The 72089-nt window shown below is 38.4% G+C and overlaps 1 long non-coding RNA gene across 1 annotated transcript; it reads right to left on the reverse strand.

Annotated features, from left to right (window-relative positions):
* Window positions 1-29953: 29953 nt before the first annotated feature.
* Window positions 29954-38130, reverse strand: LOC132643953 (uncharacterized). Its single transcript, XR_009583808.1, has 2 exons — window positions 37529-38130; window positions 29954-30288 (listed from the first exon to the last, which is right to left on the reverse strand). It is a non-coding gene; the product is annotated as an uncharacterized LOC132643953 (long non-coding RNA).
* Window positions 38131-72089: the final 33959 nt, after the last annotated feature.

The raw sequence follows: 72089 nt of genomic DNA on the forward strand, positions 1-72089 counted from the left end.
ACAATGGCTATGTCGGGGTGATATAAGGTTGTGAACCCTCGATTTTATTATGGAGTAATCATCAACATCATATCTCACCTTGAAGGAACTAACAATTTAAGGTGAGTGTACGCAAGGAGAAGCATCGCTGAAATCACACTTAGAATGTTTTGCTTCATGGACATCTTTTATTATACTAGGATTTCTCATACTTATGTTCATCATCATCGTTATCATGCTCATATCATATTTCCTTTCTTAATCACGTGCGTATATAGCTTCGTATATTCGTAGACTCATAGTCTCCATCGTATAGGAAGATCATGGAAGATTTGAAAGATTCATGCCTTAGAAAGAAAGGATTGGTCTTACATACCTTTGTCGTTTAACTACTCTATTGCTTGATCGTTCTCCTTTAATGCTCACGTCTTTACCTTCAAAAGAGTTCGCATTAACATTAGCTAAGCGATTATAAGAACGTGCTTACTGAAGCTAAGGAAAATTGGGCAACATTTCCTTTGTTTCTATGATTTCCTCCATATTCCATGTCAACTACCAAACATCCGTAACTTCATTCATAATATCATAAATAATAGTCATCATATATCTACATTATCCACATTACACAATTTCACTTCAATTTCCCCATAATCATGGTAATAATTCACTATTACGTTCTTTCATGTATAATGCTCATTCCATGTTCTAAATGTCATTCATAATCTACTTACAATCACAACATACTCGTATTCATGATTCATCCAAATTTCTACTCAACAATAGCACTATTCCCACATTTATGACCCATTTTCTATATTCTTCCACAATCCAAGTGTTTCAACTTCTCAATATCTTAAATATCATGAAAATATAATAAAATTTACCTTAGATATTGTAGGAACAATCCTTGAGTAGCGATACTCTTCTTGCACCAAAAACCCTAACTCACTTCCTTTGAAATTTCTTGGCTTAGATGAGTTTAATGGGTTTCATACTCTTGATTCTTGCTGGTTTGATGAAGTTATCATCAAATTCCTTTGAATGCATGTGTGGAACCTTCTAGAGGTCTTGAGAGAGATGAAGGAATGTGGGAAAATGACTTTAATGAAGTGGGAACACATTTATATAATCAGAACTTATTCAACTCGTCGGGACATCCACGGACACTTTCACGGTCCGTGGAACATTGTACGGTTCATAGAACTGGTCGTGGATCACCACCAGAAGACCATCATCTCTGCTGGGTATTCCACGGACTAGTATACGGTCCGTGGAAAGTTTCAGGGTCTGTGAAAGGGGTCGTGGAACTCACAGCTTTTTCCGATGTTGTCTGTGTCGTTTCATTTGATCTCCAATCCTTATACAACCTTCTTAAAACGTTTTTAATACTTCATAAATGATCTAAACAACCCGATAAATCATCCTCAAAACCTTACCAAACACTCCTTAACAAAATAATTTACGGAACCTTTCCTAAACCTCACTTATACTTCACTTGTCCTAATCAATTCTTATTTCATCAATTCATATAACTTCAAGATCTTTAACGTACGCATTCTACGACCACTAAAAATTCATTTTATAGTCTTAAGAACTTCATGTGACCCTTAAGCTCGCGTTGGTTCATTCACTATGCGACAACATGAAATTTCCAAGGTGTAACAGAAACAAGTGTTAAGAAGGTTGTATAAGGATTGGAGACTAAACGAAATGACGAGATCAACTTTGGAAAAACTGTGAGTTACACGACCACATTATACGGCCCGTGGAACTTTGTACGGACCGTATAATGGTCCGTATAACCCAACACCAACAATGTTTTCCAAGGTAGTGAACCACGACCACTTGTACGGACCGTGCAATGTTCCACAGACCGTACAAGTGTCCGTGGAAGTCCCGACGGGCTGAGTTATTCCAAGTATTTAAATGTGATCCCACTTCATTATATTCATTCCCCTCACTTCTCTACTTCTCTCAAAGCTTCTAGAGGGTTCCACACAGACTTCATACACAAGAATTAAAAGGAAAGCAAAGATCAATATCAAGAATTGAAGTGAATCAAGTGCAAGAAGCTCACTAGGGTTCCTCCAAGTCAAGAATTCTCTTGGGAGTGAAGTTAGGATTTTCTCCAAAGTGAAGTATTGCCAACCAAAACCCGTTCCTACGCATTCAAAGGTGAGTTTCATGATTATTCCATGTTGTTTAAGGTAAGGAAAAACTAAAACACTTTGATTATGGAAGAAAATGGAAAATGGATGACAAAAGATGAGATTAGTGGCAATTGTGAATAGTAGATTAATATGAATCATGAATCTTGGTATGTTGAGGTTGTAATCATGTTATGAATGATGTTAGGAGTATGATAGGAGCATTAGATGAGAATGAATGTCACGTTATAGCATGATTATGACTATGGATGATCGTGAGAGGAAATTGTAGGAATTGGATAATAATGAATTTGACTAAAGTCATTAATGATGATATTATAAATGTTATTATTGACGTCTGGGAGTTGAAATATGATATGGGAAAAGTAGTATAAACAAAGGAAATGCTGCCCAATTTTCCTTAGAAATAGTAACACGTTCTTATATTCGATTAACTAATGTTGACGCGAATTCTCTTGAAGGTAGAAACGTGGGCATTGAAGGAGAACAAGCAAGCGATAAAATAGTTAAACGGAAAAGGTATGTGAGGCTAGTCCTTTCTTACTATGGCATGAATCCTATAGCATGACTTCTCCTTCCTTTTCATGATGCTCCTACATTGCGGAAAACTAATAGCCTATGTTCATGTATAGCTATATGAGCTAAGAGATATATTATGAGCCCAATAATGATGATGATGAGTTTAAGTCTAAATATTCTAGAGATTATGAGATGATGTTCCTGTATAGTTAATGATGTTGTTCATTGCACACACTCACCTTATATACTATTTCCTTCGAGGTGAGGCAGAATGTTTAGAAATGCTCCATAATGGAATCGGGGGTTCACGACCTTATCTCACCCCGATAGAGTATAATTGTCTTAATTTTCCGGTCATGCGTTATGGTAATGTTATGATGAGAATATGATAAGTCTATGACATGTACATGATATTATCACACCGCGCCTATACGGCCGGGCAGACACCGCTGAGGCGGGCAGCGTATACACCATGTCTAGATGGCATGGGCAGACACCACTAGTGGGCGGCATGATATGGCACCCTGGACGCGGGAGGCCTGGACGCAGGCTAATGATTATCACACCGTACCTATATGGTCGGGCAGCTTGTACATTTATACATACATGATATGATGATGATTATGAGTAAGCCCGCATGTGTTATTTCTTTTATAAGTGACAGTCATATACAATTGCTCCTTATTGATGCTTCCTTTATCTTATTGATGTACTTTCATTACTTATGCCTCTCATACTCAGTACAATGTTCGTACTGACGCCCGTTTTCTTTGGACGCTGTGTTCATGCCCACAGGTAGACAGGGAGGTGAGCTTGATCCGGACTCGTAAGAGCCAGTAGCTGATTTGAGAGCACTCCATTATTCCGGAGGTGCTTTTGATTATTCTTTTGTGTACATATGTATATTACGGGCACAACGGGGTCATGTCTTGTCCCTATGTCTAGCACTCTAGTAGAGGCTCGTAGATATGTAAGTGTGGGTTATATGGTCTCACAAGGTTGCTATTATACTATATATATTATCATTTTGATAACCGAAAGGCTTATGTATATAAAAGTATTTGTGTTCTCAAATGAAAAATGATTTTCTTATGATTTGAGTATGAATTTGATAAAAGAACGTTTAATGAGTATGATGAGTAGTAGAACGAGTGGTGCTTGGTGGTTAGCCCCGGGTACCCGTAGCGGCCCCTAGTCGGGTTGTGACACATACATCCCCATATCATATATATATCATCATCGTTAACCCGCGTCCGGGTAACCATCATATGTTGCCCACTAGTGGTGATCATGTCTGGCCTTCTAGGCGCGGTGGAATCATAAGCAGCCCGCCTTAGTGGTGACATGTCCGGCCATTTGGGCACGGTAGAATCACAAGCAGCCCGCCTTTGCGGTGACATGTCCGTCCATTTGGGCACGGTGGAATTGTATCATCGTGAGAATATCATAGACTTATCATTATTATACATCCCATAGGTATATCATGACCTTGTCATAACTTAGCATCATTATATCTTTATCATCAAAACAAACATTAGAACTTGAAGGAAATTATGGCTATGTCGGGGTGACATAAGGTAGTGAACCCCCGATTACATTATGGAGTGACCATAATCATCATATCTCACCTTGAGGGGACTAACATTTTAAGGTGAGTGTACATAAGGAAAAGCATCAACGGAACCATACTTAGGATCATTAACCTCATGGACATCGTACCTCACTTTAAGATTCTTTATACTTAACTCGTCGTCATCATTATCATGCTCGTATCGTATCTCCTTTCTTTATCATATGCGTGTGCAACTCTTTATAGTCATGGACTCATAATTTCCATTATTTAGGAAGATCGTGGAAAAATAGAAGGAAAGGATTAGCCTTACATACCTCTTTCGTTTAACAATTCTATCGCTTGACTGTTGTTCTTCAACGCTCACGTTTCTACCTTCAAGAGAATTCGCATCAACGTAGGCTAATTGATTATATGAACGTGTTACTAATGCTAGAGAAAATTGGCAGCATTTCCTTTATTTATACCACTTTCCTCATTTTACATATCAACTCCCAAACATCCATAACAACATTCACAATATTATAAACAACAATCATCATTCATCTACATTATCCACATTTCACAATATCACTTCAATTCCTCCATAATCGTGGTCATAGTTCACTATTGCATTTTCTCACATATAATACTTATCCCATGTTCTAATTGTCACTTATAGCATACTTGTAATCACAACATATGAATATTCATGGCTCATTCCAAACTACTACTCAAAATGTCATTATTCTTACATTCGGGACCCATTTTCTATTTCCTTCTACAATCCAAATCTTTCAACCTCCCATTACCTTAAACAACATGGAATGCTCATAAAACTCACCTTAGATAATGGAAGAATAAGCCTTGAGTGGAAATACTCTTCTTGCACCAAAACCCTAGTTCACTTCCATTGGAATTTCTTGGCTGAGATGAACTTCAATGAGTTTCTTATACTTGATTTTGTTTGTTTGATTAAGTTGATCATAGATTTCTCTTGGGTTCTTGTGGATGAAGAGTGGATAGGGTTCTAGAGAATTCTTGAAGTGTGAAATGAGGAAATGAAATAAATGAAATGAGGTTGGTCCCTTATATTTAATTTAGAGTTGTCCCGACCAGATTCTACGGACCAACATACGGTCCGTATATGTTATACTGGCCGTATGTCTGGCCGTAGATTTGGTCCAGAGAAAACTCCATTCAGGGCACAACATACGGCCTAACATACGGCCAGTATGTTGGGCTGTATAATGCCCAGCTTTCCGAAGTTCGTTCTCGTAGACTCGTTTGACCTCCAATCCTTATGTAACCTTTTTGACACTTGTTTAACACCTCATTACTAATCTAAGGGACATTATAACTCTTCTCCAAATCATAATTACGCTCTCATTAATTCGATTCTCGTAAATCTTACCAGACACACAACATATACCGTTCTTTCCTTAACAAGTTCCGTCTCCTACCTCGAATGTCTTTGAAATATCATTTAGAATCATCAAATGTTATTTCTTACTTACCAATACATTGTATACTTCATGCCCTTGGTTAGTCTATTCACTGTACGCTAACGGGAAATTTTCGAGGTGTAACATTCTTCCTCACTTTTGGAACACTCGTCCTCGAATGTTAAGCACTCGGGGAATTCTACAAAAATTTTGCCAAAGTTTCCCCTATAATATCGCACTACCACCCTGCCACAATAGCCCACAATAACATTGTCTCACAGGGCCACAACACAATAACAATATAAGTTGGCCCCACACGACCCATATGCTTAAAAAGAAAACATACATACCTCATAATCCCGATGTTTCATCGTGGATCTCTTCTGGGGGATGAAATAAGTGCGGGTATTTGGATTTCATACTCTCTTCTGCTTCCCAAGTCATTTCTTCTCGGTTATTATTTCGCCATAAGACTTTAACTGAGGCTATTTCCTTATTTCGAAGTCTCCGTACTTGCCTGTCTAATATGGCAATGGGCACTTTTTCATAGACTAGCTTTTCTGTCACTTGAACATCATTTATTGGAAAAATCTTCGTAGGATCTCCAACACACTTGCGGAGCATTGATACATGGAAAACTAGATGGACTGATTCAAGTTTTGGAGGCAAGTCCAATTCATAAGCTACTTGGCCCACCTTGCGGATAATCTTATAGGGTCCAATGTATCGAGGACTTAACTTTCCTTTCTTACCAAATCTCATCACCCCTTTCATTGGTGACATCTTTAAGAATACCCAATCATCAACTTGAAATTCTAAGTCTCGCCGGCGGTTGTCCGCATAAGACTTTTGGCGACTTTGGGCTGTCAACAATCGATCTCGGATCACCTTGACTTTTTCTACTGCTTGTTGAATCAACTTATGGCCTATTAGCTGTACTTCTCCCATTTCAAACCATCCAATTGGGGATCTACACTTCTTTCCATATAAAGCTTCATACGGAGCCATTTGGATACTGGAATGGTAGCTATTGTTGTATGCAAACTCAATTAGAGGTAAGTGGTCTTCCCAACTACCACCAAAATCTAGAACACATGCCCTTGGCATATCCTCCAAGGTCTCTATGGTACGTTCGGCTTGTCCATTAGTTTGCGAATGAAATGCCGTGATGAGCTTTATTTGAGTACCTAAGCCTTCTTGGAAAGATTTCCAGAACTTAGCTGTAAATTATGCCCCTATATCTGTGATAATGGATATATGGATACAATGGAGTCGCACAATCTCCTTGAGATACAACCTTGCATAATCTTCTGCTGAGTATGTGGTTCTGACTGGAAGAAAATGAGCTGCTTTCGTAAGTCTGTCCAGGATCACCCATATGGAATCTTACTTTCCTCGGGGACGGGGTAACACCCCGATGAAATCCATATTGATCACTTCCCATTTCCAACTAGGGATTTCCATTGCTTGCAATAATCCTCCTGGCTTTTGATGTTCGATTTTCACTTGCTGGCAATTTGGACATTGAGCTACAAATTCTGCTATGTCTCTTTTCATTCCATCCCACCAATAAATTAACTTGAGATCATAATACATCTTTGTCGCTCCTGGATGAATATAATACCGAGAATAATAAGCTTCTTCTAGAATTTGGCGACGTAATTCTGCAACATTCTGAACACATAGCCTGCCTCGGTATCTAAGAATTCCATCCATAGAAGTTTCAAATGGGGACTCCTCGTTTTCATGAAATGTGTCTCTATGATGGCTCAACTGAGGATCTTCATATTGACGCTCTTTCACTTCCATATTCAAGGACGAAACAGTGGGATTATTAATACCAATCCCTGCACTACCTGAAACAACTAAACGTACTCCCAGATTAGCTAGTTAGCGGAGCTCATGAATTAATTCGTTCTTCTCCGGAGGGACTTCACATAGGCTCCCCATCGATCGGCGGCTAAGCGCATCAGCTACTACATTTTCCTTCCCGGGGTGATATAAAATACTCACATCATAATCTTTTAATAATTCTAACCACCGCCTCTGCCGCAGATTCAACTCTTTCTGTTTAAAAATGTATTGAAGACTCTTGTGGTCTGTATAAATATCAACATGCACACCATACAAGTAATGCCTCCACATCTTTAATGCATGAATAGCTGCAGCCAATTCGAGATCATCAGTTGGGTAGTTCTTTTCATGTTTCTGCAGCTGCCTCGAAGCATAAGCGATGACTCTCCCGTGCTGGATTAACACACATCCTAACCCAACATCGGAAGCATCACAATATACAACATAACCATCTGGCCCTTCTGGGAGTGTTAAGACTAGAGCTGAAGTTAACCTATCTTTTACTTCCTGAAAGCTACGCTCACAAGCATCATTCCACTGAAATTTAGCTGACTTCTGGGTTAGGTTCGTCAATGGGGCTGAAATAGATGAAAATTCCTCCGCGAACCTTCTATAGTAACTTGCCAATCCCAGAAAACTACGGACTTCTGTAAGCGTCGTAGGTCTTGGCCAAGTCTTCACAGCTTCAATTTTCTGAGTATCAACCCGAATGCCATCATCTGAAATAACATGACCCAAAAATGTCACAGAATTCAGCCAAAACTCGCACTTTGAAAATTTTTCATACAATTCTCGAGTTCGAAGAATTCTAAGAACAATACGTAAATGGTCGGCAAGTTCTGATTCTGTGCGAGAGTATACCAGAATATCGTCAACGAATACTATTACGAATAGATCAAAGAGAGGCCTGAATACATTCATGAACACTGTCGGAGTATTAGTTAACCCAAATGACATCACCCGCAATTCATAATTGTCATATATCGTTCTAAAAGCTGTTTTGGGAATATGTTCTTCTTTAACTCTCACTTGGTGATAACCTTACTTCAAGTCTATTTTGAAAAACCACTTGGCACCTTGTAATTGGTCAAACAAATCATCAATCATTGGGAGAGGATATTTGTTCTTTATCGTCACCTTATTCAACTGCCTATAATCGATACACATCCGTAAAGAACCATCTTTCTTTCTCACGAATAGGACTGGTGCTCCCCACGGTGATGAACTGGGTCTAATAAACCCCTTCTCAAGAAAATCTTTCAACTGTGCCTTTAGCTCTTTCAATTCTGTCGGAGCCATTCGGTAAGAAGGAATAGAAATAGTCTTGGTATCCGGCAACACATCAATAATGAAATCAATCTCTCTTTTTGGAGAAAGGCCTGGAAGTTCATCTGGAAATACATCCGGAAATTCATTCACTACCGGAACGGATTGGAAAGTTGGCGACTCTACTTCGGTGTCATGAACTCAGACTAAGTATAAACATAGCCCTTAGCTATCGTCTTTCTTGCCTTAAGGTAGGAAATAACATACCCCTTGGAGATGTTGTGTTACCCTTCCATTCAAGCACAGGCTCTCCCGAAAATTGAAATCGAACTACTTTTATTCTGCAATCAACATTAGCATAACATAAGGCCAACCAATCCATACCCATAATCACATCGAAATCTAACATTTCCAGCTCAACTAAATCAGCTTTAGTCTGGCGGTCACATATCATAATTACACAATTTTGTACACTTGTCTAGCTATCACGGGATCACCAACCGGAGTAGACACCTCAAAAGATTTAATTGGCTCGGGTTTCGCCCCAATACAACCAGCAACATATGGAGTAATATAAGATAGGGTAGAACCCGGATCTATCAATGCATACATATCATGGGAAAATACGGATAATATACCTGTATCCACATCCGGGGAGGACTCAAGATCATGTCGTCCGGCTAAAGCATACATATGGGGCTGAGTGGCACCTGAAGTAGATGCTCCCCCTCTGCCCCTACCTAGACCTACTGGGATCTGGGGAGTCTACCCTACTAGGCGCACTGAAGAGGAACCAACTGCTGATCCTGTGGGCTGAACCCCACCTCTACCATACCTCGAGGGATAATCATGCATTAAGTAACCAGTCTGTCCACAATCATAGCAAGCATTTGTGCCCTAGCGACATGGCCCCGAATGTAATTTTTTGCACTGGCTACATCATGGGACTGGTGGTTTCCTCTGGCTATAATCACCCCCAAACTGGGAACCTGAAGCTCTCGAACTCTGACCCTGTACTGAAGGAACGGAGCGGTCAAATCTCCTACCTGCAAATCGTGGAGGTGCACTAGTCGCTGAATGGCCTGAGTGTTTAGGATATGACTGCCTCGATACCCCTCTATAATCAGTACCTGCCCCCATAGATCTGGCCCTCTTGCTTTGCCCTCTATTAATATCATGATCACCCCTTTGTGGATGTTGTTGTCTTTCTAAATTCTAGGCATGGGCTTGAATGCGGGAAATATCCATCCCGTCTTGCAACGAAGCCGTCAAACAATCCTTAAATAAATGTGGCCCTAAGACACTTAGAAACCTGTGCACCCTATCTCCCATGTCGACCACCATAGTCGAGACATATCTAGCCAATGAATTAAACTGAAGGCTATAGTCCCGAGCACTCATATTTCCTTGTTTCAAATTTAAAAATCTATCTGCTCTAGCTCGGTAGACCTCGGGTGGCAAACAGTGGTGGATGAAGGCATCTACAAATTCTTACCAAACGGGAGGAGGCGCATTCTCTTTTCTTGATGATATCCAATTATTGTACCATAATACTTCCACATCTCAGAGTCTATAAGATGCCAACTCCACAGATTTAGTTTCGGAGCCATGAATAATCTTTAATGTTCTCAACATTTCATCAATAAAACTTTGCGGGTCTTTATCCGGCTTTGACCCAAAAAACTCCGGAGGATTCAAACTCATGAAATCACGGGCTCTGGTACTAGCTGCACGATCACTTGGACCCGCATTCTGCCGCTGTGCCTGAGCGGTAACTAACTGCATCAATAGATGAATAGCCTCAGTCACTTGTTGACCCGAAGTAGCCGGTGGAGGAACTGGAGGCATAGGAGTTGGACCTGAAGCCCATTCTTGTTCTTCTAAATTAGGCGGAGTGGAAGAAGCATTAGATGAATCCTCATTATGTGATTCCCCTCTTCTACATTTATTGGTGGCTCCCTTTCTACCCGTCTTTTCATCATAGCCTTGCCCTTCTGGGCAGCTATAGATTTTCCCTTTGGCGGCATCTCTGAAATCATAACACACTATTAGGGAGGAGAAAATCTTATACACGGCTCTATCACACGATCTTGTAAGAAGAAGAATAGTAATTTTTCCTAAATGCCCTGTAGCCTCCTGTTTATTAGTGTGGCACGCAACACACAATAAATACGACTCTACTAGACACGGCTTGTAGACACTTCCTAGGACTGAACAACTCTGATACCACTTTTGTCACGACCCGACTAGGGGCCATGACAGGTACCCGGGGCTAACCACCGAGCACCGCTCATACCATTACCCATCGTACTCATCAAGCTTTCATTCATTAATCTTATACTCAAGTCATAGAAAAAAAAACCTTTTTCACTTCGTAACATAATTACCTTTATATACATAAGCCCTTCGGCTATCAAAATTATGTACATACAATAAGGACATCGTGAGACCATACTACCCACATATACGTATCTAAGAGCCTCTACTACAGTGCTAGACATAGGGACGGGATAGGACCCCGTCATGCCCAAAACATGTATATACACAAAAGAATAAATCAATGGCACCTCCAGAATAAGGGGGTGCTCTCAAAGTCTGCTAGTAGCTCCTACGAGTCTGGATCACCTCCCTGCCTACCTGTGGGCATGAACACAGCGTCCAAAGAAAACGGACGTCAGTACGAACATTGTACTGAGTATGTAAGGCATGAATGAATTGAATTCAATAGAGGAATCATAAGACATAAGATGGAGATATAACCTGCTTAACCTTTAAGAATGGATGCATTTCATACATATATCTTATATAATCGAATTACATATATCATCATAGCACATACATCCCTATATCATATATATATCATCATCGTTAACCCGCGTCCGGGTAACCTACATATGCCGCCCACAAGTGGTGATCATGTCCGGCCTTCTAGGAGCGGTGGAATCATAAGCAGCTCGCTTTAGCAGTGACGTGTTCGGCCATTTGGGCACGGTGGAATCACAAGCAGCCCGTCTTTACGATGACCTGTCCGGCCATTTGGGCACGGTGGAATTGTATCATCGTGAGCACATCATAGACTTATCATTATTATACATCCCATAGGCATATCATGACCTTATCATAACTTAGCATCATTATGTCTTTATCATCAAAACATACATTAGAACTTGAAGGAAACTATGGCTATGTCGGGATGACATAAGGTCATGAATCCCCGATTACATTATGAAGTGATCATAATCATCATATCTAACCTTGAGGGGACTAACATTTTAAGGTGAGTGTACACAAGGAAAAGCATCAAAGGAACCATACTTAGGATCATCAACCTCATGGACATCGTACCTCACTTTAAGATTCTTTATACTTAACTCGTCGTTATCATTATCATGCTCGTATCGTATCTCCTTTCTTTATCATATGCGTGTGTAGCTCTTTATAGTCATGGACTCATAATTTTCGTTATTTAGGAAGATCGTGGAAAAATAGAAAGATTCATGCCATAGGAGTCATGCCATGGAAGGAAAGGATTAGCCTTACATACCTTTTTCGTTTAACAATTCAATCACTTGGTTGTTCTTCTTCAACGCTCACGTTTCTACCTTCAAGAGAATTCGCATCAACATTAGCTAATCGATTATATGAACGCGTTACTAATGCTAGAGAAAATTGGGTAGAATTTCCATTATTTATACAACTTTCCTCATTTTACATATCAACTCCCAAACATCCATAACAACATTCACAATATTATAAACAACAATCATCATTCATCTACATTATCCATATTTCACAATTTCACTTCAATTCGTCCATAATCTTGGTCATACTTCACTATTGCGTTTTCTCACATATATACTTATCCCATGTTCTAAATGTCACTTATAGCATACTTATAATCACAACATAAAAATATTCATGACTCATTCCAAACTACTACTCAAAATGTCATTATTCTTACATTCATGACCCATTTTCTATTTCCTTCTACAATCCAAGTCTTTCAACCTCTCATTACCTTAAACAACATGGAATGATCATAAAACTCACCTTAGATAATGGAAGAATAATCCTTGAGTGGAAATACTCTTCTTGCACCAAAACCCTAGTTCACTTCCATTGGAATTTCTTGGCTTAGATGAACTTCAATGACTTTCTTACACTTGATTTTGTTGGTTTGATGAAGTTAGTCATAGATTTCTCTTGGGTTCTTGTGGATGAAGAGTGGAGAGGGTTCTAGAGAATTCTTGAAGTGTGAAGTGAGGAAATGAAATAAATGAAATAAGGTTGGTCCCTTATATTTAATTTAGAACTGTCCCGACCAGATTCTACGGACCAACATACGGTCCGTATAAATTATACTGGCTGTATTTATGGCCGTAGATTTGGTCCAATGAAGACTCCATTCTTGGCACAACATACGGCCTAACATACGGCCAGTATGTTTTATATGGCCAGCATGTTGGGCCGTATAATGCCCAGCTTTCCGAAGTTTGTTCTCGTCGATGTGTTTGACCTCCAATCCTTATGGAACCTTGTTGACACTTATTTAAAACCTCATTACCAATCTAAGGGACATTATAACTCTTCTCCAAAATATCATTACGCTCTCATTAATTCGATACTCGTAAATCTTACCCGACACACAACATATACCTTGCTTTCCTTTACAACTCCCGTCTTCTATCTCGAATGTCTTTGAAATTTCATTTAGAATCATCAAATGTTATTTCTTACTTACCAAGACATCGTATACTTCATGCCCTTCGTTAGTCTATTCACTGAACATTAACTGGAAATTTCTGAGGTGTAACAGATACTTTCAAAGAAATGTTTTAGAATGATTTCAATTTAATTTATGGGAAGAACCTTGGAGGGGAAAAATGATTAGTGATTAAAGGAACTGGAATGAGTTGCATTCGAGATTTCAGAATTGAGATTTATTGAAGATACAGGGAAAGTTGACATTAAGAACTCATATACAGTAATACAATTTATAGATTGGTGAGTAAGAGATAATCAGGAGATATTGATATGGGAAAGGAAGTTAACGAGTAGGGGAAAGTTTAACTCTAGAAGTTTTTATATATATGCATAAGATCAGGACGGATTGATGACGGGTTGTACTTATAGTGGAATGTTCTACAGATTTCTAGGCACATACTATAAACAGGCAAAGGGAAAAAAACACTTTAAGAGCAAAGGAAATCAAGAAGGACCTTGAGGAGGAAAGTAAGAGAAAGTACGTTGATGAATTGGTTAAAGGAAGTTATGTGACCATTGACAATAAGAGGAAGTCTAATAAGTTTGTAAGGTTGGCCAAAGGTAGACATTAATAGTATAGGACAATGGACTTGAAATAGAGATAAGATTACAAAGGAAATAAGACAATCTTAAACAGTATTGGGATATTTCGTAAGTGAGGTATTAATAAGCGATGTAAAAGATAACTCATGAGTGGTCACATTAAATATTATGCGTGCCCTTATGATAAATCTTACGATATGTTAAAGGTATTGATTGACTTGGGCATTGAAGTTAAGGTAGCCAATGCTACAGGACAGGTTGATATTGTTTTCTCCGAATGTTAAAGTAGGATAATCATGATGTAATAATATTGGGAAAAATAAGAATACGTGTATACAAGAGTAAGAAAATTATAATGTCATGAGAAGAGGAGAAAGGTAAGCAATGGAAGTATGTTTCTAGTAAGGGTCAAGTAAGGTTTCCAAGAAAGGGGTTAAGGCGACAGTAAAGGCAAAGAGCCATCTGGATAAATTTCTAAAGTAAGTAAGTAGAAAGGATAGAGTATGGCAATATGGAATAAACGACGAATGTGATGATTCTGGAAATAGATCTTGATAAACAGGATTGAACTATAATAATGACGGACATGGATATAACCTGAGAGGGAATAATCAGATTTTAGGAAAAGTGCCAAGGGATTTTTGACTCTTAAGGTACATCCGAGAGGATAAATATGAAGCCATATTGATACATTCACTTAGAAACCGGAAAATCCCCCCCCCCCCCCCCCCCCTCCCCCTAAAAGGCGATCTTAGGAATAGAAAGGATTCGTATTTCTAATAGAATATTCTACGAATTCCTGGGCCAATGTTGTAGAATGACAAGGGGGGAAGAGCGCTTTATGAGCAAGGGAGGTCAAGAAAGACCCTAAGGGAAAACGTAATAAAAGTGGACTAATGAATTGGCAAAGGAAGTTGTGTAGCCATCATGGTGAATAGAGGATAATAAGCTAACAAGTCTGGCCAAGGGGAAAAATATCGGTAACATGGGATAAGAGTCTTGATAAGGAGTACAGAAATTCGATCATAAAGGAAATAGAATGAATGTACGGGGAATGTATAAATATGAACATGTTGTAGTATCATAAGGGAAGATGAGGACTCGACGCAAGGAGAAAGAAAAAGGTGTACTTCATCAAGATTTCATGATAAGAATAGGAACTGACAAAATATTAGAAGAACTATGAAGCATGACTGTGATGCAAACATGTAGTTAAGAGAACTACGGGACAATATGAGCTAAACTAATGAAAGGATGAGTCGTGGGAATGAATAGTAGAGAGTATCAACTTCTAATGGTATAGTATAGATATAAATCTGAATTTTGAACTAAGAGCAAGAGGGATCTCAAGGACATTAGTAAAAAGGTAGTTATGAAGGAATATTAGGGCTAGAGGTCAGACACTCCACAAGGAGTCTAACGAAGTTTGATGTCACCATTAATTCATTAGCCTAGGGGACTATTAGTTGTGAAAGGAAGAAGTGATAAATAAGCATGTGAAGTGTGTTCGGTGTGTGTAGACATCTAACTTGATATAAGAACTCAGCTAGCAAAAAGGGAAATAAGTCACACCATGCGATGACAAGAACTCTGACATTATATCGAATAGAGGAGTGAAGGGCCACTAAAGTTAGCTAGATGACTACCAAAGACGGTTAATATTCGAATATTACTGGTATATGAGGACATCTTTAAAAAAGGGGGAGAGAAGAACAAATTCAGTTCTGAGATGAACTACAATATTCCCAAATTCAAAAAAAAAGTGGGAATGGATTGAATACAAGTATAAGGGACAATCGGGACTACTAAAAAGAACTTGTAGCAATAGAAGAGATGAAAGCTTTAAAAGAGGAATATTTATAGGAAGTTCAATCATTTTCAAAGGAAAGGAAGATAGTGTGTCTATGGATAGCAATACAGCAGTCCTACCTGAGATTAGGAAGTACCTCCTATGTCAGGAAATTCCAAGTCGCCGGTTATATCAATTGTGAGAGTGTATGACATAGAACCATATAAACTATAGCCGTGATGAAATAGCCAACAAAATGGTGTAAGGACAATGATAAGGAGCCAAAGAAGAATAGAGGCTAATTTAAGTCTCAAATGATCACCGGTACAAGAGAATCATGGACTTAAGAAGAAAGCATACTCGTATTGAAAAGAAATTATGATTAAGTAGGATTTTTTCTTAGTTCCATGTTTACCAGTTTAGTAAGTAATTATGTTAAGATCGGAGGAGAAGAAATTGAAGGAAGAGTTCAAATATGAATTTGATCATTTCTTGAGTCATAAATTAGCTTGAGCTGTGATTATTAGTATATTATGAGTATAATCTTGCTATGAGGAATAATAATGATGATGAGGAAGTATTATATACAAGTATATAAGGGATAGTGTTGAGGTCGTTGTTATGGATTGATTATGAAAAGAAGTCTAGATGGACAATATGAAATAAGATAATCACTGAGAATAATAAATCACTAGCAAGGAAATGCTATTACAAATCATCTGGGTGCTACCATAGATGGAACTATGATGATCATGTGAAGAATTAAAGAGTCCGACCAAGGAATTAAAAGGAGATGATATGGTATGTATATAAGGTTGACTAGCACAAAAAGGGATGATCTAAGATAGCACCAAAGAAGCAAGCAAGGAAAGGTGCCATATCTGAACAAGAGAGTTTGTCTACTAGTAGAGAAATAAGGAGCAAGGCAAAAGATTACAACAATTAAGAGTACTCACAGATCTGCGGGGAGCCGTTGCTATCATGAGTTAATACCACCTTAATGGAAAACGGTCCCTGGACGGTAACTAGATATCAGTTGACAACTGGGTACATACATAAGAACATGAGGATATGGAACTAATAGACGAGTTCGACAGAGAGTTAGGGGAACATCAAAGAACACTGATGAGCTCATATTATAAGAATATGAAGATCAGGGTCTAAAGCAGGACAACCATTTAAAAAAATCAATGACAGCATCGTAAGCTCGCAAGCTACAATATTTGAGGACGAATGTTTCTAAGGAGGAAGAATGTCACACCTCAAAAAAATTCGTGTCGTGTGCGTTATGTGTAAACTAACGTAAGCTCGGAGAGGTCATGGAGCCCTTATAAGTTTAAGGAATACTCTTAGCAAGTGTTAAGCAAGTGTCTACACGTTCCGGGATCAAGAAAATCGAAGAAAATAAGTTTGCCGAAAATTTTGAAAAAAAATCGACAGAATTTTGGGTCAACTTCAGAGAGGTATATCTCCTGGTATATCAGGAGTTTTAAGTGTTTCAAGAGCCTAAAATGAAGTTTGTCGAGTGTAGTTTGCAACGCAATAAACCATTCATCAATACAACATCGGAGTAGGGAGTTATGGGCATTTTAAAACGGACTGCCAGAGCCTGCGTACCTATGCGGAAATTATAGAAACTACTTAAAAAGGCCACTAATTTCGGACCCTCAGTCCAAAGCGAATTGGACTACTATATATACCCTCTTAAGTCATCTAAATCACCTCATTTTTCATCATTTCTCATCTCCACACTTATTGTCACGACCCAACCCCGTGGGCCGCGACTGGTGCCCTACTTAGGCACCCCAAACAGACTCACAAACCAGATCATCATATTAAGACTCATTCAGACTTAACATACGTTGTTCGAACTGAAAACTAATAGCAGACGTCACACGAACATTGATCGAACACTTATCTTAAGCGGTCGCCCGTGCAGAACAGTCATATCAAAATCAAAAAGGTGGCGGAATATACATCGCACAAATGCACACACACACGTACAAACTCATGGGCCGTCTTGGCCATAGTAGCGTACGGGCCGCTTAAGAACGCAAAACAGATCCACATACAAACACACCGGACCCACGACCCACAAATATGACTACAGGCCTCTAAAACAAAACAGAACATGCGAACATATGACGGGACAGGGCCCCGCCGTACCCACACAGCCACAAATGTACAGAACACACGCACAGCAAAAGGTATGTACCAAAAGTTAAGCTCCGGATCAAGGGGAGCCCTCCAAAATAGCAGAATAGGTAGCCTAAACCGGAGGATCACCCGAACGAGCTTCTGTACATGCGGGCATGAAACGCAGCCCCCCGAAGAATAGGGGGTCAGTACGGGAGAAGTACTGAGTATGTAAAGCAGAAGGTACATGAATCACAATCATAACTGGAGTCAGAAGGAACAAACACAAACGTCAAAGTAGCAAATCAAACCTGTACGGAAGATAAATGTACAAATGCAAATAAAAGATCATGTATAGGGCTTAGGAACATGGTTACCCCCGACGCTGGTGCCACAACACATCATACTCCAGAAGTTTTTCAAATCTCCGTACAGTCTCCAGACAAATCGTATCACACACATATCACATCATCAGAACATGTCAAATGCCATATCACATCATAACTCCATAGACGGTAACCGGCCCTATGGCGAGGCCTCGGAAACCGTAACACATCATACTTCTGAATATGGTATAGCGCGCACGATCACAAAGCCGGCCCGGGTACCGACGAACGAAATCATAGCGAATGGCACGAACGGAGTAGTGTAGAGACCATATGCATATTAAAAGTAAATTACAGGACTCGACATATAATTACATATAGGCATATACCGACGCCAAAAGGCTCGGAGTAGGAGTCAGGTCGATCAAAATTAATGTATAGAAGTTACGAAGTTCCAAACTGCAAAACCTTTGAAAAGCAACTCCCAGATAATTTTCCGAAAATCTAGTATCATTCATAGTGCAAAACGTTCCATAATGGTGTAGGAGATTTCAAACGGACCTTTGAGTCATAGGCAAACAATTACTTTTCATATCGGACGGAAGTGAGTCAAACAAATCAAATAAGGGAAGCCTCGGGGCTTACGGGCCCACCTTGAGTCAAATCGAGGCGGCGGACACAAATCACGGACTTTAGGCTCCATAAAGCCATCTACGAAAGTTTCGGAGAGATTCGGACACAATAGCAAAAGTTATGAAGGTTTGAACATTCTTTCAACCAAATGTAAGGAATAGGTTTCAATTGCGCTGAATGAATAGTGCCCAAACTTGAACTCGGATTTCCAAGAGCAGAATTATCCCCGAGGGTCCTATCTTGACCTAGTGTAACTAGGACATGCCAAAAGAAGGAAAGGTAAGCTTTACATACCTGGATTGCGCCTTACGCTCGTCAAATCTCAATTCCCGTTTCGTCCAAAAACTGCAAATGGTCACTTTTACCAGTTACTATTCATGAAAGTTAACATTTTAACCTTTGGGTTATACTTGGCTACCGAAATTTCGGCAGCACTTCCCCTATACATTTGACACCCCGAGAATTTAACTCGTCTCAACACAACCAACAACAACCCAACAACAACATCAACAACACCAACAATTTTTCATAATTCACAATAAGACATAATATAACACCATTAGTCTACTTTCCAATGTAATGCCATAATTCTTCCAACACTTCCAAATTAATGCCAACTTACATCATTCTTTCCATTAAGTCACTACTTTTCCAATTTTTCCTAACCTTCAACATACAAGTTCGTTATACACTTCCATCTTCCAAATTCATCAACAATAATCATAATTTGCCTCTTGATACATTCATTTTCCATTTTTAAATAAATCATAACAAAGTTGCATATTCTCTTACAACAACTTAATAACCATTTTTCCAAGACAATAAAGATTGTTATCTTCCCATTCACTTCACCATAACACACTTAGCATACAAACAAGATCAAATTCATATTCCATACCCAACATAGCACCACACGGCCACTTCCTACATTCTCCAATTTTCACTAATTCATTCCACTTTCATTTCTAACACAATTTCCATCATACTACAACTAAATTACATCATGAATTCAAGCCATCTTAAACATACAATTCATGCATAAATTCGGCCACCATGAACACCATCCCAACACACAAAGTTTTCAAGTTTTTCATTCATTCACACATACTACAACATACATACATACATATATCTTATGGCATGAAAATGGAAAAATCCTTACCTTTCTTCAAGTTCTTCACTTGGAGGTTAAAATTGTTTTCTTGCCACAATACTTATACCAACTTGTAGAGGGCCTTGAGTTTAGCACTAATCTCACAACCAAAGAATTTTTGAACCAAAGATTTGGGCTCCAAATTTTTTTTCTTTCTTTTCTTTCTCTTTCTCTTCTCAAACCCGAAATGCTCCCTTTCTTTTTCTTTGTTTGTTCTTGTTCCTTTTTCTTGAAGCTTCCTTACACTTATCCATTATATGGACTTATCACATAATAAAAATTAATAATTCCATAGGCCAAGGCCTACATGGTCGGTTGGGCCCCTTAAAATTGGGCCTCACTTCACCTTTTTTTTTTTAGCCCAAAATGGTTGGCTAATTATTGTAATTCATAAGGCAAATTTTCAAAATTCCAATTTTTTTTTTTTTTTTTTTGCCCTTGGCCTCCTTTCGTAATTCCGCACCATTGAATTCATAACCTACACATTCATACCAAGTAAGGTTCAATTGTGGCCTTATTCATCACAAGTCCATTTATCTTGAATTTTTCGAATAAACAAAAATGTCGGATGTAACACTTATCTAGAAGCTCCCACAACATTCATCCAATATTCTTACACCAAGATATAGCAAATTTATTAGTTCCTACATCAAATTAAGCTCGGGTTGGTAAGATTAACAACGAATCTCGACGAATAAAAGAAAGGGCATGACTTTGGGGCTTATATTTTCACCAAAACCAAACCTTCTAGACCCTATAAGCTCTCTCCAACACTCCAAACCATTCCAAATCAAATGAAGAGATGATCAAGCCATAAAATCCTTAACTAGTTCATGGAAGGAGCTTGTTCGTACTTCTAATTGAAGTTGTAGTGGATAAGCTTTAGGGTGAATTGGGTGAGGTGAAGTTCTTCAAGTTATAAGGTATGTGTTTTCATTTTGAGTTTGATATTAAGTCATTTCTTTTAAGGATTTTAATTGTTTAAAGTAAGGGAAAACATGACAAAAAAGTCGTAGATAGATATGTTGATGTTGTTGGCTTACGGATTGATTTTCGAAGGAAGTTTCGGACGGATTTGTATACGTTTGTCATGTAGTATCTTGATTACGTTATGGTTGATGTTGTTAATGATATTTGGGAGTTGTTTTGGAATTTGGAGGAAGTAGATAATACAGAGGAGATGCTGCCTGAATTTTGGCAGATTCTAAGAGGATTTAATTTGAAGGCTTAAGACAAAAATATGACGATAAGCCTAACAATAGTATGAATTCTTTTGAATTTAGATTTACGAGCTCGGAAGGATAAGAGTTAAGAATTTAATGTTAAGGCGACTGAAAAGTTATGTTAAAGTTGTTCTTTCTTTTCTTGGCATGATTCCATAGATAGTAGGAGCGTAAAGAACCTTATGACTAGAGATTTGTCAAAGTAAAGCTTGTCATATTGTGGCATAGTTTCCTAGTGTTATGTTATTCTTTCTATGGGGCCATATCCCCTCCCTATGTCCTTGAGTTTATAGAGAGACAGAAGAGACATGTTACAGTATCAGTGTTTTTCAGCATATGCATGATATACTGCATGGTATACATATATATTTTTCTTTAGCCTGGCCATTTGGTCAGTGAGACATTTTCTTTAGTTTGGCCAATTGGTCAGTGAGACAGATTGCCTGGCCTACGGGTCAGTGAGACAAATATCCTGGCCGACGGGTCAGTGAGATTATTCAGTTTCCTGGCCACTTAGTTGGTAAGATAGATTGCCTAGCTGATGGGTCAGTGTGACTTTTTTCAGTTGCATGGCCACTTGGTCAGTGAGATATATAATAGCATTTTATTACATGTCATATGACACAGGTCAGAGGAGATATTCAGGGCATTATTTAGCCTCCAGATTGCATTGTTTTCAGTTCAGTTTCAGTTACCCTTTGCTTTACATATTCAGTACATTGTTTCATACTGACGTCCCTTTTGTCGGGGGTGCGCTGCGTTCATGCCCGCAGGTTCAGGTAGATAGACAGGCGATCTAGCTCAGCAAGCCTTCTACTCATCTATAGACGATGCGCTCCACTTGGCTCGGAGCTGCAGTCCCTTTTTTATGCCATTTTAACATGTATATATGGGTATGACGGGGCCTTGTCCTGTCCTTTCTATAGTTCGTACTCCATAGAGGTCTGTAGACAGTTGTGCGTAGTTGAGATGTTATGTAGCCTTATGGATTCTTATTTTGTTGTACAGCATATGTAGCGGCCTAGTGGGCTTGCACTGTTATCCTCAGCACACACACACACACACACACACACACACACACACACACACACATATATATATATATATATATATATATATATATACTGGTTGTGAGTTCTTAATGCATACAGGAGTTAGTATAGCTCAGTTATAAATTATATGGGTCGCTATGTTGCTCAGCGAGATGCAAGTACTAGTTTAGGGGTGCTTGGTCAGTAGTGGTCGGGCACTCATCATGGCTCATCGACTCGGGTCGTGACACTAAAGATCTATGTGATGGACATGGAGAATACTAGAATGGAAGAAGCAAGCTCAGAAAGGTTGTTACCTCTTAAAATCACAAATAAAGAAGATGAAGAGGATATGGCCTTGATTGTGAGGAATTTCAAAAAATTCCTTCAAAAGGAAAACCAGTTAGGCAAAAACTCTAAAAGAGAAAGGAGTTTTGATATAGAAAAAGCAGGTGGATGCTTCAAGTGTGATAAAACAGATCACTGATCAAGGATTGCCTACTGTGGGGAAATAGAATAGAAGAAAAGAACGACAAAAAAGAGAAAGAGGAAGCTAGCAAAAACAAGGAGACTACAAAGGCTATGGTAGCAGCCTGGGGATCTGATGATGACTTTGAGGATGAGGCTTCTCACACTACACTCATGGCCAATGATCATCTAGAGTCAGACATGGAGAAAGACATCAAGATGAGCACGAGAATAGATGAATCACTTAGTGAGCTCAGAAGTGTAAAGGATCAACTACTGAAGAGTGGAAAAAATAGAGTCAAAACATAGAAGGAAAATCAATTGTTGAAAGAACATGTTGCACAACTTGGTTCATCCATATTGAGTCTTCAATCTGAAGCTTGGAAAGTGATACTTAACGCAGGAGAGCATAAATCGAACATTGAGCAACTAAATTGAAAAGAGTAAGAAGGGAGCTGTAGTTGGAAAAAGAAAAATTCCAGAGATATTAGCTCAAAACTGCTTAACACAGAGCTTGATCTTGAAAAAGCTAATCGTTGGACTCAAGCCTCTCAAATGCTCTCAAATCTCGTGAGTCGTACGTACAATATTACTAATGCATTGGGATTTGACTGAACAACGGAACATGAAGTATTAGAAGACGTTTTATGCAATGTAGAAATATGGGGCACTGCAGATTTGAATGTCCAGTGAACATGAGTTATAATATAAAGAACCTAAAGATTTCAAAGAAGAACACCAAATCCGTCAAGAAGAAAGCTACAGGTGTTGGAAATAGGTTTATGTGGGCATTGCCCGAATGGACAAAGAAGGAATTGATACATCCCATGACTGAAGGAAAGGGACCCAAGCTTGCATGGGTTCCCAAAACCAATCCCTGATTCCCTTGCAGGAAAGAGGAGCAGAAGAGCAAGTTAAAATGATATATGAATAGTGCTTGCTCAAAATATGAAGAGAGAAAACATTGTTAATTCTGGTCATTCTGAAATAGAAGGAAGGAAACACTGCATAAAAAAGGTTATCAAAAGAGAAAAGTAATCCGACAGGGGGAACATGCATAAAATCGGTTCAGGGACCTGTTCCTCGTGATAAAAGAAGATGGTCAAACATGAACATGTGTTGTACACTCAGTAGATGTAGTGCTAAAACTCATGAAGTAAAATAGGAGGACCCATTTATGGCAAAAGAAAACTGTGTGAACAATGGCATGTGTACTATAATAATGAAGGGTTCCCACCAGGCTTATAAAAGGAAGAATATGTTAGCACTGGAAATGATTAAAGTTGCACATGTATCCCTAAAATTTGGCTAGGGAGGTTGTCACAGACTGAGTGCTACACAAAGTAATTGAAATATTTTACCCAGTCTAGTACATTAAGATGTACATCCAATATAGGGTAGGTTCATGATCTTGCAAAGTCTAAAAATACTGACTTTCACCGAAGCAGGCCTCAATTCAAAGATAGCAAATATGCTTCAGGTATGTTCTTTTTCCCTACAAGTCAACTATATATTCAGCTATGGAACAACTTAGACAACCAATTTTATCTAGCCTAGTCATGCATAGTCCTCTAAGGAGTACATTAAGAGAAGAAAATGTGAGTCATGATTATAGCCTTGAAAAGACACCCAAAATCAAACCACGCTCTTTTCAAAAAGAGAAATTTTCATCTATCCGATCAAATCTCTACATAAAAAGATAGAGAATCACCCTCACCTCTCAAATTTAATCCCATCTCTCCTACCTTGGAGCCCTAATGAGAAAACTTGTACAAAGACTTCTCAAGCTCTGATAGTCTCCCTCTTCCTTACACTTCCTTGGTCCCTCCAAATCAGAAAATACACTTCATCTTACCCTCACAAACAAACCATTCCCTAATTTAAAAATGATGTTAGCAATTGGAAAGATAAATGGGGAAAAGAGCATTGGGTTGAGCTCATAATCAGGGGAAATATCTGAAAAATTCCAAAATAAGGGAAAGAATGGAGGAAACCAATTTTACAACAATTTTCAAGAAGGTAAGGTGGTTGATAATGTAAGATAATCTAAAAAGGATTCATCTGAGCTATTACTAAACTGGAGCTATGGAATTATAAGGGTTCATGGAGAAGTATGGAAAGTTGAAACAAAGAAAGAACCCGTAACCTTTATGAAAAAACTGTAGTCCGGAACTCTGTCCTCATGGGCACAATCGGTGGAAAAATATGGTGGATCTTGTTGGGGCAAAAAGGTGGAAAAAGGTGAAGGTATATTCAATGGAAGTAGAAACAGACGATGAAGAGATATCCTCCCACCTTAAACCACCCCTAGCTAGAACCCAATAGGATTAGGACCTCCACATTGGTCACATTCACCTAAACCTATCCTTGTACAAATCCTTGATGTCCAGTTCCATAATTCTATAATATATGGTTGTAACCAAGGGACTAGAATTGTACTTCTTGACATTAATGAGAAAATAAAACTATTGCATATCTTATTGAGTTGTGCCTAAATTGTATGACATGAATGTTTTCTTGACTTAAACAAGTAAATGTTCTTCTATGTGAATATGCGATAGCCCCAATGGCCATGAGTTGAATATTGAATAAATATTACCAACCAAAATCTGGGAATTAACTTTTTTAATGATTCTAAAAGGGGGAAATGAACTGTGATGGACATATGTTATTTGATGCTAACCTGGTTTAGTGTAAGAAAGTCATGGAATATAAGATGTACAGAACAGGTTACACAGTTAGCGTTTGTCATCATCAAAAAGGGGGAATTTGTTGGCATAAAGCCATGTGTGCTATTGTTAGACCCCGTATTTTATACGTCGAGTTATTCACGAAGGAATTGACGTGAGATAGAAATCTCGAATTTTTAATTTCTAAACTAGAACTAATCGGTTATAAATTTTTACTTAGTATAAGAATGTTGATGAAAATTAGGAACTACTTAATTGTGGTGTTAAGTATAAATTAGTGGTAACAATGAGTCAATATGAACATTAACATGCCATGTCCAAAAGATGACTCAAAGTCATCTAAAATAAGGCTATTATGGAATACATACAAATATACATTTAATGTTGATTCATCCACTACACTTTCATTATATTGTGGACAATTAAATTGGAATAAATATACATGTATATTCGGCCAAGGAGCTGAAATTTGGAGGAGGAAAAGGTTAGTCATGCAATTGAATATTGAAGCATGCATTACTTTATTAAAGTACATTATTTTAGGAAGACATAACATGGTGGAGGGATCATTTCACATTAAATATGGATCATTCATCTTGGAATGATTACAATGGACAAAGGGTGGTGTGTGAATCATTCACCACACATGAGATTGTCTTGTAAACAATTGAAAAAAAAAGAAGAAAGGAAACAAAGATGAAAAATCAGCCAACACACTTAGCCGAAAGTTGAAGAGAAAAATTAGAAAATTTTACGTGTAACGTTAATGGAATGAATCATGCCATAAGTGGAGCATGTGACCAACTTGTAGGCATCAAATTTGAACCAAATAATGACCAAGAAATCAGCCATCACAATTCATTTCAACTACACAACACAAAGAAAGAAAACCTAAGCCTAGAGAGAGAGAGCATTCGGCCAAGGGGCTGATTTTTGAGCTCTTTGAGTCTTGATCCAAAAATTATTTTCCAAGGTGTTTCAACCCTTTAGAAGGTCCATAAAACGTGAAGATATTTTTTGGAGCAACAAGAACCATTTTCATCTCAAGTCACCAACTCTAGCCAAGTAGAGAAGTCAAGTTGTCAAGGTAAGATCTAACTTTCTTTTCCATGCATTAAGGGTGATGTAGATGAGTAGATATAAGTTGTATGTATGAAATATGGTGTTATGATGTTGTAACATGATAGTAACCATGAGGTTATATGTGTTGATGTTGAAGTATGGTTGTAACTTGAAGAACATGAATCGCATGCATAAAATCATGAATGTTGGTGTTGGAATGTTGTTGTGACCGAGGGGACTGTTTTGGTGGAATTAATGAACTAATTTTCTTTAATAAATATGGATGTTACTATCATATATCTCATGGTAAAAAGAATGAAAAGAATTGGAAGGTTAAAGGTGAAGTTGTGTTAGTATGAAAATAAAGTGAATCTATGATTTTATGTGAAGTGATGTTGAAGCATCTTGAAACCGTGTGTGGACTGTTTTGTGAGGAAGTTAGTGAACTGTTTTTACTTGATATTTTGATTATTATTATCATGAAATTTATGATGGAAATGAAGGTGTTTAATGATTGGAGTTGAAACTAAAGTCGTTTGAGAATTGTTGTAAGGATTATAGAAATGACGATATAGCGTAGTTGCGTATGAATTGATGTTGTAATTGTCGTGTGGATAGATGGTCATAACTTACTGAAATTATATGAAAAGAAGACATGAAATGATGTGTAAATATCGTATGTGGTTGGCTTAGTATGTCCGTAAACGTTTGCAAGAATTCCGAACATTGTTATGTTGTCGGTTAGGGACTGTTTTGGATGTGTTGTTGGTTAGGGACTGTTTTGGACTTGTTTTTTCATTAAGTTGGAAAGACTAATTATAAGTTAAGAGTATACATCATATTGTATGTTGGATGGGCTGTTATAAGTTGTTACATGCAAACGTTAAGGCTACAAACTATTAGAAGTAACTTGAGAATGTCGTAGCCGTATGTGAATCGTTATTGCATGTTATGAATGTGGGCTGTTTAGAATATTGTGTGGGCTGTCCGGAATGGTATTGAAAACATAATTATTGATGTTGGATTGATTGTGTGTGGTTGGTTTGGATACAAGAGAAAACGTCGTCTAAACATCTAGAAAGGAGTTACTAACATTAGAATACGTTTTGAATCTCCCCGTAACTTAAACGTAGTTGTTGGCATCTTAATATAGGTCGAAGTATTATTGGGAAGCATATACATACTGTGACGAATAAGCGCTAAAGGTATGTGAAGCTAACCCTTCTTTCTTTTTGGCATGATCGTTGTGAAATGAATATACGATATATATATATATATATATATATATATATATATATACGATTCCAAAGGAATTCCTACTCCTAGAGCCACTAGGATGGCTAATGATCTTGATTCCCATAACTTATGTTTTGATTCATCTATATTAATGTGTACACATGATTTCGAAGATTCATTTTGATATAATCCACAGGGACATCCGAAAGGTATATGAGATGACTATTATTTGAAATTGCGAACGATGGTTCGTGTTGACTATTCTATTGAGTCTTTAAAAATATTTTGAATTGCATATAGTTTGTCACTACTCTACTCGTGCATATCTCAATATATCTTTCACCGAGTCCCGGGCAGGGTATGTTATCGTGCTCACTTCCACTGCATTGTTCGCCGAGTCACTCATTAAAGGGTCGGGTACAATATATATGTATATATTCTGGAGTTATGCTGTGTTATGGTGTTATGCTGTGTTATGATGTTATGCTGTGTTACAGAGTTATGCTGTGTTACGGAGTTATATTATATTCTGGAGTATGCTGTGTTATGGCGCCAGAGACGGGGTGGCGACCATGTTCACCGAATCCCATAATGGGGCCGGATATGATAAATGATAATGACATGCATGATTATGTTTCGAAAGCAAGCATTTGGTATTCTGATTATTGTACCAATTTTCTGTACCCCTTATTTCAGTTATAATCCTGTTTACTGTATTTCATGCTTTACATGCTCAGTACATATTCCGTACTGACCCCCTTTCTTCAGGGGGCTGCGTTTCATGCCCGCAGGTGCAGATACTCGCTTTGGTGATCTGACAGCTTAAGATTTCCCTTCTGCTATCTTGGAGAGTTCCGTTGTTCCGGAGCCCAGATTTGGTATAGACCCTTTTGATCTAAATATATGCATATGTTAACTAAGGGTACGACGGGGCCCTGTCCCATCATATTTTACTGTTGAAACTCTTAGAGGTCTGTGGACATGTGTGTGGGTCGTATTCAGACATGATCAGTTGTGTGTGTGTTATCAGTATGCTTATTCTATCATGGTAGCAGCCTCGGCGGCTTGCAAATATTATCATGTTGTGGTGGCAGCCTTGTCGGCTTGCATTTATATGAATTTTTATGTGACAATTCTGAGAGCATGGTTTGGTCGTTATATGATCCATATTGAATTTGTTGTGAAATGAACATATAGTTAAAGAGTATGTATACGGGTGTCCAGGTCGGGCACCAGTCACAGCCTACGGGGTTGGGTCGTGACAGTTATTTTGATGATTGACAAACTGAATGCACAAGGCGCAGAAACTAGGCCTAGAACAGGTCCATAGACATGTTCCATTGCAACACAGCAGTAGAGGCAAATGCAGATATATGAACACAAATGCATACTGCAACATATATGTATGTAAATATAGAGACAGGAAAGCAATGAAGATATTAAAGGAACAGAGATAATAAAGATGAGAGGAGGTGCAGTGACTCAGACTAAGAAGAGAATGTTCAGAAAGAAATTGTGTATCTAAAGAGTTTGTAGATAAAGCATGTGAATTAGGTTAATAGAAGAACTATGTTTGCAAACATGTTCAATCACAAAGAAAGAACAAAATCATAAGTCAAAGAGTGAGTCTAGATTGAAGGAATTATTATTTCAGAAATGAATAAATGCATGTGTGGATGACCAGTTGCAGACACAAAGCTTACAGTCATATGAAATAGGTCGGTCAACATGTTCCAACCAAGATCTCAAAAAGGAGGTCAATGGGAGATGAAGAATGAAAGAAATTGGCGGAACAGGTACATGAACATGTTCCATCTCAAACGATGCAGAGATTCAGAGGTAGACGAACCAAGTGGATGAAACAGGTTCGTGAACATTTTCCAAGGCAAGTCCTATAGTAATTGGGAATTGCATAATTATGGAAAGAGCTTGGCGGTCAAGTATGAAAGATTCATTTCCATAATTGTAGAGATTAGTAAGCCTTCTACAAGGAAAAGAAGCAGACTCAACAAGGCAAGAATCCAAGTACAACATAAATCCTACGTGCGCGTCATTGATGTCACGACCCAACCCCGTAGGCCGTGACTAGTGTCCATGCTGGACACCCAAACGTAACCAATAACCCAAACCAACAGACTAGCAGATTATATAAATATAAAAGTCAGTCGACGTTACTAGTGTCAGAGAGGAACATATATAGCACATGGAAGCCGATAAGGCTATCACAAATCATAGCAACCCAAAACATATACAGAACCCACATGTATGTCTACAGACCTCTACAGAACATAACAGAATCATAAGACGGGACAGGGCCCCGTCGTACCCCTGAATAGCGTACATATATACAACAGCAGCAGACTGTACCAGAGTATAGGCTCTGGACAAAATAGCGCTCCAGAATAGCAGAATAGGTGTCCTAGGCATGTGGGTCAGCAAATCTGTAGTCTGTACCTGCGCGGCATGAAAACGCAGCCCCCGAAGAAAGGGGGTCAGTACGAAATATGTACTGAGTATGTAAAGCATGGAACGTAGTAAACAAAGTCATAATCGGAACAGGAGATACAGAAAATGAACGGAATATCCAGATTAGCAAAATGCTGATCATAAAGCATAAATAGTACTTACAGGAAACGTATGTCATACCTGGTCCCATTACGGAACAAAATCATAACCGGAACAGAACGTACAAAAATGTGAGTGAGATGTCCAGAGTATCAAATGCATATTTTCAAAACATGAAGAGTGTGTACAGAAACATATGCCATATCATATCCGGCCCCTTCCAGGGGACTCGGCAGACAGAACGTGGTCACCCCCCGACACTGGTGCCACAACACATAAGGATCAGAAAAGGGGAATAACCCCGTAACATAGCATATCATATCAGATCATATCATATCAGAATAGTGTACATGGCACAACATACTCCACAACCCATGTACATGTATACCTGCCCCCTCACATCGAGGCACGGCGAACAATGCAGTGGAAGACGCTTGAGAACATATCCTGGCCCGGGCTCAGTGTGGGAAACGTTGAGGCATCCACGAATGGAGTAGTGAGAAACTAAATGCAATAAAATATCTTATATATTTCCAGAGACTCAATGAGGCATATCAAATGACGAATCAAATCAATAAAATCGGACGGAATCATAATGAGTGAATTTCGAATGTCATAATGGATTACGGAAGCATAATCTTTCTAAGTTCGTTTCCAAGTTCCAAAACAGTTTACAAGACTTAATAGAATATTTAAAACAAGTTTTATTTAGTAGTTACAAGAGTAGTTAAAACATTTCTTAAAAAAAACGCTCGAAGACAAGTCATAACCACTAAAAGGGTAAAATTGGAAATAGTGGACCCACCTCGGGACAAACGAAGCGGTGGGCTCAAATTGCGTATTTAAAGCTTATAAAGTCACCTACGGAGGTTCTAGGGGCATTCCATAATTTTCTAAACAATTTGCGGAAGTTTGCACAATTCTTTCAATGAAGCATACTTATAGGGTTCAATTCCATTGAATGAAAAAGGGGTATTTTCAAATGCGGATTCCGATGAGCAGAACGCTTTTCGAGGCTCAAATCCGATCCTAGTACACCTAGGGCATGCCAAAAGAAGAATCGGGATAGCTTTACATACCTTGTATGCTCTTTACGCCTTTCCAAATTCAATTCCCGTTTCGCCCAAAATCTGTAATTGGTCACATTTACCAATTCTCAATTTCCAATCTTTAAGTATTTAATCTTTATTCATAATTGCCTACAGAAATTTGGGCAGCATCTCCCCTATACATATAGCATCCCCGAGAATTTAACTCGGCCAAAACAATCAACAACAACCCAACAACAACATCAACATCAACAACAACAATAGTCACCATAAACACAATATAACTTAACTAGCTATCTTTCCAACATAATGTCATAACCTTCATTTCAACTTCAATTTCCAAACTAATCTCAATGGTTTCACATTCATCATTAATCTAGATCATCACAATATAATTTGGAAATATTTCATATCATTCCTACGAAATATTCACAAGATATACAAAATATACAAACTTTCCACCAAAACATAATTCACCCAAAACTTCAAATCTTCAACCTACATATTCATAACATATTTCCACCTTCCAATTTCATCAACCATAATCATAATTTACATCTTAACAACTTCATTTCCATAATATCTCAAAATTATTCTAAGGTGACATAATCTTCTACATTCCAACTTCAACCAAAATTCATTCAACTTTCATTTCCAATATAATTTTCACCATAACCACAACTAGAATACAACATAAAATTCAACTCATATCATATATACAACAATATACACACACGGCTACATATATATATACATACCCACTTTGCAAACTTCCATATTTCCATAATTTCTACTCATTTCCACATACCACAACATAAACAAACCTTCATAACATAAGAAAAAGTAATTGATTCTTACCTTTTTCTACAAACTTCTTCACTTGAACAAGTTGTCAACTTGAAGAAATAAGTGTTCCTTCTTCCAAAACAACTACACCAAGTTGTAGAGGACACTTAATTTAGTAGGAATTCAACAAGAAAATAATTTTAGAGGCAAGATTTTGAGGGGTGATTTTTCTATGGCCAAACCCGAAATGGCCTTATTTTTGCTCTTCTTTGTGTTTGTTTTTCTCTTCTTTGCTTCATGAATGTTCTTGGTTGAAAATGAAGACTTAGCCCCTTTTTATTATTAATCACATGACTAATTTAAATGGGCTTGGGTCCTTTATTAAGGACCATGGCCGGCCACCTCCTCACTTGGGCCTGAATTTTTCTTTTCATTTTTTTGGGCCAATTCGGTTGGTCCCGAGTTGGGCCTAGCCCACTGACCTTTCGACATTAAAACGTTCATATCTCCTTGTACCGACGTCACCTTGGAACCCACGACCTATGGATGGAAAGCTAATTCAATTATCTACAACTTCTATTTCTTGGTATATTTCCAAATTCCAAACTTATAATACCGTTTTTGCCCCTCCAAGTCAGGTCATCCGAAAACGTTTTCTTAAAAATATTCGTTTGGAGGGCTTCCACTTTGATTTGGACCAAGGGTACTTCATGAGTTGTGTTTAACTTCACATATGTGATTCATATAATTTGTCAAATGTCCCCAAAAAAAAAAATCTTGATGTGTGGGACCCACCGTAACTTACAATTAATCCGACGTTCAAAAATACGGGATGTAACATCCTCCCCCCCTTTAGAACATTCGTCCTCGAATGTTCAACTAGCCTTATGGGGTATTATAATACGTCGGAGAGGTCTCTTTCTTTCCTTCAAAATTTCCCAAACGTTACTATTACTATCCTCCTTTTACGTACTCGTTTTCTTTCTATTTCCGAACATCGTTGTGCTAGAACGTCCCGGCCTTAGCTGGCGACGGAACTAGTGTCAGTTTACTTGTAATATCTGTACCATGTCTTTCGCTTTGTCTCTCAAATTCTGTTTAGTTAATATCTTTCATACCTCGCGACACTGGCTGCTGAGGTCCACCTGTCGGTCGGTACAATCATGAATGGGGTGTCATATGCACACATACACATTTACTACCATTTTGCTTACAAAACAATTTCCAAATGCTTATTCAAACTTACTCTCATTCCCAAGCTGCATTGCGCTATCTTCTTCCTCACCAGCTTATCTTGTCTTAGTCTACCCGACTTCTTGAGGGTTTCTAATAACTCCGCATATCCTAATTTCCTTTAAGTTACCTCAAATTTCCCATTCGTCCCTTATTCCTATACTTGTGAAAATTTTAGTTTACTTCCCAGGGGGTCACCCATCCCAGAATTGCTCTGGCCCTAGCACGCTTAACTTTACAACTTTAATGCATTTAGGCACGTTAGGGCCGGTATAATGACACCAATTGCCCCGCACGTCCTTTGTCACGTAATTTAAGGCAAATCGGGGTCTTAACAACTTTCAAAACACCCTCGTAGCGGGTCCCACCCCGACTTAGAGGGGATTCTTTTACTTTTCTGACTATATAGTTACCATGTCGCCCCCTGTAAATCCTCAATATTTACCTTCATGTATATATATATAAAATTCTAGACCGCCCACGAGTTTAAGTTTTTATTCCACAAATTCCATCTCCAATCCGTCGATGAAAACTGATGGAATGTTTCTGTAAGGCATCTTCCGACCACCAGCAAAAGAAAACTAGAGTCCGACGAACTTCGCGGAATCTTTTAGTACTTAATTCACATAATTACCTCCATATTTATATATATATTTTTGAGTCGTGAGCGAACCACTCAATTCCCAACTGCCTGTCATACACTTTATATCCTTCCAATTAGAGGAAACTTAATCGTTGGACATTTTTGCCCTTCCACATATTTTTGCCCTTCACATGGGCTGTGCTAAAGCAAAATGGGGTTGGAACATATTTCTGGTCCATTTAAATAAATTGCGAATTTGCTACTCGTATATGCTTTCTCGAGATAAAATTTTCCAAACAAAGATAATGCTTCTTACGAATGTTATGGAGGGTATCTCTTAAACTTTAATCCAACATAATGGGTTTGCCCTATCGGTATCGACCCTCAAGATATGTTAATAATTTATATCTCATTTTCCTCTTTATATTCCTAGAAAAATTTGGGCAGAGGTTCCTCTGTATTTCTTACTATCCCAAAACATGTACACAGGAAATACCAACCATGCCTCACAGGGCCATCACATATACGTATATACGTATCATATCATATCGCATCATAGCCACACGGGGCTAACAATTTCAAATAAAAGTATAAAGATGCCGAGGCTTACCTCACATGCCCAACTCAAACTGCACCTACTACACTTTCCTGTTTATTTTTTTTCTTTTCAATCTTCAGCTTCGTGTTTCAATCGTATTTCAAACACCTTACCCAGCATTCATCTTTCATACCATTACTTACCTGTGTACTGTGTAGCTTCCAATATCATCAGTCGCTGTCTTACGTCGATACCGTTCTCCAGCTGAAATCAGAGGTTATAAAAAAAAGGAATTCATTTCCTGCAGCGGGTTCTATCGCACGATCTAAGATTCAAAGAAAGGTAACACCCTAGATGTCCTGTAGCCTCCTGTTTATAGATGTGGTGCACAACACACCGATAAACAAGACTCTACTAGACACGGTCTGTAGACATTCCGAGGACAAACCGCTCTGATATCACTTTTGTCACGACCCAACCCCGTAGGCCGTGACTAGTGTCCGTGCTGGACACCCAAACGTACCCAATAACCTAAACCAGCAGACTAGCAGATTATATAAATATAAAAGTCAGTCGACGTTACTAGTGTCACAGAGGAACATATATAGCACATGGAAGCCGATAAGGCTATCACAAATCATAGCAACCCAAAACATATACAGAACCCCAGGTCTTTCTAAAAAGAAGTTTTCGCACCCATAAAGAGAGAATTCAGAATATTGAGCAAAAAGTTATATCCAACATATTTGAGAATCCTGGGTTGCCTCCCAGTACAAGAAGATGGATTGAAGGAGTTGTTCTACTGAATAATATTTTCTAGTTCTTAAGTCTAGAATCTTGTATTTGGTTTGTGCTATCAAAATGTATCTTTATCAACTTATTTTGAAGAATTAAAGTAGATATAAACAATTGTAACTCCAAGTAGGAAGTTTACTACTTGGAGATAGCTATCTAGCAAGAGTTTGGGTAGCAAGGTTGTTGTAGGGATTAGGTTGCTGAGTGTGTAACTTAATGTGCAGTTGGCTCAGTTGTATTGAAGTTGAGGTAAATCCTTTATCACCTTTGAGCCAGGTGGTTTCCACATAAAAAAGTTTATGTTAACTTACAAAGAACTTGTTTCAGTGTGTATTCTCCTTTAAGTGATTATTTTAACCAATGTACATCAAGTCTGGCTTAGTTTTCTTTATTTATGGTTATCTTGTTTAGTTGTTTGGTAAGTTGGTCCTTTTTTTGGTTCAATGGTACTTAACAGTATTATGTTGTTAGCTTGTCTTTCTTGCCGCACTCTTGTTCATGAGCCATGTTTGTTTTGCTTACATTAATGATGAGATATGTCAACTTTGGTTATGAATGTGCTGTATGACATGTTTTGGGTTGATAACAGTAAAAAACCATGTGTAGAAAAGTGTTGATTGCTTCCTGCCCAATTGACTAAGTTAAAAGGACTTGAAGAATTGCATTGATTATCTGCCTACCTATGCATTGTGAAACTACTTGCTTACTTTCAAATAACTCTTCAAAATTCAAAATTTGAACTGCAAAGCATGTCTCTATAAAATTTCTCTACCCTCTCAGTTGGTTTGGCATTTCGCTGTCATAAAGTATAAAACAACTTGTCATCCTCTTGTAAGGAGTTTCATTTCTATGATTTGGTTATCCCTTAAGTATAACCACCTCCCCATCCTTGTTTAGCAACTGACCTACACACTTTAAGAGAGGGATTTTGATAATTATAGGTTTTTCTTACACAATATGCTCTTGTAACATGGTTTGAAACTCATGAACACAAGTTTGCATTTGGCATAGCTAGAGTAGACATATTGAGCCCAAATCAGTCATTTAAGTTATACTTGTTATTCATCTAGACTGATTTACTTCCCATTAAACACAAACTAGCACACTTATCCTTGTTATTCATCTAGACTGATTTACTTCCCATTAAACACAAACTGATATTAAAACAACATGGGAGGGGAAGCATGCATGCTAGCTTAAATCAAAATGCATATAGCACAGGATTCTTATAATTGTGATTTAGAACCATGAGCCTATAATGAAGCTATTATGTGTTAACATGAATAGGTTGATCAAGCAAATACATCACACAGGGGTTAAACATGTTTACATGACCCCCAAACTAATAGCATCATACTAAACAACTAATTTAAATAGACTAAATCTTGGCTAAGGTTGATACTAACCATATTTTAACTTATTTATAACACAAGGTTATGCACTTACCTAAAATAATTAATTTACATGGTTTGAGCATATAAGTCAAACTAACATAAGCAAAGAAAAGAAAGTATGAAGGCTTACTGATGTCATAATGATCAAATTAAACTGATCTAGCATTAAAACAAATAACCATGATGACACATAGTTACTAATTGGGACTTAAACAACATATAAGTGCAGGCTAATAGGAAAACTAGACTAAAACATGTATTAACAATCATCCTAAACACATATCAGTATCCAAATTACCCTAACCAGGTGTATAGCTAACCCAATCAGTAGTTATACTTAATAAGCACAGAAACCTACCACTAGCTAAACAATTCTACCATATCCACAGCAATAACAGGGCTGAACTGAAGTAAAGACATAAATATGCTCATAGTTGGATTGTCCTAACAAACATGTAATTAAGAAGAGGTTAAACATAACTAAGCATATAAACCTGCTAACAGCTAAACTATCCTTACCAACACAGATTTAAGTAGAAGCTAAGCATAAATAACATATAAATGTGCCAGTAATTAAACTAATCTAACAAGCACGTAATTGAACAATGATTTAATAAAACAAACATATAAACATGCTAATAACTAAACTAATCCAACAAAACTGTAACTAAGCTAGAAGAAAAAACACATACATGCTAAACACATACAAAAGCACAAAAATTACTAAATAAATAAAAGGAAGAAAATTTACCATTTCCTCGTGTAGCCTTTGTCGAGCTTGGAAATGAAGCTTTTTGCTCCTCCACTCGAAACTCAGTCACAAAAAGAATAATAAAATTTTTAGACTAAAAACCTAATTAGTTAAAGGTTTCAACAAATTCTAAATCCCTAGTTCAATTAGGTATTTTATGCGCTTGTTCGAGACTTATATGTGTGTCAAAATGATGAGATTGGTTTCTTTATATAGAACCCCAAAATTCTAGCTTTTATGTTGAAATTCGATGTGCGACTGAGAGGTTTCTTTGGGGATTCATCTTGAATCCCACCTTAAAACTCAACAAACCAATAGGAACCAACAATTGAAAATCGTATTGAGAGAAATCCCTTGTCCTTTATTGACCGCAATTCATAGAAAAGGCAAAAGAGATTGAGATGGTTCTACACTATTTGTTTGAAGCACAGTAGAGAGAGGGAGCTCTCAATTAATGCATTGCCAAAACCAGCTTTACCAGGCCTGAGGCAGAGCAACGTACTCCGAATTTTTGCCAGTTTTGGCTTAATAACGCCAAGAGAAAGAAGGGGTTAATAGCAGCTAGGATTTCATACTTGAAAGCCTTACAAAATCAAATGAAGGGTCTGCTTCGTATTTTGGTGTAGAAATAGGGGAAATTGGGCTAAGTCAGATTAAGTGGAGGTGGGCTTCGGTCCATTATCCTTCATTTAAATGAATTAAGGGGAAATTGGTCATTTGTGCAAACATGGCCCTAATTGAAATTTCCAAACTAAAAGAAATTATTTTGATTATAGCCACAGTCAAAATGTAACAAACAATTGACCCTTCTCAATCGTGACAACAATTAATATAGATATCAATTGGTTATTTCGATCATAACCACAATTAATACACAAATAAATTCACAATTTCAATTTTAGCCCTTTGTGGAAGTAGTTGCAATGAAAGCTAAAGTAATTGTAAAACTGAGACGTAATCAAATTTCTTGATTTAACAGAGTAGAATATTTATCAATTGGCCGTTAATATTTTATAAAAAATTAATTTAATAATTGTTTTTACTATTTTGAATTAAAATCTTGATAAGTATGATTGAAATTCTTAAAATATACCAAATATACAAGGTGATATACACCAATATACTTCGTGATATTTTGTCAAAAGAAATGGCAAAACGTCACCCAAATAAAAGGATAAACCAGATTTGGTTGGTTACAAGATAAGATCAGTATAGGAGAGGGAACAAATAAAAGTTTTCAGTTAGCAAAAAGGAAATAAGTTAAACCATGCGATGAAAGGAACTCCGGCATTATATAGAATAGAGGAATTGAAGGACCACTAAATATAGCCAGATGACTACCAAAGACGGTTAATATTCGAATGTTACTGGTATATGGGAACATCTTTAAGAAGGGGGAAGAACAGATTTAATTCTGAGATGAATGAAAATATTCTCAAACTCAAAAGAGGGAAATGTACTGGCTTGAAGGAGCCAAAGTTCGAGATGTACCGAAATATCATGGATTTATTAAAAGAAAGTGGGAATGGATTGAATACATGTATATTATGGGACAAATATGGGAGTAGAAGCATGATAAGATAATAAAGGTATTAGCAAATCAAAGAGAATGAGTTTCGTCAATGCGACATGTTATGTTTCCGAACTATGGTTCGAATCGCTTGTACAAGAGAAATTGGTTACATTTAAATGTGCAGTAACGTACTCCGAAACGTGAGGAAAGGAGTAAGAAGGGTCTGCAAGCTGACCAGGGAGTAAGTACAAAGGACAATCTAGATTACAAAAAAATAAATCTTAGCACTAGAATAGATGAAAGCTTTAACAAGAGGAATAATTATAGGAAGTTTAATGATCTCCAAAGGAAAGAAAGATAGTGTGCTTGTGGATAGCAAGACAGCAGTGCTACCTGAGATTAGAAAGTACCTCGCAAGTCGTGAAATCACAAGTTGCCGGTCATATCAAATGTGAGAGCATATGCTATAGAACCATATAAATAATCGTCATGATGAAATGGACAACAGAATAGTGCAAGGGCGACGATAAGGAGCAGAAGAAGAATGGAGGTTAGTTTAAGTCTCACTTAGTCACCGGTATAAGTGAGCCAAGGACTTAAGGAGGGAAGCATACTCGTGTTGAAGAAGTTGTGATTAAGTAAGATTTTATCTTAGTCCCTTGTTTATGAGTTTGTATTGTAATTATGTAAAGACCTGAGGAGAGGAAATTGTAAGAATTTTTCAATTATGAATTTGATGATATTTTGAGTTGTAAATTAGCTTGAGCTGGGATAATTAGTATGTTATGAGTATAATATTACTACGAGGGATATAATGATGATGAGGAGGTATTACGTGCACGTATATAAGGGATTGTGTTGAGGTTGTGGTTGTGGATTGATTATGAAGAGATGTCTGGATGGACAATCTGAAGTAAAGTAATCACTAAGAATAATAAGTCATTAGCTAGGAAATACTATTGCAAATCATCTGGGCGCTACCATAGGTGGAACTATGATAATATTGTAAGGAATTAAAGAGTGTAACCAAGGAATTAAAAGGAGATGATATGGTATGTATATAAGATCGACTAGTATAAAAAAGGATGATCTAAAATAGCACCAGAGAAGCAAGCAAGGAAAGGTGCTATATCTGAACAAGAGAATTTGTCTACTAGTGGGGATATAAGGAGCAAGGTAAAATCGTACAACAATTAAGAGTGCTCACAGATCGGCGGGGAGCCGTAGCAATTATGAGTTAGGACCATCTTAATGGCAATATTTCCTAGGACAGTAACTAGATATCAATTGACCGTTGGGTACATACATAAGAACATGAGGATATGGAACTAATGAATGAGTTCGACAAAGAATCGGGAGAATATGAAAGAAGACTAATGAACCCATAGTATAAGAGCATGGAGATCAGGAACTAAAGGAGGACAACCATTTCAAGAAATTGATGATAGCATCGTAAGCTCGCAAGCTACAACATTCGAGGACGATTGTTTCTAAGAGGGGAAGAATATTACACCTCAAAATTTTCGCGTCGTTTGCGTTGTAAGTAAACAAATGTAAGCTAGGAGAGGTCATGGAACCCTTATAAGATTAAGGAATACTCTTAATGAGTGTTAAGAAAGTGTCTAAAGGTTCTGGGATCAAGCAAATCGAAGAAAATAAGTTTGCCAAAAATTTTAAAAAATTGGTAGAATTTTGGACAGAAATTTTGGGTCAACTTGAGAGGGTTATATCTCCTAGTATATTAGGATTTTTGAAGTGAAACAAAGCCTAAATTTAAGTTCAGGAAGTCTGGTTTCCAATGAAACAAACCATTCGTTAAAGCGACATCGGAGTAGGGAGTTATGTGCATTTCAGGATAAGCCTCCAAGCTGCCAAATGGCTCCCCGCGGGCCCCACTGGGAATGTTGGTGGAACCGACTCTCAAGGGGTATAAATACCTTATTATTCCACTTTTTTCATCATTTACACATCTTGGGAGTTCTAGAAACATCCATACAATTCTCTTAAACACTTATAAACCCTTAAATAAAGAATTCAACAAGATTACACCAAACTAGTTCAGCTGAAGTGATTGTTATTGTTTCTACATGATGTTGTGGTGAGTTTCGTCTTGAAGAAAGTAGGTGTGGCTAAAGTTCTTCAAGTATAATGTATGTTCTTCATCCTATCTCTTATGTTGAATTGATTTGAAGGTTTAGCAAGTCTTAAGAAATGAAAATAGTTATGGAGGAAAGGTCATAAAGTGTTGTGTTGTAGTCGTTGAGTTTATGGACTGTTTTGAGCATGTTGTGGCCGTGTTGTTGGGCTAATTTCCTGGTATATGGATGGTATCTAATGTTTTTGGTGTGTTGATGCGATTATGCTTCTTGATTGGGAAGAAAGGAAGTGTATATTGTTATTGTATGTTGATAAACATCGTGTGGGAAATTTTATGGAATATTTTTGTATTGATGATGATTCTATTGGTGTTAGTGTTGTTGTTGTTGTGTTGGCTGTTGGTATTGTAATTTTGGGCTAGGAATATAAACGGGGGAGATGGTGCCCAAATTTCGGCAGATTTTAAGGGGATTTAATTTGAAGGCTTAAGACAAGCATATGATTATAAGCCTAACAATAGTATGACTGGTTTTATGTGTAGATTACGAGACCACGAATGATATTATTTAGATTACAAGACGGGAAGTAAGTTGAAACGTCGAGAAATAAGCTTCCAGTTATGTTAAGGATGTTCCTTCTTTTTTTTTGGCATGATTCCATATATGGTAGGAGTGTAAAGAACCTTATGACTAGAGATTTGTCAAAGTAGAGCTTGTCATATTGTTGTCTAGTTTCTGAGGGTTATGTTATTCTTTCTGAGGGGCCATATTGTTACACCTCGCACTTTCAGAACATAATCATGCCATGTAATTCACCGTATTAATGGAGTATCAAAGACATCCCATGAATGTTTGGAAGGTACAAGCCACGGGAAGTAGGTAATAATGAAGTAAAGGATGAATTACGATCTCGTAAGTCGTAACCGGGAAGGACAACCTTGGAACCAAAGGACATGACTATTATCAAGTATGATTAATGATAATATCATATATGGAGAGTTTCGGAAGATTCCATGACCAAGAAAATTGAAGACAATAAATTTGTCAAAAATTTGAAAAAAGTTGGCACAATTTTGGGTAGATTTTTAGTAAAATTTGGAGTGGTATATCTGCTAGTATATTAGGAGTTTTATTGTTTTTCAAAAGCCTAAATTGAATTTCGTCGAATCTAGTTTCCAACGCAACAAACTGTTCGTCGATACGACATCAGAGTAGAGAATTAGGGACGTTACAAGTTAGGCTGACAGAGTAGAAACGCACTACTATAGTACCCATATTTCTACAGTACCCGGGTGCTATAGTACCCGACCCGAACCACACCTATAAATACCCCTCTAACCCATTAATTTTCATCATTTTTCCCCATTTTCGCATCCCTCACACTTCTTGAGAGTTCTATAATATTCCATAACTTTCCATAGTTTTCTATAACTTTCCATAATCCTCTATAATCCTTCCTAACCTTCCATAATCTTCCAAAACCTTTCCATATCATCAAGAGACATCAAAACCTCAAGGAAAATGTATGGAAGATAGTTGTTCTTGTTTCTCTTCAAGATGGCGATGAACTTGATCTTGGAGAGGGGTGAATAGAGTGAAGTTCTTCAACTATAAGGTATGTTTTTCTTATTATTATTTACGTGATTGAGAAGATGTAAAGGTTTAGCAATTCTTAGAAAGGAAGGAATCATAGGAGAAAAATCATAGAGAGTTGAATTGAAGTTGATGGCCATGAGGTGAGTTTGAAAGGGAATTTTGGATTAATTTGAGATTAAATTTAATATAATTATTTGATTTCAGTATTATGAATGTTGTTATGGTTGGTTGAGAAATTGGGAAAATACCATGTGGGATATTTTATGGAATATATTTGTTACACCTCGGAAATTTTTCCGTACTTGTGTGATGAGTAGAATAATGAAGGACTTGAGTGTATGGTGTTTTACTAAGTCGGGAATGGCTAATTTTGCATTTTTGGAAATAATAAAGTTGCAGAGAAATTTTCACCCAGTGGTCGTATATGGCACTATACGGCCCGTAAAGTGATTTACGGACCGTATAGTGCAATCCTCTTTCAATGCGTCAAAAATCTCAAGTTTCTGTTAAGTGTTGAAATGGTTAAAAACGACCCAGAATACGGCCCGTAAACTGGTTTACAGACCGTAAACTAGGTCGTAAACCACCAGGTCCCTCAGCCAAGACTTTCTGTAAATGGTGAAAATGATTAAAAACGACTTGGAGGACGGCCCGTAAACTGGTTTACGGACCGTAAACCCCAGTCGTAAAGTGCCATGACACTCAGCCAAACCTTCTGTTTTTGAATTGCTTAAACACGATCATGGAAGACGGACCGTAAACCACAATACGGTCTGTAAACTGCAGTTTACGACCACTGTTCACCCGACGAGAATTCAGTAAAGATCAGATTTTGGGATTATTAAAAAGGGACCAAAGCTCACTTTATTTCATTATTCATCCATACACTTCAAGAAAAGCTCCAGAACTCTCCACATACTTCATCCATAGAAATTCAAAAGAATCCAAGGAACATCAAGGACAACAACACTAAACCTATGAAATCAAGTGCAAAAACACATCAAGGGATCATCTAAGTCAAGTAATTCCCAAGAAGGTGAAACTAGGGTTTTGTCTAAGTGAAGCAATTCAACTTAAGGATTGTTCAACCACTATCCAAGGTAAGTTTCATGATTATTCCATGTTGTTTGAAGTATTGGAAAGCTTAGACACTTGAGATGTAGAAGAACATAGAAATAGGTCATTATTGAATGAATAGTGACATGAATGAATGATAGTGGAATTGAACTACGAATATTGGAGTGTTGTGAGTACAAATACGTTATAAATGATGTTTATATCATGAAACAAGCATTAAATGCAAGGATGAGCTAAAATCATTAAATAAGGGAAAATTGGAAGAAAATGGTGGATTTTGCTAAATGTACGTAAACGACGATTGTTGATTGCGATATTGTGAATAATGTTATGAATGTTGGGAGTTAATATACAACATGGAAAGTAGTATGAGCAAAGGAAGCGCTGTCCGACTTCTCCTAGAATTAGCGACGCGTTCTTGTAGTTAGTATGCTAATGTTGATATGAATTCTTTATGAAGGTAACGACGCGATATTGAAGGAGAACGAGTGAGCGATATCTTAGCTAAACGACCAAGGTATGTGAGGCTAGTCCCTTCTTTCTGATGGCATGAATCTTGTAGCACGAAATTCCTATTCTCTTCATGAGTTCCTATAGTCCGAAAGGCTAAGAGTCTAACTCCTTAGTGTCTATATAAGATGAGCAGTACGATATGATGATGCTAGTATAATGATGATGTTAATTATCGCTTACACTCACCTTATGTACTAGTTCCTTCAAGGTGAGGTAGAGTATCAATAGTTGTTCCATAATGGAATCGGGGGATCACGACCTTACGTCACCCCGATAGAGTAAAGTTGATCTTGAGCATTATGCATGTATTACAATGAGATAAGTATTTTATGATGAGTATATTATTATTATGAGCATTTTATGATAAGCATAGTTGGCCGGGCAGTCACCGCCAAGGCGGGCAGCTATACGGATACACCATGACCCTTTGGCATGGGCAGACACCACTAGTGGGCGGCATGAGATGGTACCCCGGACGAGGGAGGCCCGGACGCGGGAGGCCTGGACCGTTCCGACATAGGCGGGCAGCTTGCATATGATGCATATAGGTTATGAGGATGAGTATGAGTAAGGTGGCACGCATGATTTCATCTATGATTATCAGACAGATCCAGATATTTCATGTTGATGTTATCACTATATTGTTGATGCTTTCTTTCATTGTTTATGCTTCTCATACTCAGTACAACATTCGTACTGACGTCCTTTCTTCGGACGCTGTGTTCATGCCCACAGGTAGACAGAGAGGAGAGCTTGGCCAGATCCTCAGTAGCAGTCAGCTGGTTGAAAGCACTCCATCGTCCGGAGGTGCTTATGACTATCCTTTTGATGTACATTCATGTATGCATATTTTGGGCATGACGGAGTCTTGTTCTGTCCATGTATTCAGTATGTTAGTAGAGGCTCGTAGATACGCAGTGTGGGTTAGATGGTCTCACAAGACGTTTTCATATGCGTGTATATTATTTTGATGGCCGAAAGGCAATTGCATATAAAATAATTATGTTTGTTTAATTATGATTTTCCTACAACTGGTATGTAAATTGATAAAAGAATATTAGATGGGCAAGATAAGTAGTAGAGTGAGCGGTGCTCGGTAACTAGCTCCGGGTACCCGTCGCGGCCCCTAGCTGGGTCATGACAATATTGGTATGGATAATGATGTTGTTGATGTTGGTATTGTTGTTGTGTTGTTGGTTACTGGATTATGATTTCGGGCTAGACATATAAATAGGGGAGATGCTGCCCGATTTTCGACAGGATATAGAGTAGTTTAATTGGAACATTTAACACAAGTAGACAACGATGAGTCTAACGATAGTGTGAATCCTTTTGAGTGTAGACTTACAAGCTCGGGCGGATAAGCGTAGGTAGTAGGAGACCGAACAGGTATTTTAAGGCTCGTCCCTTTCTTTCAAAGGCATGATTCCCATGTTATGATTCAATAAATGTTTCCATAACCTCCTTGTTTTCAAAAGCTAGAAGTTCATTATTCTTGAAAGCTGCTTATGATGCCAAAGATGAGATGTTTTCTATGATGAACATAAGGATGATGATTTTAATTCTAAAAATTCCAAAGCTTATGATTTAATGCTATTATGAGATTATTGTGCTTATTTCATGATTTTCTCGATTTTATTCATTGTTGTTGATTTCACCTTATGAATTGTTCCTTCAAGGTGAGATATGGCGATGATGATTGTTCCGTAATACAAATCGGAGGTTACTGAACTTACGTCACTCCGCTAAAGTAGTAGATTTTATTTGAACTCTCAAACATGCTATCAGTATAATATATGTATATAGTTATTTTGTGACAATACCGAGTTCGATTATTTCATTTTTCTTATGCACTGCACTCATTCTCATTCTTCATATACATATAAAAGGCACAGTTGATAGGGGGTGACGTTGTGACCTTTGTTGTGATGTATATACATAAGGTACAGTTGATAGGGAGTGATGCTGTGACCTTTGTTGTGATGTATATATATAAGGCACAGTTGACAGGGGTGCCCCTATGACCTTTGATGTGACATATATATGTAAGGCACAGACGACAGGGGGTGACGCTGGGGCCTTTGTTATGAATTTTATATATAACGCACATTTGATAAGGGGTGATGATGTGGCCTTTGTTGTGGTGTTATGTAAATATATATGAGGCACATTTGACAGGGGGTGACGATGTGGCCTATGTTGTGGCATTTCTATAGATATATGTGTTTTCCTGATATATAGCCACATTGATTGATTTAGCTTCGTATATTCACTGGTATGTCTCAAATGTGTTCCATGATTTAAAACGGTTAAAGTTGCATGCATGGTACCCGCCTTAAGAGACAATCAGATGTACAGGTTATCCTTATATCATGTTATGTTCTATATTTCTGATTATGTTGTTATTCATGCCTTACTTACTCAGTACATTATTAGTACTAATGTCCCTTCTTGTGGACGCTGCGTTCATGCCCGTAGGTAGACAGATAGATGGATCTGATGCATAGGTACTTCATTTGCGAAGTCTCAAAAACGCTCCACTTACTTCAGAGTTGCAGTTTATTAGTAACGGTGTTCATGGTCACTTGTATTCTATGTGGAGGCTCGTAGACATGTGTGTACAGTTAGATGTTTCATCACCATACTGGTTCATATTGCTGTAACAACTAGTAGCCTCGGCGGCTGGTGATGATGGACATAATTGTTGAAGATTATACAGAGATGTGTCGTTATGTTGTGATATATGTCCTTACAGATTATGATATTCATGAGCTATCTTTATGGTCCACCCAGAAATGATTGTGAGATGTATGTTCAGAGGTACTCAGTGTGTTAGCTCCGGTTGCTCGTCATGGCCCTCTGGTTAGGTCATGAGAAAAGTGGTATCAGAGTAGTTTGTCCTAGGGTGTGTCTATGAGCCGTGTCCAGTAGAGTCATGTTTATGGGTGTGAAGCGCGTCACACTTATAAACAAGAGGCTGCAGGGTATATAGGAATGATTGACCGTTCTTTCACATTTTAGATCGTGTTGTAGAGTTAAAGTATAGGATGTGATGTCCCTGATTTTAACCCTAAATGTTTTGATTATGGATAAGTAGTCGATTATGCCGCTATGAAATAATGGATGAGAATTGAAGTTGTTACTCCGAAAGGTATGTTCCTGCCTTATTGATATTAATAGACTTTGATATAAGAACCTGAGGTAAATGTTACGAATATTGTGATTGCCCTGTGAGGCATTGGATGTGTTTTCTGGGCTGTGTGCAGGAATAAGGCAGTAAGAAGTGTAGAGGAAACTTTGCTGTAATTTTTACAAATTGAATTGTTTGAATGTCTATGCTATAGAGAAAGAATAAAGGAAAAAAAATGTGACAATCGGATATTTGGTAAGTTATGATTGAATAAACAATTATGAGACACTTTCTAAGAGAAGTTTTAGAATGATTTTAATTCAAGGGAAGAACCCTGGAGGGGAAAAATGATTAGTAATTAAAGGAGTTGGAATGAGGGTATTCGAGACATCGTAGAATTGAGATTTTTTAAAGATATTGACACAAAGAATTCAAATACAGTACTACGATTTATAGATTGGTGAGTAAGAGATAAGGAAAAGATATTGATATGGGAAAGGAAGTTAACAAGTAGGGGAAAGTTTTACTCTAGAAGTTTATACATATACATAAGATCAGGACAGGTTGATGAAAGGCACACAGACTCGCTTTATCAGGCTTTCCTATATGATGTGGGCTTACATTGGGATTTAGAAGTCACCAGTCATACGACTTCAAGGGGTTTCTGAGTATTTGATAGTTTGTACTATTCAGAGAATCATTACGGCCAAGTTACTTCAGGTGTTAATGACAACCTTGAACTCAAGAATGAGAAATGGTTAGGTAAGTTGGATTGCAATTATGATTGTCTTCTAGATTGGTTGTATAACTTCTAAATGTGATGTTGCATGGCCGATGAAGGAAGTAGAGATTGTATTGACCTTAGGAATATGTGGTGTATTTCTAGCTAATCCTTATAAGAATGCTTCACATCATATTTTTCTTCAGACGGGTGTTGTGAAGGTTATTGACGATAGAGAAATTTGGTGCGATGTCGGCTTATGTGTAAAGAAAGAAGAGAGTAGGTGTACAAGTGAAGATAAAATATCGCAAGGATAGATTCGGTTGCTACAGGAAAGTAAAGGATGCGAAATTGATTATCTTAGACAAAGAGAAAGGGTACAAGTGCGAGTAAAGATTTTTAGGTAAAGTTATATCGCCGGGATTCACATTTAGGATGCAGAAAGATATACTAGGAAGACCTATAGATTTAGATGTATGAAAAAGGGAATACGAGAAACCAGAATAGCCCGAGGGAAATTAGGAGCATATTAGCGTTACAATTAGAATTCTTTGGCTAGCTTGGCAAAAAGAGAGAGGAGATGTGTTAAAGCCACAAATTCAGGACAAAATCAATTGGCAACAGGATATCTCGCAAGAAAAGGTGTTGAAAAGCGATAAAAAGATAAGTCCGAAGTGGCTACATCGAGTATTACGTATACCCTTGTGATTGATGTTACGACATGTTAAAAATATTAATTGTGCTGTATGTCAAAATTGAGGTAGCAAGCGTTACAGAAAGAATCAGGATTGGGTTTTCTCGGGAATCAAAGTCATATGGTGGTAACGCGACCAATAATATAAGAAAGAGTATTAGGAAAAAGAAGGTTATGATATCATAAAGGGGAGAGAAACTTGGACAAGGAAAACGTATACCCATTGAGGGCCAGGTAATATATATTTGAGTAAAAGGTTAGGATGAAAAAAGGAATGCAGACGATAGGATCAAATTTAAATAAATCAACGGGAGATAGAGTGATGTTGTACGTGACAAGGGATGAAGGTGAGGACCCTAGAACCAACCTATACGTTCTCATAACTAGAACCAAGAAGGTTGTAAATAATGGACCAAAATGCATCCTTGAGAAGAAATAAACAGGCCTTATGAGAGCGACGAGGAAGTTTTAAACTCCTGAGACTTGACCAAGAGGGTGGATGTGAATCCATGATTGGTACGCCTATTTAAGGGAAGAAAGTACCCTGAGAAGAGATTTTTAGTGTTAAAAAGGATTCCCATTCGTAATGAAACACTCCAAATTTTGCTAACCTAAGAGTGAAGGATAACTAATGGAAATAGGCATTTTACAAGTAAAAGAAACGATGAGGACTAAAGGAAGGAGAAGGTGCCAATGAAATGGTTAAAGGAAATTATGTGGCCGCCGACAACAAGGAGAAGGTTAGTGAATCAATAGGGTTGCCCAAGGGAAAACAAATTGAAGTTATAAGACAATGGCTGGGTGAAAGATGCGAAGATGCGATCATGAAGAAAAACGAGAAAATTCAAGATATATATCTATATATGTGTGCACAAATTATGGTATCATAAAGGAAGATGAAGATTCGACGAAAGAATAAAGGAAAGGGTGTACTTTGTGAGGATTTTATGATAAGAACAAGAACCGACAGAACACTAGAAAGACTTTGATGCATAGCTATGATGTAAAGAAGTAGTTAAGAGAGAAAATGAGCTAAGCTAGTAAAAGGAAGAGTTGTGGGAATGGATGGTGTGGAATATCAACTTTAATGGTATAGCATAGTTATAAATTGGAATTGGTAACCCACAGCAAGGAGACTTTCAAGGATATTAAGAAGATAGCCGTAGAGAAACACTAGGGCTAAATGAGCGTGGTTTAGGCGGACACGACATAAGGAGCCTAATGAATTTTGATGTCCCCATTAATTCATTAGCCTAGGGGACTACTAGTCATGAAAGGTAGAAGGGAAAAAACAATAAAGAAGGCATCTGAATTGTATTCGATATGTATAAGCATTTTGATTTGATACAAGAACTCAACTAGCAAAAAGGAAAATAAGTCAAACCACGCGATGAAAAGAGCTCCGACATTATATGGAATAGAGGAGTTGAAGGATCGCCAAGGTCGTCCAGATAACTATAAAAAATGATTAATACTTGAAAGCCACTGGTAGATGAGAACATCCTTTAAAAGGGAAGAAGAACATATTCAATTCTAAGATGAGCTACAATCTTCCGAAGCTTAAAAGAGGGATATATATTGTATTAAAGGCGTGAAATTTCAGGATGAACCAATCGGTCAAGAATGTGCCAAAGAAAAGTAAGAATGGATTAAATGCAGGTATACCATGAAACAAATATGGGAAGGCGAATAAGTTTCGCCAATGCGATACGTTGTATTCCCGACTATGGCTTGAATCACTCACGCTGAAGAAATTTTAGGTACATTTAGATATGCAGTAAAGTAGTCCAAAGGGTAGCAGAAGGAGTGAGAAAGGCCGCATCTGACCAGAGGTAAGTATAAAGGACAATCGGGATTACAAAAAAAAAGAACTTGTAGCACTAGAAGAGATGAAAGCTTTAAAAAAAGAAATATTTATAAGAAGTTCAATAATGTTCAAAGGAAAGGAAGATAGTATGCCTATTGATAGCAAGACAACAGTACTACCTGAGATGAGGTAGTACCTCGTAAGTCGTGAAATTTCAAGCTGCTAGTTATATCAATTGTGAGAATATATGATATAGAACCATATAAACGATCGCCATGATGAGATGGCTAACAGAATGGTGCAAGGACGACGATAAGGAGCCGAAGAAGAATGGAGGTTAGTTTAAGTATAAATTAGTCACTGGTATAAAAGAGCCAAGGACTTATGGAGGGAAGTATACTCACATTAAAAGGAAGTCGTGACTAAGTGTGTATAAGATGGAGAACCCGAGAAACGGTAATCACTTAGAATAATAAGTGACTAGCAAGGAAATGGTATTGCAAATCATCTGGGGCGCTACCATAGGTTGAACTATGATGGCATTGTAAGGGATTAAAGAGTTCGACCAAGGAATAAAAAGGAGGTGATATGGTTTATATATATAAGGTCAATGTGTACAAAAAAAAGGATAATCTAAAGTAGCACCAGAGAAGCAAGTAAGGAAAGGTGCCATATTCAAACAAGAGGGTTTGTCCACCCGTAGAGAAATAAGGAGCAAGTCAAAAGAGTACGATAATAAAGAATATTCGCATGAACGCTGGAAAGCCATAGCGATCATGATCCGAGACCACCTTAATAAGAATAGGACGATAGCTTGATATATATCAGTTGACCACCGGTTACATACATGAGGATATGCAACTAATGGATGAGTTAAAATATGAAAGTTATGGGAATATGAAGAAGACTAATGAGCCCATAGTATAAGAGTATGGAGATCAGGAACTAAAGGAGGACAACCATTTCAAGAAACTAATGAAAGCATCGTAAGTTTGCTAGCTACAACATTCGAGGACGATTGTGTCTAAGGGGAGAAGGATGTTACACCTCGCACTTTCAGAACATGAGCATGCCACATACTTCACCGTATTACTGGATTATCGGAGACGTCCCATGATGTTTTGAAAGGTACAAGCCACGGGAAGTACGTAACAATGAAGTAAAGGATCAATTACGATCTCGTAAGTCGTAACCGGAAAGGACAACTTTGGAACCAATGGACATGACTATTATCAAGTATGATTAATGATAAATATCATGTATGGAGAGTTTCAGAAGATTCCGGGACCAAGCAAATTGAAGACAATATATTTGTCAATAATTTGGAAAAAGTTGGCAGAATTTGGGGCAGCTTTTTAGTCAACTTTGGAGGGGTATATCTCTTAGTATATTAGAGTTTTGAAGGTGTTTCAAAAACCTAAAATGAAGTTCATCGAATGTAGTTTCCAACGCAACAAACCGCTCAGCAACACGATATCCGAGTAGAGAATTATGGACGTTACAATTTAGGCTGCCGGAGCAGAAACGCACTACTACAATACCCATATTGCTACAGTACCTGGGTGCTACAGTACCCGACCCGAACCACAGCTATAAATACTCCTCTAACCCATTCATTTTCATCATTTTCACCATTTTCTCATCCCTCACACTTCTTGAGAGTTCTATAATATTCCATAAGTTTCCATGATTTTTCTATAACTTTCCATAATCCTCCATAATCCTTCCTAACCTTCCATAATCTTCCAAAACCTTTCCATATCATCAAGAGACATCAAAACCTCAAGGAAAATTTATGGAAGATAATTGTTCTTGTTTCTCTTCATGGTGGTGATGAAATTGATCATGGAAAGGGGTGAATAGAGTGAAGCTCTTCTACTATAAGGTATGTTTTTCCTATTATTATTTACATGATCGAGAAGATGTAAAGGTTTAGCAATTCATAGAAAGGAAGGAATCATAGGAGAAAAATCATAAAGAGTTGAATTGAAGTTGATGGCCATGAGGTGAGTTTGAAAGTGGATTTTGGATTAATTTGAGATTAAATTGAATATAATTCTTTGATTTTGGTATTATGGATGTTGTTATGGTTGGTTGAGAAATTGGGGAAACACCATGTTGGATATTTTATGGAATATATTGGAATGGATAATGATGTTGTTGATGTTGGTATTGTTGTTATGTTGTTGGTTACTGGATTATGATTTCGGGCTAGGCATATAAACAGGAGAGATGTTGCCTGATTTTCGGTAGGATATAGAGTAGTTTAATTGGTACATATAACACAAGTAGACAACGATGAGTCTAACGATAGTGTGAAACCTTTTGAATGTAGACCTACAAGCTCGGGCGGATAAGCGTAGCTAGTAGGAGACTGAATAGGTATGTTAAGGCTAGTCCGTTTCTTTCAAAGGCATGATTCCTATGTTATGATTCCATAAATATTTTAATAATCTCCTTGTTTTCAAAAGCTAGAAGTTCATTATTCTTGAAAGCTACTTATGATGCCAAATATGAGATGTTTTCTATGATGAACATGAGGATGATGATTTTAATTCTAGAAATTCCAAAGATTATGATTTAATGCTACTATGAGATTATTGAGCTTATTTTATGATTTTCTCGATTTTATTCATTGTTGTTGATCTCGCCTTATGAATTGTTCCTTCGAGGTGAGATATGGCAATGATAATTGTTCCATAATATAAATCGGAGGTTACCGACCTTACGTCGCTCCACTAAAGTAGTAGCTTTTATTTGAACTCTCATGCATGCTATGAGTATAATACATGTATATAGCTATTTTGTGACAGTACCGAGTCCTATTATTTCATTTTGCTTATGCACTGCACTCATTCTCATTCTTCATGTACACATAAAAGGCACAGTTGACAGGGGGTGACGTTGTGACCTTTGTTGTGATGTATATATATAAGGCACAGTTGACAGGGGGTGAGTCTGTGACCTTTGATGTGATGTATATATGTAAGGCACAGTTGACAGGGGGTGACGCTGTGGCCTTTGTTGTGACATTTATATATAAGGCACATTTGATAAGGGGTGATGATGTGGCCTTTGTTGTGGTGTTATGTAAATATATATGAGGCACATTTGACAGGGGGTGACGATGTGGCCTATGTTATGGCATTTCCATAGATCTATGTGTTTTCCTGATATATAGCCATATTGATTCGTTTAGCTTCGCGTATTCACTGGCATGTCTCAAATGTGTTCCATGATTTTATGTACATGTTGATTTAAAATGATTAAAGCTGCATGCATGGTATCCGCCTTAAGAGACAATCAGATGTACAAGTTATCCCTATCTCCTTTTATGTTCTATATTTCTTATTATGTTGTTATTCATGCCTTACATATTCAGTACACTATTCGTACTGATGACCCTTCTTGTGGACGGATCTGATGCATAGCAGCTTCATTAGTAGAGTCTCAGAAGCGCTCCACTTACTTCGGAGATGTAGTCTATTGGTATCCATCTTCATGGTCACTTGTATTCTATGTAGAGGCTTGTAGATATGTGTTCCGTTAGACGTTTCATAACCCTACCAGTTCATATTGCTGTAACAATTTAGTAGCCTCGACGGCTGGTGGTGATGGACATAATTGTTGAAGATTATGCAGAGATGTGTCGTTATGTTGTGACATATGTCCTTACAGAATATTTATATTCATGAGCTATCTTTATGGTCCACCCAGAAATGATTATGAGATGTACGTTCAGAGGTGCTCGGTGTGTTAGCTCCGGGTGCCCGTCATGGCCCTCTGGTTGGGTCGTGACACATATCCCCTCCCTATGTCCTCGAGTTCATAAAGAGACAGAAGAGACATGTTACAGTCTATGATTTCCAACGCATACCTGAAACACATACATTTTATTTAGCCTGTCCACTTGGTCAGTGAGACATTTTATTTAGCCTGGCCACATGGTCAGTCAGACATTTTATTTAGCCAAGCTGCTTTGTTAGTGAGACATATGTTATCATGGTATTGTCGTTCATTTGAGACAGGTCAGGTGAGATATTCAGAGCATTCTTTGGCCTCCATATTATTATATTTTCAGTTCAGTTTCAGTTTTAGTTATTTGTTGCCTTACATACTCGGTACATTATTTCGTACTGACGTCCCTTTTGCTTGGGGGCGCTGCGTTCATGCCCGCAGGTTCAGGTAGTCGAAGAGACGATCCATCTCAGTAGGCCTTCCACTCAGCCGCGGTCAGTGCGCTCCACTGGGGTTGGAGCTGCAGTCCCTTTGTGGTATGCTATTTTGACATGTATATTTAGGTATGACGGGACCATGTCCTGTCCTTTCTACAGCTCATGTTCGCTAGAGGTCTGTGGACAGTTGTACGTTGTTGGGAATGTTATTGTTACACCTCGTAAAATCTTCTGTTGGTACGCAAGTGAATGAACTAGTAAGGAGTACGAGTACACAATATGTTCATGGGTAAGCGATGGCTTTCGACGACTCTAGATATGATTTTAAAGATGTTAGAGATGGGGGAAGAGGATTGCCAAGAGAAGGCAAAGTATTTGATAAGTATCGGGAAGGAAATACGAGTAACGGCTTAATGGGCACTTAATGATGTTTCGGAGTAGTATGATAACGTCCCTTAGATTGCTAATGAAGTGTTGAACAAGTGTTAAGAAGGTTCCATAGGGATTGGAGACAAAACGAATCGACGAATCGAAGTTCGGAATCACTGGGGATTATACGGCCAAACATACTGGCCGTATAATTTATACAGTCCGTATGTCTGGACCGTATAATCCACCCAGAATGGCCAAAAGTTTCTGGACCAAAAGTACGGCCAGACATACGGCCCGTACAATTTATACGGACCGTATGTTGGTCCGTATATTTTGGTCGGGATAGATTTGCTCAATAAATGTAAGGAACCAAGGTTATTTCATTTCATTTCCCTTCCACACCCCTTCTCTCTAAAACATCTCTCGACATCTATTTCATAAATTTCAAGGGTTTGTAGTAATTAACAACATAAACAAGTGAATCAAAGTAAGAACCCATCAAAGATCATCCAAAGTCAAGAAATCCAAATGGAGGAAAACTAGGGTTTTGATCAAAGTGGATTATTATCGACTAAGGCTTGTTCCTACAACTTCTAAGGTAAGATTCATGATATTTATATGTTTTTTAAGGTATTTGAAAGTTGAAATGCTTGGTCATTAGAGGAGAATAGCAAAATGGGTTATGAATGATGAATAGTGATGTTTTGAGAAATAGTTTGAATTGAATCATGATTGTGGATAATGTAGATGATTAATGGCCATTGATATGACATTATGAATGTATTGTTGACGTTTAGGAGTTGAATTACGATATGGACAAATGTTGCATAAATAAAGGAGATGTTGTGCGATTTTTTTCTAGCTTTAGCCATGTGTACTAGTTATCGGTGCTAATGATAGTATGACCCTAATGAAGGTAGAAACGTGAGCATCGAAGGAGTACGTGCAAGTGTAGAGTAGTCCGATGATAAGGTATGTAAGGTTATCCCTTCTTTCATAAGGCATGGTTTCTTGGCCAAATTCCTAATTCCTCTATATGAGTATGTTGTTTCCAAATGATTGATATTCCGAGCTCATAAGCTCACGATCCTTGATATGTACTACTATTGTACTACACCCCTCATATGACGAGTAAGCCTAAGATACAAATGTAGCGAAAATGATGATAGTGATGACGATGGTAATAATAATGATGTTAAAGGTGCCTACGGGCTAGTATACTTATATGTGCCTATGAAGGGCTATAATTAAACCCCGAGCTTATAATGCCGGGTAAGAATATATGTATATGAATATGTATAAAGTATGCATATGATTACGTAACACGTACACCTCTGCAGATGGTACGGATAACCTTGATGCCTTGGTAGGGCCAGGTATGTATGACCTTGAGCCTTGGTTGGCCAAGCATGTATGAAACACTGATCCTATGAGATCGGGTATGCTATGTCAATGTTATGTATATAAAATGACTATGTTTATAATATGAATATGAATGTGATAAGACTATGTATAAGAATATGGATAAGGACATGTATATGGATGAGAATACGAGCACAAATATGGCACGAGTATGTGTGAGAAATGGGAAGTCCCTATGAAAGGCAAGTAAGTGCTATGACGATGATATTATTGTCTCCCCTCCTTTGCTACTTTATATGTTGTTTATTATGTTTCTATGTCGATGTTGATCATGCTTTACATACTCAGTACATTCTTCGTACTGACGTCCTTTTGTTTGTGGACGCTGCGTCATGCCCGCAGGTGCACAGGGAGACAGATTTGATCCATAGCTACTTATTCTGAGATTGCATAGAGAGCTCCACTTCCTTCGGAGCCATACCTTTTTGGGGTACCTATTCTTTTGTGTATATAATTATGGGCATAGCGGGGTCCTGTCCCGCTCATGTGATAAATCATACTATTCTTAGAGGCTCGTAGTCACGTGTATGTGGTTAGTTATGTCTGGCCTTGTCGGCCTATATGTTGTATATCATTTTGTCGGCCACGTTGGCCCATGTACATTGATGTGGCATAAATGCCAATTATGATATAATGGTAATGTCGTCCAATGGGACTAGTTTGATCAATGAATGGAAATGCATATCTAATTGTGTGGCTCACCTAGATGTAAGCATAAGAGAGCTAAGAGGGTGCCCGGGTGGGCTAGCACCGGGTGCTCGTCGAGGCCCCCTAGTCGGGTCTTGACAAAAGTGGTATCAGAGCAGTTCATTCCTAGGGTGTGTCTACGAGCCGTGTCTAGTAGAGTCTTGGTTATGGGTGTGTTGCGCGCCACACTTATAAACAAGAAGCTGCAGACATTTTAGGAATGATTGACCTTCTTTCTTCATAAGAATCGTGCGATAGAGCTATGATGTAGGAAATTCTTGCTCCTAAATCGTGTGTTGTGTATTTCAGAGATGCCTAAAAAGGGAAAGACTACGGCAGCCCAAAAGGGCAAGACGGTGGTAGAAAAGTGGGCTAAAAAAGCACCGCCACCGGTAGTAGAGGAAAGTGAGTCCCAGGGTGCGGCTCAATCTCAGTCCTCCCAGACAATGCCGATTTCTGAGGAGCGTGAGGGAGCCTCAGCCCCAGCTCCAGCACCTCCAGCTCCTCCACCAAATGCTTCGGGCCAAGATGTGAAAGAGGCCACTACTTTATTGACTCAATTGGTTACGGCGCAGGATCAGAGGCACAGTTCAGGGCATGGTGATAGGGCTGTTAGTGCAAGGGCCCGTGATTTCATTACTTTAAACCCTTCGGAATTTTTTGGGTCAAAACCGGAGGAGGAGCTTCAGGACTTTATTGATGGTATGCTAAAGACGCTTCGGTTGATACATGCTTCAGACACCGAGTCGGTAGAGTTAGCGTCATATAGATTGAGAGATATCTCGATCCAGTGGTATACAGTTTGGATGGCTTCACGGGGAGCCAATGCACCTCCCCCGGTATGGCAAGAGTTTGTTGATGCCTTTCTCCGTCATTATATGCCTCCAGAAGTTCGGCGAGCCAGGGCCGATAAATTTTTGAACTTGAGGCAGGGTAGTATGAGTGCCCTAGAGTACAACCTCCATTTTAACTCCTTGGCTAGGTATGCTTCGGCCATGGTAGCGGATATGGGTGACCGGGTACACCAATTTGTAAAGGGCCTAGGGCCACACTTGATGGATAAATGCTTGACTGCGTCCCTTCAGGACGGTATGGATATTGCACGCATTCAGGCACATGCACAGAACTTGGAAGAAGGCCTACAGCAGCGGAGGAGTGAGCGCGAGCAGGATAGGGGTCATAGTAAGAGGGCCAGGTCTTCAGGCCCAATGAGTGAGTCTAGAGGTGGACACAGGCAGCAGTTTCCCAGCCATTCAGGCTATTCTATGACTAGTCCACCTCTACAGTTTACGGGCCAGAGAGCTAACAAATCTACTCGTTCAGGGCCGAGTCCGAGTTATTCAGGCCCCAGTTCAGAGATGATTCAGGCCAGTCAAGGCCACCGGTACCACGATGTTCCCAGTGTGGGAAGATGCATTGGGGTCGATGCCGATTGGGTTCAGATGTTTGCTATTCATGTGGTCGGCCAGGCTACATTATGCGTGAGTGCCCCTCAGTTCATGGTAGAGGTAGGACCCAACCTTCAAGGTCGGCAGCCGGATCTTCAGCACCTGTACGCCCTATGGGGTCAGGCTCACAGGTGCCAGTTGGCCAGGGTAGAGGTAGAGGCAGAGCTCCCAGTTCCAGCGGTCCTCAGCACCGTATTTATGCTTTGGCAGGACGCCAAGATCTTGAGTTTTCTCCTGATGTGGTCACAGGTATATTATCGGTATTCTCTCTTGATGTATATGCATTGATTGATCCGGGATCTACGTTGTCATATGTTACTCCTTATATTGCGGGTCGATTTATAGTTGAGCCGGAGTTGATCAAACCCTTTGAGGTGTCTACACCCGTGGGTGAATCGGTAATAGCTAGCCGAGTATATAGAGATTGTGTAGTTATGATCTGTGATCGTCGTACTATGATTGATTTGCATGAGCTAGAAATGGTAGATTTCGACGTCATTATGGGCATGGATTGGTTGGCTTCTTGTTATGCCAATGTTGATTGCAGAATAAAGATGGTTCGTTTCCAATTTCCGGGAGAACCAGTCTTAGAATGGAAAGGGAACATGGCATCACGAAAAGGTAGGTTTATTTCCTATCTAAAGGCAAGGAAGATGATCACGAAAGGGTGCATTTATCATCTAGTGCGAGTTCAAGATATAGAAGCTGAGTCGCCGACTCTTCAGTCAGTTTCGGTGGTGAATGAATTTCCGGATGTATTCCCGGAACAACTTCCAGGCCTTCCTCCCGAGCGGGAGATCGATTTTGCTATAGATTTGTTGCCAGACATGAAGCCCATATCTATTCCTCCCTATAGAATGGCACCCACAGAATTGAAAGAGTTAAAGGAGCAATTGAAAGACTTGCTTGATAAAGGCTTCATTAGACCTAGTTCATCCCCGTCGGGAGCGCCCGTATTGTTTGTCCGGAAGAAAGATGGCTGTTTAAGAATGTGCATCTATTATCGACAATTGAATAAAGTAACGATTAAGAACAAATATCCTCTTCCGACGATCGATGATCTATTTGATCAGTTGCAAGGTGCCAAGTGGTTTTCAAAGATCGATCTGAGGTCTGGGTATCACCAAGTGAGAGTTAGGGAGAAAGATATCCCTAAGACAGCCTTCAGAACAAGATACAGTCATTTTGAGTTCCGAGTAATGTCGTTTGGGTTAACTAACGCACCGGCAGCGTTTATGGACTTAATGAACAATGTATTCAGGACTTTTCTGGATCTATTCGTGATTGTATTCATCGATGATATCTTGGTGTATTCTAGATCCGAGGCCGAGCATGCGGATCATTTGCGCACTGTCCTGGGAGTTCTTCGAGCTCGAGAGTTGTTTGCAAAGTTTTCTAAATGTGAGTTTTGGTTGAACTCAGTATCATTTCTGGGCCATATTGTTGCAGCTGATGGTATTCGAGTGGATAGCCAAAAGATTGAGGCCGTAAAAAACATGGCCAAGGCCCACAATGCCTACAGAGGTTTATATCTTTCTAGGCTTAGCAGGTTATTACAGGAGATTCGTTGAGGGTTTTTCTTCTATTTCTACCCCACTGATAAAGATGACCCAGAAATCAACCAAGTTTCAATGGACAGATGCTTGTGAACGTAGTTTCCAAGAGTTGAAAGATAGATTGACTTCTGCCCCAGTCTTGACACTTCTAGAGGGATTGGAAGGATATGTTGTTTATTGCGATGCTTCAGGCGTCGGGCTAGGCTGTGTATTGATGCTAAATGGTAATGTGATTGCGTATGCTTCAAGGCAATTACGAAAACATGAACAGAACTATCCAACCCATGATTTGGAATTGGCTACAGTGGTTCATGCATTAAAGATATGGAGACATTATTTATATGGTGTGCATGTGGATATTTATACAGATCATAAGAGTCTCCAGTACATCTTCAAGCAGAAAGAGTTGAATTTGCGGCAACGACGATGGTTAGAATTGCTAAAAGATTATGATGTTGATATTTTGTATCACCCCGGAAAGGCCAATGTTGTGGCTGACGCTCTTAGCCGTAGGTCGATGGGAAGTCTAAGTGATGTACGACCAGAAAGGAAATAGATGGCCCGTGAGCTCCAACAGTTAGCTAGCCTAGGAGTCCGAGTGGTGGGCTCAGGTAGCAGCGGAGCTACTATTCAGAATTCTGCAGTCTCGTCGCTAGTGGCGGAAGTGAAAGAGCGACAATATGATGATCCCATGCTAATACAGTACAGAGGTACACTCCCTCAGAAAGATGAGTCATCATTTGATATTTCAGGAGATGGGATTCTCCGATGTCGAGGCAGACTATGTGTCCCTGATGTGGCAGATCTACGCCACCAGATTTTAAGAGAAGCTCATTGTTCCCGTTACTCCGTTCACCCCGGAGCGACGAAGATGTATCATGATCTTAAGTCTATATATTGATGGAATGGAATGAAAAGGGATATAGCGGAGTTTGTAGCTCAATGTCCTAATTGCGAACAAGTGAAAATCGAGCACCAAAAGCCGGGTAGATTGTTGCAAGCTATAGAGATCCCAACTTGGAAGTGGGAAGTGATTAATATGAATTTCATTACAGGCTTACCCCGTTCTCGACGTAAGTATGATTCCATATGGGTGATTGTGGATAGACTCACAAAGTTAGCTCATTTCTTACCGGTCAGAACGACCTATGTCGCAGAAGATTATGCAAAGCTTTACCTTAATGAGATAGTGAGACTTCATGGAGTTCCGGTGACGATTATCTCCGATAAAGGGACTTAGTTTACAGCTATGTTTTGGGAGTCCTTCCAAGAGGGTTTAGGGACCCGAGTCAGCCTTAGCACGACATTTCATCCACAGACCGATGGACAAGCTGAACGCATTATCCAGACTCTCGAAGATATGTTACGGGCATGTATGATGGACTTCGGAGGGAATTGGGAAGATCATTTGCCACTCATTGAATTTGCTTCCAATAATAGTTATCATTCTAGCATTCAAATGGCACCGTATGAAGCCTTATATGGGCGAAAGTGTAGATCCCCGATTGGGTGGTTTGAAAACGGAGAGACTAAGTTAATGGGGCCAGACTTGGTCCAGCAGGCTATAGAGAAAGTCAAGATCATACAAGATCGGTTGCTAGCGGCTCAAAGTCGTCAAAAGTCCTATGCGGATAATCGTCGAAGGGACTTAGAGTTCGAAGTGAAAGATTGGGTATTCTTGAAAGTGTCGCCGATGAGGGGCGTAATGAGATTTGGCAAAAAGGGGAAGCTCAGTCCCCGGTATATTGGGCCATATGAAATCCTGTGCAAAATAGGAAAAGTTGCCTATGAGTTAGATTTACCTCCCGATTTGGAGTCAGTCCATCCAGTTTTCCATGTCTCGATGCTTCGTAAATGTGTTGGGGATCCTACGAGGATCGTCCCAGTAATTGATGTTCAAGTGACAGAAAGGTTAACTTATGATGAAACACCCATTGCCATATTAGATAGGCAAGTACGGAGGCTTAGAAACAAAGAAGTGGCCTCAGTTAAAGTTCTGTGGAGGAATAACAATTGAGAGGAAATGACATGGGAAGTGGAAGAGAATATGCGATCCAAATACCCACATTTATTGCAGCCCTTGGAAGAAGTCCAAGATGAGGCGTCAAGATTCTAAGGTATGTATGCTTTCCTTTTATGTTCTTGGGTCGTGTGTGGCCAAATTTTTATGCTATTATGTTGTGGCCCTGTGAGGCATCGATATTATGGGTTGTTGTGACAGGGTGATAGTGTCATATTATAGGGGAAACTATGGCGAAATTTTTATAGGATTCCCGAACACTTTAACATTCGAGGACGAATGTTCTTAAGGGGGGGAGAATGCTACATCTCGGAAAATCTTCCGTTGGTACGCAAGTGAATGAACTAGTAAGGAGTACGAGTACACAATATGTTCATGGGTAAGCGATGGCATTCGACGACTCTAGATATGATTTTAAAGATGTTAGAGATGGGGGAAGAGGATTGCCAAGAGAAGGCAAAGTATTTGATAAGTATCGGGAAGGAAATACAAGTAACGACTTAATGGGAACTTAATGATGTTTCGGAGAAGTATGATAACGTCCCTTAGATTGCTAATGAAGTGTTGAACAAGTGTTCAGAAGGTTCCATAGGGATTGGAGATAAAACGAATCGACGAATCGAAGTTCGGTATCACTATGGATTATACGGACAAACATACTGGCCGTATAATTTATACGGTCCGTATGTCTGGACCGTATAATAAACCCAGAATGGCCAAAAGTTTCTGGACCAAAAGTACGGCCATACATACGGCCCGTACAATTTATACGGACCGTATGTTGGTCCGTATATTTTGGTCGGGATAGATTTGCTCAATAAATGTAAGGGACCAAGGTTATTTCATTTCATTTCCCTTCCACACCCCTTCTCTCTAAAATATCTCTCTACATCTATTTCATAAGTTTTCAAGGGTTTGTAGTGATTAACAACATAAACAAGTGAATCAAGAGTAAGAACCCATCAAAGATCATCCAAAGTCAAGAAATCCAAATGGAGGAAAACTAGGGTTTTGATCAAAGTGGATTATTATCGACTAAGGCTTGTTCCTACAACTTCTAAGGTAAGATTCATGATATTTATATGTCTTTTAAGGTATTTGAGAGTTGAAATTCTTGGTCATTAGAGGAGAATAGCAAAATGGGTTATGAATGATGAATAGTGACGTTTTGAGAAATAGTTTGAATTGAATCATGATTGTGGATAATGTAGATGATTAATGGCCATTGATATGACATTATGAATGTATTGTTGACGTTTGGGAGTTGAATTACGATATGGACAAATGTTGCATAAATAAAGGAGATGATGTCCGATTTTCTCTAGCTTTAGCCATGTGTACTAGTTATCGGTGCTAATGATAGTATGACGCTAATGAAGGTAGAAACGTGAGCATCGAAGGAGTACGTGCAAGTGTAGAGTAGTCCGACGATAAGGTATGTAAGGCTAACTCTTCTTTCATAAGGCATGGTTTCTTGGCCAAATTCCTAATTCCTCTATATGAGTATGTTGTTTCCAAATGATTGATATTCCGAGCTCATAAGCTCACTATCCGTGATATTTACTACAATTGTACTACGCCCTTCATATGACGAGTAAGCCTAAGATACAAAGGTAGAGAAAATGATGATGATAGTGATGACGATGGTAATAATAATGATGTTAAAGGTGCCTACGGGCTAGTATACTTATATGTGCCTATGAAGGGCTATAATTAAACCCTGAGCTTATAATGTCGGGTAAGAATATATGTATATGAATATGTATAAAGTATGCATATGATTACGTAACGCGCGCACACCTCTGCAGATGGTACGGATAACCCTGATGCCTTGGTAGGGCCAGGTATGTATGACCTTGAGCCTTGGTTGGCCAAGCATGTATGAAACACCGATCCTATGAGGTCGGGTATGCTATGTAAATGTTATGTATATAAAATGACTATGTTTATAATATGAATATAAATGTGATAAGACTATGTATAAGAATACAGATAAGGACATGTATATGGATACGAATACGAGCACAAATATGGCACGAGTATGTGTGAGAAATGGGAAGTCCCTATGAAAGGCAAGTAAGTGCTATGACGATGATATTATTGTCTCCCCTCCTATGCTACTTCATATGCTTTTTATTATGTTTCTATATCGATGTTGATCATGCTTTACATACTCAGTACATTCTTCGTACTGACGTCCTTTTGTTTGTGGATGCTGCGTCATGCCCGCAGGTGCACAGGGAGACAGACTTGATCCATAGCTGGTTATTCTGAGATTGCATAGAGAGCTCCACTTCCTTCGGAGCCATACCTTTTTGGGGTACCTATTCTTTTGTGTATATAATTATGGGCATAGCGGGGTCCTGTCCCGCTCATGTGATATATCATACTATTCTTAGAGGCTCGTAGTCACGTGTATGTGGTTAGTTATGTCTGGCCTTGTCGGCCTATATGTTGTATATCATTTTGTCGGCCACGTTGGCCCATGTACATTGATATGGCATAAATGCCAATTATGATATAATGGTAATGTCGTCCAATGGGACTAGTTTGATGAATGAATGGAAATGCATGTCTGATTATGTGTCTCACCTAGATGTAAGCATAAGAGACCTAAGAGGGTGCCCGGGTGGGCTAGCACCGGGTGCTCGTCGCGGCCCCCTAGTCGGGTCGTGACAGTTATGTAGCCTTGTCGGATCTCATTTTGTTGTACAACTTACATGGCAGCCTCATCGGCTTGCTTAGTGGTGTATTTATATTTTGGGCGTGTGTGCCCAGTTCAGACAAGATAGTCAGTATATGTATATAAATCCAAATTACAGCCTCGCCGGCTTGTTGGTATTATTTGTGTGCAGGTAGGCCTTAGTGGTTTAAGTTGAGGGTTTACTCCTAGAGTTTAAGATTTAAAGTGGTTCTCTTGGTCCTAGTTTGGCATCGAGTGTCGGCCACGCCACTCCAGATTTGGGGCGTGACAAACTTGGTATCTGAGCAATTCTATCCTAGGGTTGTCTACAAACCGTGTCCAGTAGAGTCTTGTTTGTGGGTGTGAAGCGCACCACACTTATAAACAAGAGGCTGCAGGGCATTTAGGAATGATCGACCTTTCGTTCTCATCTTACATCGTTCCATAGAGCTAAATTATAGGATGTGATGTCCCTGATTCTAACCCTAAACGTTTTGATTACGAATGAGCAGTTGATTATGCCGCCATGAGTTAATTGATGAGAATTTGTAACACCTTGTAAACTTGAACTAGGTGTGAATGGTTAAGATTATATTATATCTATATGAATCCATTCTTGATGAATTCAGGTGGAAAATGGTCGTTTTGAAGTCAAACCAACAATTGAAGTTCTTAAGGGCTCTTAAATTCGCCTAAGTTTTGGTAGGTCTGTCTTCTGGGCGATTTCATGAAAATGTGTTGTGAATTAGGAAAAAATTCCTTGATGAAAGTTGTAGATCTTTGAAATATATTTCCAATGTTTGGTCCCCAGCCCCAACTAATTTATGTACAAAAGGTTATGTCCGTTTTACTGAATGGCGCAAAAGCGGGAGATATCGCCCAAAGTACGCCCAGAAAGTACTTGATGTCCATTAAAGTACGGGACGTCCTTTTAGGACGTACTTCTTCCGTTCCTCATTATTTTTGGCAGCCAAAGTACAGGCTACAAGTACGGGACGTACTTTAATGCACGGGACGTACTTTGTTGCCCAAAGTACGCCCAGAAAGTACGGGATGTCCTTTAAAGTATGGGACGTCCTTTTAGGACGTACTTCTTCTGTTCCTCACTGTTTTTGGCAGCCATAGTACAGGCTACAAGTACGGGACGTACTTTAATGCACGGGACGTACTTTGTTGCCGTACTTTCACCGTTTCTGGCAGAAAATTGGGTTCAAAATGGGTATGGTCTTATTTTGTTCCCATTTTTTTTTCATTCTCCCAAACCCTACGGACAAAAATCATTCCTCCAAGTCTTTAAATCAAAGATAAGAACACCCTTAACATTACTAATACATTCTAACATCAAACACAGGATTCTTAACATGATTCTTGTGACCAAAACCTAGGGTTTGCAGCATAATTCTTCCTAAAGTGATTCAAGCTAGGGTTTGGGTGTTCTTCATTAGGAAAGTGAATTGTTAAACTTTGTTTAACGTATTAAGATATGCCTCTTTTAAAATCATTCTTGACTATAAAGGTGATTTGTATCTCTCTTTTGAAAACTTATTCTGAATGCAAATCACTTTTTAAAACTATTGTTGGAAATATAAATTTTATTAAAGCTTCTTTAATGAATGAAAGGAAAAGAAATATTTTCATGTTTGTTGAACCCTAATTCATATCTAAATGGTGGTTAATGTGTGTGAGAGGACAAACCCACATTAAACCGAGATTGTAACTAATCCTATATATGTATAAGATATTATGAATGTTTTCCTCTATGAGAGATGCTTAACAATTATGGTTAAGAGTTGGTAATGACATTCTTATTGATGAATTGTGACATGGAAATCTTTTGTAAAGAAGTTATATGTTTTCAAAACATTGATTGGAATGACTTATTCTTTCGATATGGCATAATGAACTTTAATGTTATTGATTGTGTGACTACTTTGAGATAAATTGTAAATTGGCTTCTATGCCATGGACCTTACTGTTGTGTTTTCCTTACTATTCAGGAGGAAGAGTAGCCGCTATGGATCCTAGTGTATTAATTGCCTTGCCATTCAGGGGGAAGAGTGGCCACTTTCGGGTTCGCTACCTGGGGTGTATTAATGTCCTTGCTATTCGGGAGGAAGAGTAGCCACCGAGAATCCATATTCTGGTGTATTGCGCAGTGTTGTTGATATTGAGATGAGCCTATATGGGCGATTGTGATATCCATCTTTATTATGGAACTGGTATTTATGCCTGATCGATTTAAAGCATAATGGAAACTGGGATTTTGAAATGGCTTGTAAACTGTTTAACAAATGATATTAAGAATTACAAAGTGGAACAACTATTTTTATACTATTTTTTCAGGACTGATTCTTTATGTATTATTATAATTTATTTTCGTATTACTTGTCCCCGAGGCACTCACTGAGTACGAAGTACTCAGACAAACCATTGTTGTTTTTTATGGTATGTTAGGTAACGGAGAAGAGCAGGTTCTTGATACTACAGGTGCTTAGGAAGGACTTGCTATTGCTGTTGGTTTGGTGAGCCCGCACGTTCATTTGTGGGACACCCTATTTATTCGTTCATTCATTATTAGTTTTTGGGATGCGTCCCGATGAGTCAAACTATTATTTATTTATATTAGAAGCTCCATAGTATACATTTTTGTGGGTAGTTGTTGAGTTATTGATTAACTCTCAAGCAAGTTGTTATGTTTGACAAGTATTGATAACTAAAGTCTTCCGCTGATTTAATTATTATATGCATGACTTGTTTTAAACATGTTGGAGGCGAATGTTCAACCTGGCGGGTTCAAGTGTTATTATTGTGTCATTTAGGTTCTTCTGATGTTGTTCATGACGTCGGATGCCAATCACGTCTAGCGTGGGTTTTGGGGCGTGACAGAATTGAAGTTAATACTTCGAAAGGTATGTTTCTTGCCTTACTGATATTGATAGACTTTGATATAAGAACTTGAGCTTGATGTTACGGGTTATTAGGATCACTCCGCGAGGCATCAAATGTGTTTTCTGGGCTGTGTACCAGAATGAGGCAGTAAGAAGTATAGAGGAAACTCTGCCGAACTTTTTACAAATTGAATTGTTTGAATGTCTATGCTATGGGGGAAAATGTGACAATTGGATGTTTGGTATGTCATGATTGAATGAAAAATTATGAGATGCGTTCAAAGAGAAGTTTTAATATGATTTTAATTTAATTTAAGGGAAGAACCCTGGAGGGAAAAATGATTAGTAATTAAAGGAACTGGAATGAGTTGCACTCGAAATTCAGAGAATTTAGATTTATTGAAGATGTAGGGAAAGATGACACTAAGAATTCAAATGCAATATTACGATTTATAGATTAGATTGGTTAGTAAAGGATAACGAATAGATATTGATATGGAAAAGGAAGTTAACGAGTAGAGGAAAGTATTACTCTAGAAGTTGATGAATATATATATATATATATATATATACGCACACACACATAAGATCAGGACGGGTTGATGTCAGGCACACAAATTCTTTTTATCGAACGTTCCTATATGATGTGGGTTTACATTGGGATTTAGAAGTCAACAGTCATTTGACTTAAAGGGGATTCTGAGTATTTGGTAGTTGGTACTATTCTGAGAATTATTATGGCCGAGTTACTGCGGGTATCAATGACGACCTTGAACTCAAGAATGAAAAATGGTTAGGTAAGTTGGATTGTAATTATGATTGTCTACTGGATTGCCTATATAACTACGAAATGTGATGTTCCTTGGCCAAAGAAGGAAGTAGAGATTGTATCAACCTTAAGAATATGTGGTGTATTTCTAGCTAGTCTTTATAAGAAGGATTCACCTCATTTTTTTCAGACGGGTGTTGGGAAGGTTATTTGACGATAGAGAAATTCGATCCGATGTCGGTTTATGTGTAAGGAGAGAAGAGAGTAGGTGTACAAGTGAATGTAAATTATCGCAAGGATCGATTTGGTTGCTACAGGAAAGTAAAGGATGTGAGGTTGATTATTTTTGTTATGTCCCGTGTTTTCGCATAATTGGAAATCGAGAAAAATAATTAAGACTTGTATGTTATAAGGAGATAAATTGATTTTAGTCATTATGCTTATGTCGTTTATGAAATTATTGGTGTAAATACATTGGGGAAGTCCGAGGGTAAATTTGGAATTTCAGAAATTAGTTTCGGGAATTACAAAACGAGACTTTAACGAATTGGGCCAAGAAAAATTTGAACAAAAAAAAATTGAGGCCCAAGTCTTTGGGGTGGCCGGCCAAGAGGCCAAGGCCCAACCCATTTTTAATGGTCATGTGATATACATGTGACCACCCATTTGGATATATATCAAGGCTTCACTTTAGACTTATCAAGAAAAAAAATCAACAACTCCACTTTGAGCTTATAAGCCCCATTCGGCCGATCCCCCATTTTCCAAAAAAAAATAATTAATTCTCTAGCCTTTGTCTTGGTTCCAAAAATCTTGTTCTTCCCATATTTGTAGTGCACTCAAGGCGCTCTTCAACGGGATACAATTAGTTTGGCGGAAGAATCACGTTTGCGGCAAGTCGGATTTTCAAGAAAAGGTAAGAATTTTGCCCTTTAAATGTTATGGAATTGGTATGAATATGATAAGGATTGAGAATAGACGAGAATCTCGTAGTTTGGTGTGTGTATGAAACCGTGGGTATGTGTGTGTGAGGTGTAGTGGCCGTGACTTGTGTGGTGTGTAAGGCAACGTGACTTTGATTTGTTTAGTTGGTTAGTTGCGTCGTTGTGACATTTATGACGTAAATGAATGCTTAACGAATTGAATTGGCATTGGAAATGGTTGCGGATTATTATGGGAAAGTATATGATTTTGGTATATTCGCGTATATCCTTGTATAATTATGATATTAAGACTTCAAATGTGACTTATGGTTGTTGTTAATGAATTTGGAATAAAACAATGCGAGTTAGTAAGTTCGTCGTAGTTGTTGACGTTTGGGATGCAATATGGAAAGTAGCGAATTGTTTGAACTTATGTATATTGCTTGGAATATTATTGGGACGTGTTTGAATAATCTTGAATGAGTAAATGAATACAATAATGTGGATGTTAGTTTGGTATTTCGAAGTTTGAATGAAAGCTGTTGATTTATGTAGAAAGAAAGAATATTGACGTTAGACTTATTTTGTTGCGACTATGATGTTTGTGATGTTTGGGTTGCTGTGTTGATGTTTATTGAGCCGAGCTAGGTCTCGGGGGTGTTAGATATATAGGGGAAATGCTGTCGAAATTTCGGTAGACAAAAATGAAGTTAAGGAAATTCTTAAGCCTTAGAATCTCTAATTGGTAACTTTGACCATTTGCAGATTCTGGACGAAACGGGATTTGAGTTTGGGGTGAGCATAAGACGTTTATAAGGTATGTAAAGCTCCCCACTTCTTCTTTTTCCATGTCTTAGTATGTTAGGTTGATATCGGAACCCCGGGAGCAATTCTGCTCCTCGAAATCCGATCTATAAAATGGCTACTATTCATTCAATTCAACTGAAGCCTAATGACCCTATTTTGGCTAGAAAGCAAGTAAGCGTCCGAAACTTATGCAAATGCAATCGGATTACTTCGAAATCTTTATGTATGATCCCATAGACACTAAATGTTCGTAATTTATGTTCGCCACCTCGACTGGACCCGAGGTGGGCCTGCTAACCCCGAGATGCCTTATTCGTTCTATTAGGCTCTCCTTTTGGATAAGTTTCGATAAAGCATCTTCGATTTTGAAATTGTCCCCTATGAAATGATGTTTTGATTACTATGATATACTAAGTTATGTTGTGAGCCATACGTACCACTTTGGAAACATTTTTGTGAAATAAACTTCCGTACTAACTAATTATCCGACTACTTTGGTTAATGAAATGACTTATGAAGTACTCAAGTTTTGAAAGGCTATTTTGATATACAATTGCATTGTTTGCTCACGACTTCGCTCGTGCCTTATTATGACTTCGTTCACCGGTTCCCGGGCCGGTTATGATTCGTGCGCACTATGATAAATTCGGCCGTATGCTGTGTTACGGTTCCCGAGACCTCGCCATAGGGTCGGGTTCCGTTTGGAGTTATGCTGTGATATGGCTGGTGATATGATATGTTGATATGTGTGTGCTCGGGGATGTACGGAGATTTGAACCTTCTGGTGTTATGCTGTGGGTGGCACCAGCGTCGGAGTGGTGGCCACGTTCCTGAGCTTTGCATGATTTTTTTTGCATTATGTATATATGATTTTGATACACATTTGGATATACTGTTCGACATTTCTCTCCTTTGTATCCTGTTTGCTTTCAGTTGTGGTCTATATTTCTGTACTCCATGCTTTACATACTCAGTACATCTTTCGTACTGACCCCCTCTTTCTTCGGGGGTTGCGTTTCATGCCCGCAGGTACAGACGCCGGTGATCCACCACTGTAGGCTCCACTTCTGCTATTTCGGAGTACTCCCTTTGATTCGGAGTCCACTTTTGGTATATATATCTTTCGCCATGTATATATTTCTGCATATCTGACTATTTGGGTACGGCGGGGCCCTGTCCCGTACCATGACTCCAGTAAACCTTTCTGGTTCTGTTATGCTTAAGTATGGTCGTGAAGGACGGACCGTAAACCAGAATACGGCCTGTAAACTGGGTTTACGGCCATTGTGCACTTCGACTACTGTTCATAAAAATCAGATTTTAAGTTATGTATAAGGGACCCTTTTTCATTCCATTCATTTCATTTTCACTCCACACTTCAAGAAACATCTAGAATACTCTCTAATATTCATCCACAAGAGAAACAAAGGAAAATCAAGATCAACAAAACTAAAACCATGAAATCAAGAGTTTGAAACTCATCAAAGTTCATCTACACAAAGAAATTGCAAAGGAAGTGAAGTAGGGTTTTTGGTATAGAAGAGTATTGCTAGTCAAGGCTCATTCCTACCACATCGAAGGTAAGTTTTATGACTTTCTCATGATGACTGAAGTATTTATACGTTGAAACACTTGGATTATAGAAGAGTGTAGTAAATGGGTCA

Source organism: Lycium barbarum, chromosome 6 (genome assembly GCF_019175385.1).
Source record: "Lycium barbarum isolate Lr01 chromosome 6, ASM1917538v2, whole genome shotgun sequence".
In the NCBI taxonomy this organism is placed as follows: Eukaryota; Viridiplantae; Streptophyta; class Magnoliopsida; order Solanales; family Solanaceae; genus Lycium; species Lycium barbarum.